This window comes from Pleurodeles waltl, chromosome 6 (assembly GCF_031143425.1).
Source record: "Pleurodeles waltl isolate 20211129_DDA chromosome 6, aPleWal1.hap1.20221129, whole genome shotgun sequence".
Classification (NCBI taxonomy): Eukaryota; Metazoa; Chordata; class Amphibia; order Caudata; family Salamandridae; genus Pleurodeles; species Pleurodeles waltl.
The window spans coordinates 130282066-130354154 of record NC_090445.1 but is presented as its reverse complement, the minus strand read 5'-3'; the positions used below and the strand labels follow the sequence as shown (position 1 = coordinate 130354154).

At 43.6% G+C, this 72089-nt stretch overlaps 1 protein-coding gene across 1 annotated transcript; it reads left to right on the top strand.

The window, feature by feature from the left end:
- Nucleotides 1–31383: 31383 nt before the first annotated feature.
- On the top strand, nt 31384–66677 carry HOXB13 (homeobox B13). The gene is made up of 2 exons (XM_069237572.1): nt 31384–32121; nt 60859–66677. Exons 1-2 carry the CDS (start codon nt 31401–31403, stop codon nt 61110–61112), a joined length of 975 nt encoding a protein of 324 aa, XP_069093673.1. The 5' UTR covers nt 31384–31400; the 3' UTR covers nt 61113–66677.
- The last annotated feature ends 5412 nt before the right edge of the window (nt 66678–72089 follow it).

Sequence of the window (72089 nt, the reverse complement as noted above, 5' to 3'; positions counted from 1 at the left end):
ACAACATGTAAAATATTTCAATATAGTCCAATGAAATATTCCCAATATTTCATTTTCTGCCTCAGCAGAAGCATTTTATTGCTGTATTGGGATTAGCTGTGAGCATATCGTGTGGCTACCTCTCATCTTAGCCACTCCTACCCCTTGTCCATCCAAAGTTCCACCACTTAGAGCCTACAAAGAGAAGAGTGAGCCCCTGGGATGACTCTTATTTGGGCTTTGTAGGGCTGTGGTGGGCTCTGGCTTGAACACACACACACTTGAACCAGGTTAATTAATTTTGGATTTTCTACCTTATCTGTTTTCATAATGCATGGTTCTAGTCAATATTGTAAAGAAACAAATGTCATATTTATTACAAGCTGTGTCATGTTCATAATAAAGGGCCTGGTTTATAGTTTAGGAGGTAGATTACTATTATACGGGTCTAAAAAAGCTGAAACCAGTGAATGCAGTTAAAGTGGGAGACGCAAAGTTTGATCCGTCCAGGTAAGGACCTAATAACACTTATCAGAGTTGTAATGGGTTTCTTGCAAATGGTTTATATTGATATGATGCTCCTTTAGCCATTGCATAATGATGTTTTTATTCTGTTTATTATTTAAACCATTCATGTTACAAGTAATTACTTTGACACAGAAGATATTGTTTAACTGAAAGACTAACCAGTGGACATCTGAAGGAAAAAAAAAAAAAAAAAAAAAGCAAATACATTACCTTATTTTGCTGCAATTTGCCAAGAAGAAACCAATTGATCTATGTCAAACTCGAATCTCTTTTGACCCTTTTCCTTTTTTACCTTGCTACTCTACCTCGTCGAACCTACTACATTTCCTCCTGAGATCCAGCTATTCTCACCATTCTGGCAGTTAGAGACCCTACCGGCTTGGACCTCTTCTTGCGCCTCTGTCCACAGTACATCGTGCCATGTTGTTGCACCTGGAAGATCCATCACCCCAGTGAAACCACCATCTTCTGTTGTTTTAACGTGTAATTATCCATATAGTAGAAGAGCTGGGGTCGTTTTTTCCGTTGAACGTAAATCCCGCCAAAAAAAAGGTTATGGTGCATTGAGCTCAATATGTATATTTGCATTTTGACATTATGTATAACTTTCAGTTTGGAATGCTGGAACAAGAACCCTTGAGCACCTGCTGCTTGGAATTGTGTAGCCAACTGCACAAAACCTTTTCGCTTCTGCACAGATTCATAAGTTATGACAGAAAATACTTACAAATAAAACCCAATCACAAAATTAGCAATTATAATGTGTGGATATTGGACTGCTTTAAGGGAATTTGAGGAGCATGGATTATAGTTAGATCTCCCTCAAAATCTGGTAGAATATTTACTTTGATAAAGTTCTCAATTAATGCAATCAAATTAAGTTTATCTTCTTTAACCCAGGGATATGCAATTAAAACGAGGATTTGAGTGTCTTGAGCGATTTTCTAAATCTTCGTGGGTAATAACACTACTCTTTATCATTGAGTTGTTTTTTTGATCTTCAAGGTCTAACATCCGTTCCTGTCATTTCTCAATTCTTTGAGTAAAATGATCCACTTTCTGTTCCAATTTCTCTATCTGTTGTGTGTGGTCATTGCACCATCTTTAACTTTTAAGTTCCTGTAAAATCATGTTAAAAATATGAGAGGTTCTTGGCCGCGTGTTATTGTTGAAAATTGTGTGGAAATTAATGTATTATTACTATTATTATTACTATAGATCTCTGAATCATGGCTACTGGAGTAGGTGATCCTGTCATTCACCAGATACAGAGATTTTTTGTCAGGCCATTGACCACTTGATCCAGAGGAAACCTTCATGCCCAATATCACTGTTGCTAGCAAGATTATGAAAATACATAATAGAACTGCATTTAACTGTCTGTCTGATGTGAGATTTTGATGTGGCATATCATAAATCATAGATTTGCAGCACTGGAAAAGTCATGAGGACTTAAGCTGTAAAGCGCTAAAGTCATCAACGGCCTGATGGGTCACTGTGTGACTATTGGCCTCCATGGCTGCCCCAGCTGCACAGGAAGCTGCGGGCTGGCTCATACCAAAGTTTATTAAAGGGCGATCTACCTGTGTCTCTAACAGTACCTTCGATACTTATACTGTTGCCTGTGTGGGTGTTGATTTGCCTGAACTTAAGAGGCTTGTATTGTTTTCATGGTTTGTGATTTGGAAGATTTCATCATGGTGCAAGTTTTTTCCCACCCAATGTGCCTCATGGGGGCTCATTTCAATAGTCTGAAGTAAGGTATTTTTTATTTTTTAGAGCAGCCATTCTTTATCTTTTCACTTCTTTGAACCCTCACTGAATCACTAATGGAAGCCAGAGACCCCTCCTTAAGCAATTTCTACGATTTGAACCCTAAAACAATACAAAAAAAAATACTGTAGCAAATGTATATCGGACAAATAAACAAATTATGAAATGTTTTATTATAGGGACAAGCAAAAAATATACAAACTTCAAACTGTAATTTTAATGGGTTGGTTGAAACTTTTCAATATATGGTTTTATTTCTAAAAGACAATTTCATTTGCTAGACTCTGGATTATCACTTTGACTTTTTTGCAATGCATGCACTTTCTGACCAGCGTAACAGTGCTTCAATTGAGGCCACCAGTTATTCATTGTTACATTATGTTTGCTGTACTTGCGGTACTCCCACAAATCTAACTAAAGATTCCAACTTCATTTTAAGCATCTAATTTTAAACTCCTAAACGTGCATTGAGGGTCATATTTATACTTTGTTTGCGACAACTTTGTGTAATTTTTTCACGCAAATTCAGCGCAAACTTAGCTCCATATTTATATTTTGAAGCTAGACACATCTAGCGTCAAAATATAGGACTTTGCACCATTTTTTGGATGTGTGAACCTACCTTGCATCAATGAGATGCAAGGTAGGCATTCCCATCCAAAAAATGGCATTATCCCCGTAGTGCCATATCTATCCCCCGGTGCAAAAATTACACACAGGTGAGATGTAGCCCCAAATAATGGTGCTATGTTTGCTTAGCACCATTATTTAACGCCTGGGTCAGACCAGGAGTTAGGGGACCTGTGGACCCATTTCCATGGTCAAACAACATGGAATGGGCCCACAGGTGCCGACCCCATGCACCAGGAACACCCCCACCCACACCAGAGTGACACCACAGGATGGGGGACCCCATCTCAGATAAGTAGGGTAAGTATAGGTAAGTATTAGGGGATTTTTTTAAGTGCCATTGGGGGCCCTAACAAGGGGCCCCCTGCATGGCACTTGGGGTAATGGACATGCCCAGGGGACACTGGTCCCCTGTGCTGGCCATTGGGGTGGTGGGAATGAATCCTGTCTTTTCTAAGGCAGGAGTCATGTTTTAGGATGGTTGTGCACCTGGAAATGATGCAAGGCTGGTTAGCGGCATTTTTTTGCCGCTAACCAGCCTAACGTCATTTTTTGGTGCACAACCTCCTCACCCCATACCGCCACCCCCACTCTGCTAGTGTAATTTTTAATGACGCTAGCCCAATCTTAGCGCCGGCTTGTGCCATTTCTTAAACATGGCACCCGGCTGATGCAGTGGAATGGCGCAAGCCAGCGCTAATATTTTTGCCGCACAACTGTGTTAGTGCAGTTTTGCTGCAAAAAGTTTCATTATGCCCCTGAGTGTTTTAGCATTTTCAGATTTCAATGTTGCTTTTTATGTATGCTTACTTTATTAGTCTGCTAATATTTAATTTTCTACACAGTTGCAGACTCCCTCCATAGGTCTTGTGGACTAACGCTGATCCGTGGACCATAGGCTAAGAATGGCTGTTTTAGGGGTTGCTCATAGGATTTCATTTGATTGGGCTGCAAGTGATATAAATAATCAGACTTCCCTCCGGATATAAATTAGAGTTCTGTAAGCAAGAGTACTATTGGTCTTGGTACTGTGGTTTTCCTGATAGTCCGACTTCCCCTGGTGCCTCTCAAACCTCTTTTGAGGGTCCCTCCTCTAAAACAACGCCTCGTAATATACCTCGTGTTCTCATTTGATTCAAATATAGACATGCGAATACTTTTTTTTATCATATCAGCTCCGCTCCCAAATCTGATTTTTCTAACTTCAAAATAATATCATCACCCTCCCCCCAAAAAAGTACTTTCTCGGTCTTTCAGGTTACCCTGAGCGGAAAATGCTCCACAGGGAAAATTGTATCGTTTACCAGCAGTCCAAGATGGATTAACTAAGTGTTTTGCATTTTTTACAGTGTGTACGTGGCCCACAGGCATTAGATCGCTTTACACGAGAACGAGGCGTTTCAAATGAGAACCAGCGTAAAACTGTTTTATTCATACGGTTAGTGACGTAAACGTCACCTCAATAATTCAGCCATCTATGAAGAGTTAATTTAAGCAATAATAATCGAATACCCCGAGTTTAGGCGCGCTGACCGACTACAACGGCAGCCATTTTGAGGACGCTAGCTCTCATTCTTCGTGAATGGCCGAAGCCCACCCTGGCGTGTTTTGCGTTTAGGGCTCATATCCAGCCACCCTTTTTAAGTGCCAGTGCTGCTGTGTTCGTTCATGGGTGTAGCAGTAGGATGTGAGGCCTATAACTCTGTGGAGCATGGGCCCGTCTGTGGCACTAAAAGGCTCATGAATAGACGGACCAGGGACCCCCTGGGGGAGGGAAGAAAACAGAGCCCTTCACACCCCAGCAGGGTATCAAAGCTGACTTTCAACTTGGCCTTGAACTTAAGGCCCTGTCTGTCCCGTATGCAAAGGAGGAGTTCTCATCTTTTTGTTCCACTAGTTATTGGTGCCTGTAATAGGGGAAATGTGTTATTTCCTGTCCCCATAAATGTATGCTGCTCGCTTTAAAGCAGTCACAGCATCATTTTCCTGGGGGAGGGCTGACGGAGGAGGCGTGTTTCGTTGTAAAGTCCGGATTTTCTGTTCATCGCTAGGAAAGTGCCTTCCAAGAGTTTCCAAACTATTTTTCTTATTCATTTAGTTGTTTTATAGTGCAACTCTTCCTGGCCATTTTTTTTAGAGCTGAACAGTGCAAAATTAATGCAAAAGAATCCCAAACACTTTGATTAAGGCTGAATGAAAAATACAGCGCTATGCACTAGGTGCACCTACGGATTTGCAGTACACCAGTAACAATCATAAACATTCTCTTCACAATCTGTCAGGTGATAATAGTTTTGTCAAAAATAGTTGACGTAGGGTAATTTTTCTGAAAATACATCAGGAAACGCCAGGAGAAACAGGGTAATGCGAACCATTGGCTGAACTCTCTTATGAAGAAAAATGAAGAGAAAATCGAAAACACACTTTTTTCCCGTGAACCATGCCAAGGGTCAAACGGTGTGAGACGAGTAATGTGAAAAAGTTAGGCGGCACCAACAATCTGGTGACCGTGGAGTGAGAATGATGTCAGGTTAGAGGAGTCTGATGGAAGTAACAACAGATGGTAATGGACCACTCTCTACCTTACATATATTTTTCAAAAATTGAACCAAGAAGGAACCAAAGAAAGAAGCACCCTTCACCCAATACCCTAAAGCCCAAGTTGTCAAGGGGTTGCTCAGTGTTGGCTGGTTTGTATTTACGGCAGGGGGTACAATAATAATAAAATAAAAAAAAGAAAAGGCACTTACCTGAATGCGACGAGTCTCCCTCTCCTCATGGAGTCCTCCTTTTGTGGCTTTAACGCAGCGCGGGGAACAGGAAACAGTGGTACCAAGTCCTGATGCGGGTTTCATGCTGGTAACCATGAGCCCTCAGGAGTCACTAGGGGGGGGGGGGTGCCTCAAGACTCCCACAATCATCTGCTGTGCCCTCTCACTCCTGTCAAGGTGAAAAGTCCAGAAGCAGGAAGAGAGGCCGTGCTCAATCCCCGGCATCTTCTGACCTAAACATTCTGGATCACCGCCTCTTTCTAGGAATGATGCAGCACCTCAGCAACCTTGTGATTTCCCAACAACAGAGGCTATAGATGTATCCAACGACCTGCCAGCTTTTACGGTCTCATCTTGCACTGATCCTCACTTTGCCTTGACCCAGAGTGCCTACTAACGCTTATATCCTTCACATTAATCCTTCATATGGAGGCGGTCTTCTGTGAAGGCCCAGTGATGTGTTTTATGATTGTTGGTGAACATTACTGGGTGACAGGTGCCTCCGGGTGGAGGTGTGGAGTGGGAAGGAGTTGGGGGGAGTCCTGTGTTAGATCTTGGTTGATTACTGTGCAATTGTTCACTGTTTTTTGCTTCCTTTTGAGTGCTTTGACACTGGCCACAGTCCATTCTCTGTGAAGGCTCTGCCTGCTCTCCTTCCGATACATGCATATTTCACATCCCCACCAGTGACATGACAAACCGTAGCCTCCTCTCTTGGAATGTCGACGATCTTCTAGACCATATCAAACAGATAATGGTCCTCAAATTTATAAATCAACCAGAAATTGTATTATTACAGGAAACTCCTCTTGTGGGCCAGAAATGCTCCCTTATTGGTAGATTTGGTTACAATTGGGTCTTTCAGGCTGGCTTTACTAGAGGGTCAAGAGGTAGGGCAATTCTCCTCCATAAGAATTTTCCTCTGGTGGTCACATAAATATGGCATGATCCCCTGGGTAGATATGTAGGAGTGACGGCCAGGCTAGAGGGAAAGCTTTACAACATTTTTAGTGTTTGTGTTCCTCCACACTTGCAATCACACACTCTCCATGCCCTGACCCAGCTCGTATCACATTTGCTCTGCAGCTCGTTGATCCTTGGGGGAGACTTTAATACAGCAGCCGATCCGTTCCTCAATGTGTCGGGCCCTAACTCTCAGGAACGTCAGTCCATAAACAGCTGGTTGACCTCGTTAGGCCTCTGTGACAGCTGGAGGGTCTAGAACCAATACGAGAAAGCCTACAACCTCTTGTCGGCCTCTGCTAAGTTGGTGTCCCAGATTCCATCACTGCTTACAAGTTCACCATGCCCTTGAGTTTTATAGTGAGGATATGCACAATCTCCCAGTTTTTAATCCGCTTGAAGCCCGATTATTGTTGGGGAAGTTGGGTGAGTATGGAATATCCCAGCTATACCGCGCCCTGGTGAGTAGTGCGCCTGGTTCATTGGAATCACTGCGTCAGAGATGGGAGGACTGGATTGGGGAATTGGATGAGGCTGATTGGCGAGAGGACTGTATGTCTCCTAGAGAGCTAGCGATATCCACACGATTATAATTAATTAAATTGCACTATCTCCACCACACCTATATGACTCCCCAGAGGCTGGCCTGTGCGCAGATCCTCACTGACACTGGTTGCACGCGGAGCCACTCCCTGGAGGGTGATTTTTCTCACATGGTATGGCTGTGTCCGAAGATTGTCCCCTACTGGTCCACAGAGTTTGAGTTACTCTGTCAGCGGATCAGGGAACCCCATACAATTATCACCTAAAGTGGCATTGCTGAGGTGTGGGATGGGCTGGGGGAGTCTCATGGGGACAGATCGTTATTTGATCTGGCGACTCTTGTAGCCAAAAGAGACATTGCTTGTGCTTGGAGGCAGCCCACCCCACCTTCATTGAAACAATGGTGAGAAGGAGTGGAATGAGATGCTAAACTGGAGGAACCAATTTACATTGCCAGGAGCTGCTCTGCAAAGTTCTCCAAAATTTGGGGTAAATGGTGGGTTTATCATGGACTATCTTCAACATTGGACTCCTAGACGAATCCTGTAATTTAACTTTCGGCGGGGATAGGCCGGAGGTGGAGGGTGAATAGTGACGGATGGTATGGCACACCAATATTGTGGCTTTTGTTTTCTATTTTTTCTCACTATTGTTACTTTTTATTCGAAATCTAATAAAACCTGTTTATAAAAAAAAAAACATATATTTCTTGTATTATGGTGGATACATGGTGGTGCATCTAAACCAGAAATTGTAAATCAGTCTTCTGTGAGATGTTCTGTTCAACAGACTGTCAGGGAACCGAAAAACTGTCTTGCAGCTCAGGCTTGGAAAAAAGTTGAGTAGGCCTATCTCTAACTAGACCTCTCACTGGAACTAGTGGCCTGATTTAGAGTTAGGTGGGCAGGGTACTCCATCACAAACATAGAGAGAATCCTATACATGAAAATGATGGCCGCCTGTCTTATTCAGAGTCGGGTGAACATTCAAGTTTCCACAGCGGTGCCCCCACTGGCTCTGCTGTCAGAAACCCTACAGCAAAGTTGCAGACCATTTCTGGGGCACATCAGTTCGTCCACCCTATTTTGAGTGGACAGTCTGATGTATTTTTTTTCTGTTCTAGACTTCCAGGGAAAAACCTGGAGGTACTGAACAGAAAAAATAGAAAAATGGCTTCCAAATCCTGAGAGAACACTTCCAAGACATTTAAAAAAAAAAAAAAAGTTTTGTGAGCAACTGCATCAAACATGGTGGCCACTCACCAATTGTCAGCGCCTTCAGAGGAGCCAGAATGACAACAGCCACTCTGAAGCACAGAGATCTCTGCAGGACCGGCATAGATCTCTTAATATGGTGGACGGTATTTCAGCCAGGGTGGTGCAGAAGCCCTCTGCCACCCTGACTGAAAGCAGGCTGCTCTCCAAAGAACAAATCAGGCCCTAAGTGCCAACTGGGTAATAGGGCTGTTTCTCTTTATCTCAGAGCCATATTCTTGATGTCCACAATATAGTGATGTGCTACCTACTAATGTTTTAAAATGCACCAGAGTGATGTTAATGATTTAATGAGTATATTACCTCCTGTACATGTTAAATTCAATAGACAAATGTAGACCCAGGTTAGAGAAAGATTGGGAGTTTTTTTGAGTATTTTTTTGACCCAAGACAAAAAAATATAAAAAGGTCACAAAACTATTTCAGCATAAACATGTGTGTAAAAGGAGATTTGACACGAGACAGCTTTCAAGTAACATGGGAAAGAAAATAAAAAACAATCAGAGGAATATAAGTGCACGTAATTGGGGAGTAAGAGGTTTTTTGTAGTTAGCATTACTAAAATATGTTAATAAAGGAGACACTTCGAGGAGAGGATCGCAGTCAAAGGCCAGGGTTAAATAGTTTTTCGAGGAACACATCTGTTGGAAAAGAAAGAGCATTTCCGAGGTGTTTGAGAGAGTGTTGCAGATTCTGGGTGCATTTCCTATGGGGTATATGTTTATGTACTACTTTTCTTAAGAATTTGATCTTTTTTGCTTCGGAGAGCACAACGGCTCCAGATAATGTATGTTTTTTCTGCGAGCTATCTGGGAATGTTGAGATTTAAAGCTTTGTAAGGGAGCAGCCTATCTTTATGGAGCAGCAAGCATCTATAGGTAATTGTTTTAGCCAGGTGATGTGGATATGATCATGACAGAAGCCTCTTAAGGGTGCAAACCTGTAATAAAGTGATAAGTCTGCATTTGGACTGGTCCTCCTATGAACAGGTGCAGATGAAGGCCGAAAATCGAGCCTTCGTTTGGCTCAGACTTTGAAAAATTGTATTTTCGGTTATATCTGCTTCTTCAACATAACGGTGCAAGGATTCACTCTATCTGGGGCAGTCCCAGTGAGGGGTGCCACCTTGCCCATTCAGGCAGCCAACTTTCACCCCGTGGTGGGTATTACACGTTGAGGAGGGAAGTACTTAATGACATTTAACAATTCTCAATACAAGCACAGATGCAAAATTAGCACTTGGGAACTTTAGTGACCACTCAACATCTCTTTTTGGTGGGTATTGCCCCTCAACTGCCCCTCTTTTGGGGGTGCCACTGTGCCACTTCAGGCTTTAGTGCTCGCTCGCTCTCTGAATCATTAATTCACCACAACCAATAGGGAGCTTTGTCTTGTCACCCTGCTCGGGCTTTAAGGTCATTTTGTAGTGAAACAAATATGTATTAACAAACAGAGAACGTAAATAATTCAGAAATATAAAAAATTACAAAGTCGAACAGAGATTATACATTTAAAGAAATTAATAAAATAATGACCACTAAGATTTGGTGTTGTCTCTGTTTGCCTTTTGACAACTTTAGCGATCCAGAAACTTCCTCGAAAAAAATATTGATCACATTTAGGGACACAAATAATACAGTTTATTGCTTTTGCAATATCCTCGTTTCTGAAGAGCGGATGTTCTAAAGGACAGCCCTCTGAGCATCTTTCATGAAATTACAGCCAATCTCACTAAACCAGCTTTCTCCATTGGGTGCTGGGCATATATAGACAGCCTAGGAGGCAGCCATAGTGCCCGGGTATACCCAGTTTGGATCACGCCCCCCTCAAACTCAACCAAAGTAATGACAACTAGTCTGGATCACCCCCCCCCCTCCAAATCATCCAAAGCAATGACACGTCGCTACTTCTGCTCACCTGCTAAGACCAGACAGGTGAAACCACCTGCATCCCTGAGGGGCGGTCCAAATTCTGTGCATCATTGACCACCTGCCATGGCTCCCACACCCTCCCCAAACTACATGCTGCAAAAGGAAGCCAGAGGGTGTGAGAACAGGGCTAAAGTGCATTGCCCCACATTGATTAACTGTGAGACTATGCCCCCAAGCCGGTGTGAATATTTCTTGCAGAATAAGGATTGATGTCCATCCCATCAGTGCTGTCCTAGGATGTACTTGAGTGGACTATCCCTCTATCCTGGAGAGGAGTCTGTGTTGCATGCCACTAATCCACCACAGGGATGACCAGAGCAATATACTGGCTGGGAGTGGAAGCAGCGTGGTGGAGTCTTGGCGCTAAGGGTCAATATAAGAATGAGACTATACACATGCTGCCTTGACGAACCCTGTTTAAAGAATGGGCTCCTCAGGGAAGGCCGCACTGACCGGGTCGTAAGACCTGATTTATCAATTATGCCAAAATTACTCTGTCTGGCCTGAGGATGAAAGGTAATTAATGTGGAGAGAGTTATTCTGTCAGACCCAGACTATAGCACGTTCACCACAATACCCCCAGGTAAGTACTCCATTGGCCGGGGAACGTGTTATGGATATCGAGCCACAAAATGCTGGCAGGAAATGTGGCCCAAAACGCTGCATCAGGCAAGGGGGTGGCTGCTGCAGACCTCAGGTAAATGAAGAAAAGTTCCAATCAACGCCAGTCCATGACGGTGGTGTGTGCCCTTTTTCAGGTCCCAACATTGCAATGGCAGATTAAAAAGGGGGAGGTTGACTCTCAACGTTGCCTACATATCTCCCAAGCCATTGTGACATCACGACCAGAAGTAACACACTAGTTGCGTCCCCTGACTTCCTGTCCCCATCAGGTGACTCACAACATGAGGGACAGGAAGCTCATCCAATGGCACCTTCCTTGCCTTGGGCCACAGAGTTAAAAGAGCAGGAGAAGGTCGTGGCTCCACAGGGACCCTAAGCACTAGCAATGTGCACACCTATGGGTGTGCGCTCTGTCCATAGTAAACACCATACTACTGTCCCACCTCAACTACGCCAACTGTGTCTACATACACCTTCTGGTCTTCCTACTTTGCAAACTTCAAGTATCCCAACATTCAGCAGGTTGATTCTTACACTCTCCTTCTGTGCATATTCCACACTGTATATCTGAAATCATAGTGACTCTTTCACAAGGCATAGCAAGAAACATAGGGGCATAATTACAAGCCCCTAGTGCCATCGGAGCGTCACTTTTTGCGACGTTCTGGTGGCGCTGTGCCATATTTACAAGGCTGCCTTAAGCCACTTTTTGTGGCTTAATGCCACCTTGTAAATATGCGCTCCCAACACAGTTTTCTGCAACAGAAGGGCGTGCAATGGGTTTTGCTATGGGCGTACCCATGCAACACCCATTGCTTTTTGACACTACCCCAGATTTACAAGGAAACGTAAATCTGAGCCAGCGCCAAAAACTAACGCCACCCCAGGGGTGATGTTAGAATGGCGCAACTAGGAAAAAATACTTTTATTTCTCCTTGTTTTTGCTCTTTCTATGTGTGCTGCATTCTGCAGCACAAATAGGAGTAACAAATCGCCATTATTGATTGTTTATGTGCAGGAAGGGACGCCTTCCTATACATAGTCAATCATTCCCTGCAATGCAGGCACCCTTGCACTATGGGTCGGGCAGGGGTTAAGGGACCTGTGGGCCCTTTTCATTGATCAGAGACTATGGAAACAGCCCACAGGTGCCCATCCCTGCCTCCAGGGACACTCCCACCCACCCTCACCCACACCTGGAGGACACCAAAGGATGGGGGAACCCATCCCAGGTAAGTCCAGGTAAGTATTTTTTTTTTGCAAAGTGCCATGGGGGTGCTAACTTGGGCCCCCTACACGGCACTGTGCCCAATGGCCATGTCCAGTGGGCTTAAGTCCCCTGGGCATGGCCATTGGGCTGGGGCGCATGACTTCTGTCTCTACTTAGACAGGAGTCATGTTCATGGGGGTTGTGCATGGAAATAATGACACTAATCATGTTAGAGTATTTATTTTTACTCTAACATGACTTGCGCCATTCTTTCATGCACAACCTTGAGTTATCCCCACGCCTCCCCCACCCGGTTAGCGTCAATAATTTTGACGCTAACTGGGCCTTACAGCCGGCTAGCATCATAGCTTAAATATGACGCCTGGCTGGCATCCAGGAATGGTGCTAACCAGCGGTATACTTTTAACACAAACCTGCACTAACGAAGGTTTGCGTCAAAAAGTATAAATCAGGGCCATTGTTCTGCCTTGAGGCAGGGTCACTGGAATTATGCAATTCTACAATCACAGAGTTTTCTGATGAATTGTAGGTTTGTTGCATTTGCCATATAAGCTATCATCTGCTGCATAGTTTCCAGGTTTTAAGAAAAAAATATTCTAGCTCAGGTGGATCAAAAGTTACTAAAATGCAGTGACAAGTTGCCGTGCAGTGGCAGGCCCTTCTCTGAGGTTGACTGGTCCACTTTCAGTCACTTATTGCTTTATTTGGGTGTTAAACTGGTACTAGTGAGGTGCAACCTTTGTCCAGACAGGACCCATATATATTAACATGTGCCAAAATGACAAAGTAATACTATCACAAAATATGCCGCAATGTGTTACATAATTTGCCCTTTCTTGCTACATAATTTAGTCAGTCAATCCTGCACGTAATTTGGTCCTCTCCTGTTGCGTAATTAGAGTGGTCCTGCTTAAAGGTAAGTTCTGCAGTTTCCCCATACCATGCATCACCTGTCCATAAAGACGGATCCTTGTGCTTTTTTGCACTGTGGACCAAGCTCCTCAAGTTTTTTGTCACATGGATCAAGCTCCTTGTGTTTTCAGCAAATCTACCCCAAGCTCCACATGCTTCCTCTCTATGTGGATCATGCTTCTTTGGCTTGTTTCTCATAAGGACCACGCTTCTCATCCTCATACACACGTGGGCCAAGCTGCTTATACTTTCTACCCATATAGACCCCTATTTTCATGCTACCAGCCATGTTCCTCCGGCTCCTTGTGGTATCCGTTATGCAGAGCCGCTCTCAAACACTGCCCCTCATCTCTCCATAGCCCCTCTCCTACATGCATTAATTTGCCTTACAGTGCTACTCATACCAGTTCAGGGTGTCAGAGCACTTTAAATCACACACATTACACAGAGACAATGAATCATACCTGTGTAAATCAGTGTATAAGAAATGTTACATATTACAAGGTATAGGAATCGCATGTCATACATACTATGGGCAGTATATTTTAGGAGTGTTTGGTTCGGAACAGCACAAACTCAGGATTTAGAGCGTAACATAGTGGTTGGGTTGGCTTTACTAATAAGAATGTATTTCCATTCAAACTAACTCTTTTTAGTAACATTAGGATAACGAAAGAGGGGAAAAAAATAATGTTCTAATCTACACCATGCAGTTTGATTGCAGCTCTTTGATGACATGTCATAATCACTGTGCTATATTAGGACTGTAACTTATGGATCTCTGTGACAAAAGTAGTAACCTACTGAGCTGTTCACATAAAATACAGTTCTGTGATCTGCATGACACATGTTCTTTGCAGCAGGCTTATTGACCCTCTGTGGTACTTTATGATGAGTCAAAACTGCCACTAGAAAAAATCCAGTTTCTCTCCAGCAAGAGCATTAATCACTCAGGTTATTTTTACATTGTCATTCTTGACTTGGAATTGCTGGATGCAAGTAACTGCAGCTGGTGTTTTTAACCCATAAGTTGTTTCTGTAAACTGTGCCCCCGGAGCTCAGCGCCAGGTACAGCTGCATTAGTCACACTGCCCCAAATCCGGTCCTGCGCTCATGTACCCTAAGCTCCTCACACTGTCTGTCCTTGCTCACCCCAGGGTTCTCATACTGTCCACATGCTGACCCTCCTTCAAATCCCAAGTTCCTGGGACTGCTGGTCCATGTTTCACCAGCTTGCACACTCTGATATATGTCCCAAGCTTCTTACATGTCCTCTCCACGTATCCCAGTTGTTACAGACTTCCTGCCACGTGCCCCAAGCGCCTCATACTTCTAGCTTCTGGTTCTTGTACAGGAAGCTCTTGACTCTGCCTATATTCCCCAAGCTCCTCATTCTTCCAGCACTGTCCACTAAGTCCTCACACTGTATGTTGATGATGCCAGTGACACCCCAAGCTCATTTTACTGCTTGTTTGCCTCTTGGTTCGTATCTTTGAACCCCAAGCTTCTCATGCTTCATGTGTAGGTGCTACAAGCCCCTTGTTCTTCCTGGGCTGGTGAGCGAAGCTCTTTGTGCTTCATGTGAAGGTGTTAAAAGGCCCTTGTGTTTCATGTGCAGGTATCCCAAGCCGCTCGTGCTTCCTGTGCAGGCATCCCAAGCTCCTTGTGCTTTATGTGCAGGTGCTACACGCCCCTTGTGCTTCCTGTGCAGGTGTCCTGTGTGCTTCATGTGCAGGTATCCCAAGCTCTTTGTGCTTTCTGTTCAGGTTCCCTGAGCCCCTCGGGCTTCCTGTGCAGGTAACCCAAAGTACTTGTGCTTAATGTGGAGGTATCCCAAGCTCCTTGTGCATCATGTGTAGGTACCCCATGCTCCGTGTGCATGATGTGCAGGTGCCCTGAGCCCCTTGTGCTTCCTGTGCAGGTATCCCATGCTCCTCATGCATCATGTGCTACAAGCCCCTTATGCTCCCTATGCAGGTCCCTCAAGCTCCTCATGCTTCATGTGCAGGCGGTACAAGCTCCTTGTGCTTCCTGTGCAGGTATTCCAAGCTCTGCATGCTTCATATGTAGGTGCTACAAGCCCTTCAGGCTTCCTATGCAGGAGCCTGAAGCTCCTTGTGCTTCATGTGGAGGTGCTAGAATCTCCTCGTGCTTACAAACCATGTGCCTCAAGCTCTCATGGTCCTTATCCATGTGTTATGATCTCCTCGTTCTTCATGTGCAGGTGACCCAGCTCCTTGTGCTTCATATGCAGGTTATAGAAGCTCCTCGTGTTTCATGTGCAAGTATAGAAGCTCCTTGTGCTTCATGTGCAGGTATTCCAAGCCCCTCATGCTTTGTGTGCAGTGCGAGAATCTCCTCGTGCTTTCTGACCACGTGCCACAAGCTGTCATGGTCCATGTGTTATGATCTCCTCATGCTTCATGTGAAGGTGTTCCAAGCTCCCCGTGCTTCATGTGAGGATTATAGAAGCTCCTTGTGCTTCCTGTGCAGGTATTCCAAGTTCTGCATACTTCCTATTTAGGTGCTTCAAGCCCCTCATGCTTCCTATGCAGGTGCCCAAAGCTCTTATGGCCCTTATCCATGTCTTATGATCTCCTTGCACTTCATGTGCAGGTGTTGCAAGCTCCCCGTGCCCCAGGCTCTTCACTCTCCTCATCCATGTGCCCAGAACTCCTCGTACTTTCTATGCAGATGCCACAAGTATCTCATGCTTCCTGTACAGGTTACACAAGTTTCTCATGCTTGTCCTGCAGTTGCCACAAGCGCCTTGTGGCCCTTACCCATGTGCTATAATCTGCCTGTGCTTCCTGTGCAGGTGCCCCAAACTCCTTGTGCTGCCTGTGCAGGAACCCCAGGCCCCTCATGCGCCATGTGAACGAGCTACAAGCTCCTTGTGTTTCCTACATAGGCGCCCAAAGCTCCTTGTGTTTCGTGTGCAGGTGCTAGAATCTCCTTGTGCTTTCTAACCATGTGCCTCAGACGCTCATGGTCCTTATCCATGTGTTATGAACTTCTGGTGCTTCATGTGCAGGTGTTGCAAGCTCCCCGTGCTTCATGTGCAGGTGTTGCAAGCTCCCTGTGCTTCATGTGCAGGTTATAGAAGCTCCTTGTGCTTCCTGTGCAGATATTCCAAGCTCTGCATGCTTCATATTTAGGTGCTACAAGCTCCTCATGCTTCTTATGCAGGTGCCCGAAGCGCTCATGGTGCTTATCCATGTGTTCTGATCTCCTCGTGCTTCATGTGCAGGTATTCCGAGCTCCTTTCTAGAATCTCCTAATCCATATGTTATGATCTTGTGCTTCATGTGCAGGTATTGCAAGCTCCCCGTGCTTCCTGCCCATGGACCCGAGGCTCTTCACTCTTCTCGTCCATGTGCCCAGGGCTCCTCGTACTTCTTGTACTGGTGCCACAAGTTTCTCTTGCTCGTTGTGCAGGTGCCACACAGGGGTGTAGCTTGGTCAGTGAGTTTGGGGGAGGGAATGAAATGCCGATTTCCGAACAAACATGCTGGCACATAATATTAAAATACATTATACGACAAGCCGGGCACATGAGAGGTGCTTAGGTGGCAGCGGAAATGGAGAGGAATGCAGATTGGTAGGGGTACTAAGTGAGAAAAAGCACATTATTTTGTAAAATAACCAACATTTTTAAGTCTTTCCAAACAGAGAGAGGGAGACAGTTTGTGTGTTTGTGTGTGTGTGTGAAAATTCCTGGCGAAATCCGACAGACACTGCACCATACTCGACTGAAAGCACCCCCTAAATACATTTATTAAGGGGGTGTAGCACCCCAAACACCCCCTAAAGCTACGCTCCTGGTGTCACAAGTAGCTTGTGGCCCTTATCCATGTGGTATAATCTCCTTGTGCTTCCTGTGCAGGTGTTCAAAGCTCCCGTGCTTCCCGCCCATGTGCTCCAAGCTCTACATTCTTCCTATCCATGTGCCTAAAGCTCCTAGTGCTTCCTGCCATCTCCAGGCTCCTCGTGCTTCCTGTCTATGTGTCCCAGGCTCATTTTGCTACATGTGCAAGTGGTACACGTTGTTTGTCTCCTTATCTCTGTTACCATCTCCTTGTGCCTCTTGGCCATGTACCCCAAGCTCCTCATGCTTCCTGTCTTGGTGTCCCCAAGCTCCTCGTGCATACTGTACATGCCCCTAAAGCTCCTCATGCTTCCTGTCTATGCGCCCCAAGATCCTTGTGCTTCCTGTCCATGTGCAGCAAGCTTCTTGTGCTTCCTGACCTTGTGTCCCAAGCTCCTTATCCTTCCTGTCCATGCACAACCAGCTCCTCGTAATTCTTGTCCTTGTGCCCCAAGCTCCTTGTGGTTCCTGTGCATGAACAACAAGCTCCTCATGCTTCCTGTCCTTGTGCCTGAAGCTCCTTGTGCTTCCTGTCCTGGTGCACTAAGCTCCTTGTGCTTCCCGTCCATGTGCCCCAAGCTCCTAATGTTTCCTGTCATGGTGCCCCCAAGCTCCTCGTGATTCCTGTCCACGCACCCCAAGCTCCTCATCCTTCCTACCTTGGTGTCCCAAGCTCCTCATGCTTCCTGTCTTTGTGTCCCCAAGCTCCTCGTGCTTCCTGTCCTGGTCTACTAAGCTCCCTGTGCTACCTATGCAGTGCTACAAGCTCTTCATCTCTTTATCTATGTATTACCACCTCATGGTGCCTCTTGTCCGTGCACCCCAAGCTCCTTGTGCTCCCTGTCTCTGTGACCTGAGCTCCTCGTGCTTCTTGTCCTGGTGTGCCAAGCTTCTCGTGCTTCCTGTCCTGGTGTACCAAGCTCCTCGTGCTTCCTGTCCTGGTCCACCAAGCTCCTCGTGCTTCCTGTCCTGGTGCACCAAGCTCCTCGTGCCTCCTGTCCTGGTGCACCAAGCTTCTCGTGCATCCTGTCCTAGTGTACTAAGCTCCTTCAGCTTCCTGTCTGTGTGCCCCAAGCTCCTCGTGTTCCTGTCCTGGTGCACCAAGCTCCTCGTGCTTCCTGTCCTGGTGCACCAAGCTTCTCGTGCTTCCTGTCCTGGTGTACCAAGCTCCTCATGCTTCCTGTCCTGGTGCACCAAGCTCCTCGTGCTTCCTGTCCTGGTGCACCAAGCTTCTCGTGCATCCTGTCCTGGTGTACTAAGCTCCTTCAGCTTCCTGTCTGTGTGCCCCAAGCTCCTCGTCCATTCGCTCAGAGCCCCTCACGTTATCTGCCTGTCTCCCGGTAGTGTTCTGCACTGTGGCTTTCCTACTCTGTGAAGGAGATCGGTAGCTGGGGGTGCTTGCTGCTGTCCGGTTTCTCTCCTGAAATTGTGTCCAGGGCTTGATTTTGGTTTAAGTGTGTGGGTCACCTGGGGGAGGGTCGGGAACATCGGAGAGGGCAGGCGGATAGGCTGCTGGTGTACCTTTCTGTTTACAGAGTTTTAACAAGCGCCCGTCCAGCTTTACCGGTTCTTGAAAGGCGGAAGAGCACTTGGATCCATTTGCTTCGACCCTCTTACTGTGTGTAGTTGTTTTCCTTCCTATATTTTCTCCCTCTGGTCACACTCTCACTTTGTCTCTCGCTGTCTCTCTCCTCGTATTTATTTGTGCCTTTTACGCCTCTCCCATCACATTCTCATTTCTCGTTTCCCTTTCTTCGCGTCCTCTCTTTCTCTGTTCGTCTGTGTGTGTCCGCCTTGTGTGCGCCTGTCTGCGTGTTCGGTGTGTACGTGTGCCTGAATGTTTCTCTGCCTCTGCTGTATGTTTGTGTACGCCTCTGTATTTGCGTAACCCTGACTGTGCCCGTGTGTTTCCCCGTTTGTCTTCTGTGTGTGTGTGTCTGCATGTAGTTGTGTGTTCTCTGCATGTGTCTTCATTTGTGTGTTTCTGTATAGCTGTCTTGTGTGTGTATTTCTCTGTTTTTCTTGGAATGCGCCGTCGCGTGTTTCTCTGTTTGGTTCTGTCTATGTGTTTGAGTGTCTCCTACGTGTTTCTTTTTATCTCCGTCCATGTGTGTGCGTGAATTACTATCTATAGCTGTGCTTCCTTCGTTTCCATCAGTCACGCGGACACATTTCTAGGAATCGGTGAAATCTTTGGAAAAAACAGTCCGTCCCCTTGTCCAATGGAATGTGTTGAACTTACACGTTGACATTTTTCCTCTGATTGGTTGCAGTGAATTCTTGGCTCAGCAACCCCAGCTGCATCGCTTGTCTGGGTGGCTGGTTGTGTCTGGAAAGCTGCAGACACCCCTATCTTCATTCAGTGAGGGGGCGAAGGGGCGGGCGAGTAACTAGTGTAGTCATAGGCCTTTGATTCCAAATGCCTGCTTTTTCAGGAATCCGCAAAGTTAATAATTTTTGCACCATAAAAGTGCGTTCGCTTTGTCAGAACCTCTGCTGTGAATGTCGTGCTGATGTCTGTCTCTCGTTATCAGCGCGCCTGGGTCTGTTGGTGGCTGTGACAGATCCCAGGTAGCATGGGGATCTGTACACCTGCTTTAGCACACCACCGAAGCACACTCCGAGCCTCTGGGCCTGCTCCGGGCCTATGGATGTGTCTCATAAGGACTCATAACCGGAAGCACACTCCGAGCCTCTGGGCCTCCCCGGGCCTATGGATGTGTATCATAAGGACTCATAACCGGAAGCACACTCCGAGCCTCTGGGCCTGCTCCGGGCCTATGGATGTGTCTCATAAGGACTCATAACCGGAAGCACACTCCGAGCCTCTGGGCCTGCTCCGGGCCTATGGATGTGTCTCATAAGGACTCATAACCGGAAGCACACTCCGAGCCTCTGGGCCTCCCCGGGCCTATGGATGTGTCTCATAAGGACTCATAACCGGAAGCACACTCCGAGCCTCTGGGCCTGCTCCGGGCCTATGGATGTGTCTCATAAGGACTCACAACCGGAAGCACACTCCGAGCGCTCTGGGCCTGCTCCGGGCCTATGGATGTGTCTCATAAGGACTCATAACCGGAAGCACACTCCGAGCCTCTGGGCCTGCTCCGGGCCTATGGATGTGTCTCATAAGGACTCATAACCGGAAGCACACTCCGAGCCTCTGGGCCTCCCCGGGCCTATGGATGTGTCTCATAAGGACTCATAACCGGAAGCACACTCCGAGCCTCTGGGCCTGCTCCGGGCCTATGGATGTGTCTCATAAGGACTCACAACCGGAAGCACACTCCGAGCGCTCTGGGCCTGCTCCGGGCCTATGGATGTGTCTCATAAGGACTCACAACCGGAAGCACACTCCGAGCCTCTGGGCCTCCCCGGGCCTATGGATGTGTCTCATAAGGACTCACAACCGGAAGCACACTCCGAGCCTCTGGGCCTGCTCCGGGCCTATGGATGTGTATAATAAGGACTCATAACCGGGAGCACACTCCGAGCGCTCTGGGCCTATGGATGTGTCTCATAAGGACTCATAACCGGAAGCACAATCCGAGCCTCTGGGCCTCCCCGGGCCTATGGATGTGTCTCATAAGGACTCATAACCGGAAGCACACTCCGAGCCTCTGGGCCTGCTCCGGGCCTATGGATGTGTCTCATAAGGACTTATAACCGGAAGCACACTCCGAGCCTCTGGGCCTCCCCGGGCCTATGGATGTGTCTCACAACCGGAAGCACACTCCGAGCGCTCTGGGCCTATGGATGTGTGTCATAAGGACTCACAACCGGAAGCACACTCCGAGCCTCTGGGCCTGCTCCGGGCCTATGGATGTGTCTCACAACCGGAAGCACACTCCGAGCGCTCTGGGCCTCTCCAGGCCTATGAATGTGTATAATAAGGACTCATAACCGGGAGCACACTCCGAGCGCTCTGGGCCTATGGATGTGTCTCACAAGGACTTATAACCGGGAGCACACTCAGTGCTCTGCCTGCGCTGGGCCTATGATTGCGTATCACCAAGACTCCCACCAGGAAGCACACTGAGCTGTAAATACATAAGATCAAGGCAGCTGACAGTAACATAAAACCCCTCAGATTTGGGCGTTCATAACATTACGAAATCCAGTATTCGAGTACATAACACCCCAGGTCTCAATGATTTGCCCGGACAGTCCTGGTTTACACTACCTGGCCAGGAATATTACAATACATTTAGTAGATGTTCCGGTTTTGAGAGGGGGGTCGCCTGATCCCAGAGGAGGGCAAACTTTCATATGTTAAAGAGAAGTCAGCAACCCCTCGCAAAAAAAAAAAAATCGATACCTCAGGGTCTGTAAAAGTCGCCTTTAATTCCGCCTAGTATGTCATTGTCCTTATTTTCTGAGTGCGCGAGCGCTGTCACCGAGTCATCCAGGGCCCCATTGGTGTCCTACTTCTCTGTTGGTGGAACGCCCAGGTCCTTTTGGTTTCAGGACTTGGCCACCCTGTTTATGCCACACCAAAGTCGTAGCTCGGTAACTAGTGTGTTTTTCACCTATAACTTTGAAAATAACCTCAATGTCTATTCGGACTCGACAACTGAAGGTGTGTGTGTGTGTGTGTGTGTGGTGAGGGGGTGAGATAGGAGGCCCGAGTGAGCCGCGCGCGGCATTTTTTATTTTTGCCAGCGCCAAACTTTCGGAAGCACTTCATGATTTCAGTGAGAAGCTCAGGCTAGTGTGGATGAAAGCTTGAAAGGGCGCTGCCATCTCTTCACAATGGGGGTGGGGGGGTGGGAGGGGATGCGTCAATATTAATTCGAGGAGGAGACGATTTAAGACTTCTGTGAGATATATATTTTTAACAAAAAAGGTATTAGCTTGTGTGGGATGTGAAGAGCGTGTGCATTTTTTTAGTTGTGTAGGAAACGGCGTATGTGCTTCCGCCTAGAAGAGGCACTAGGTGCTTTCAGGAGCTATACCTCGCACCGTGTATCGATACTATGTTGTACACGTCACCTCCTATGGGATCCCAAGTAACGTAAACTGTTAACACGGTGTATGGGAGAGCCCATCAGTGTCTGCTTTCGGTTCAAACGTGAACGTCCCCGGCTTGGACCAGCGCGCCGTCTGAATCTGGCAAATAAAACTCATGAAAAAAACAAAATATACCCTCACGAGAGAGACTAGACACTGCATGTTTTGACACGTTGGATTTCGTGGTACACCTGCAGACACCCTCCCTGCACAATAGTTTATATTTGTCGCTCATATAGCGCCTGCCCTGTCATGGTGTGGCTTCGCGGCGGATAAAACAAGTATCCCTTGCCGATAATCCTGTGTCATCGTTGCTTCTCTTTCATTTCATTCTGAGAGGGAGTCCTTGACATACGAATAAAATCCCACCAGATACTGAGTAACTCACCGGCGAGCCCTCCCACTACCCCGGTGTGACCTCTACAACGCTAAGAAAGAAGGCACTTGTCGGTTAAAACTCTGCACAAAAGTGCATCATAGCATAGCATAAGATAACAAAATGCCAAATAACATAGCATGCATTAAGTTTTAATCTGTGGAGAAACTCTAAACTGGGCAATTTATTTCAGATTCATCAGGTCATCCAGGGCACCTCAATGAGCAATAATCACGGTACTTTTTAAGTATATATATATATATATATATATATATATATATATATATATATATATATATCATCTGTAATACTACTGAGATACATATATATGGATACCCAGCAGATCCCAGGAAGCCGGCGCCTCGGGCTGTAAATAATTCCGTTAAAGGTAGTGTAAGGTAACGAAAAATCACAATTTGGTTTCGTTTTTCGGTGAATATGTTTTCCTTGTTATTTAAACGTGTTCAGTTTAAGGGCAATGAAAAGTAATATTGACGTGCGCGCGTCCCGTGCAGTCTCCATGTTGTTAGCAAATTAGTATTTTTCATTTTAAAAATAAACGCGGGTGAGACAAGTGATCCGCTTCCAGTCTGTCTTCACTCTGGACACTGGAGGTGAGACGGAGCGGCTTCAACGCAACATGGAATTATGCCTTCCATTACAAAAGGTCTGTGACTGTTTAGCATTTATATATGTGCGCTTAAAAGCAACATATTGGTTCTGCTTACAGTACACCTCAAAGGCGGAATCGAATATCGGCCGTACATAGTCGTTCAAAGTAGTTTCTAACCTAAAGTATTAGTGTAGTATCCGTTTTAAACGCACAACTGAAAAGCGTCATTTAGAAAACCATTTTTTAATATTTAATCAAGAGCCAAAAATACTTAGGGTGGCGATAATCCGATTTAATAGATGGTATTATGTTGTGGCCCGGCACATTCGCAGGTGTCTTTGTGTCGTCTGCATGCCCTGCACTTGTGCTGGCCAGGGGTAGCTTAATCTGTAAAATGGGGTTGGGGGGCTTCAGATGTTACAATAGATTGTAGGACAAGCAGGGTGCACGAGATGGGCCTCCGGGGCAGTGGGACGGGAGAGGAATATTTTGTAAAATCTTTTGTAATATTTTGTGAAATAACTAACATTTTTAGGATTATCAAAAGAGAGCGGGAGAGAGTGTTTGTGCGCTGTTTTCTGTGTTGTAAACATTTCTTGTGAAATCCGACAACCACCACACCATAACCGACTGAGAGCCCCTGCACCCAATTATCTATTAGGGAACACTTTGGGGGAGGTTTAACACCCCAAACGTCTCCCCTGAAACTATCCCCCTGGCAGCTGCCCAAAACTTCTACCCTGAAACTACCCTTGGCAGCTGCCACTAGTGTGTTCGAGCTTCTCCTTAAGTGTGGTGCAGTCACATGTCGTTGTGTCGTCTTCCCGCCCTCTAGTTTCTGTTCATTCACTTGTGTGGTTCGCCCGCCCCCTAGATTTGCGCATTCACGTGTGTCGTTGTGTCGGCTGCCCGTCCCCTAACTGTTGTCCACTCACAGGTGTCTTTGTGTCGTTTGTCTTCTTCCTAATTGTTGTGCACCCAGGGATGTCTTTGTGTCGTCTGTCTTCTTCCTAATTGCCAATGTCTTCTTCACTCACGGGTGTCTTTGTGTCGTCTGTTTTCTTAATTGTTGTGCACTCACAGGTGTCTTTGTGTCGTCTGTCTTCTTCCTAATTGTTGTGCACTCACGGGTGTCTTTGTGTCGTCTGTCTTCTTCCTAATTGTGCACTCACGGGTGTCTTTGTGTCGTCTGCCTGCCATCTAATTGTTGTGCATACACCGTTGTCTTTGTGTCGTCCGTCTTCTTCTTAATTGTTGTGCCTTTGTGTCGTCTGTCTTCTTAATTGCTGTGCACTCGCAGGTGTCTTTGTGTAGTCTGTCTTCTGCATAATTGTTGTGCACCCACAGGTGTCTTTGTGTCGTCTGTCTTCTTCTAATTGTTGTGGACACAAAGGTGTCTTCTTGTTGTCCGCCTTCCCCCAATTGCTGCACAGTCACGTATGTCTTTGTGTCGCATGCCTGTCTACTAGTTTTTGTGCAGTCAGGTGTGTCTGTCTGTCGCCTGCCCCCTAGTTGTTGAGCATTCACATGCTCTTTGTGTCGTTTGTATGTGTGCAGTCGCATATTTCTATGTATCGTCTGCCTGGTCTTTGGTTGCCATGTAGTCACAGGTGTCTTTGTCTCGTCTGCGTGTGTGCAGTCACATGCGACTTTGTGTCGTCTGCCTGTTCTCTGGTTATCATGGTGCCACAGTTGTCTTTGTGTCGACTGCCTGACCTTTCGTTGTCATGCAGTCACCTGTGTCTTTGTGTCGTCCGCCTGATATCCTGTTGTCATGCAGTCACACGTGTCTTTGTGTCGTCCGCCTGATCTCTGGTTTTCATGCGGTCACAGGTGTCTTTGTGTCGTCTGCCTGACCTTTGATTGTCATGCAGTCGGTGTCTTTGTGTCGTCTGCCTGGTCTCTGATTGTCAAGCAGTCACAAGTGTCCCTGTGTCGTCTGTATGTGTGCAGTCACAGGTACTTCTGGGTCGTCTGCCTGTCTCTCATCTCTGGTTGTCATGGTTGTCGCCTGCCTGGTCGCTGGTTCTCATTGTTGTCGTCTGCCTGATGTCCTGTTGTCATGCAGTCACACGTGTCTTTGTGTCGTCTGCCTGATTTCTGGTTGTCATGTGGTCACAGGTGTCTTTGTGTTGTCTGTCTGGTCTCTGGTTGTTATGCAGTCACATGTGCCTTTGAGTTCTCTGCTTGATCTCTGGTTGTCATGCTGCCACAGTTGTCTTTGTGTCGTCTGTATGTGTGCAGTCACAGTTGTCGTTGTGTCGTCTGTATTTGTGCAGTCACAGGTGTCTTTGTGACGTCTGTATGTGCAGTCACAGGTGTCTTTGTGTCGTCTGTATGTGTGCAGTCACAGGTGTCTTTGTGACGTCTGTATGTGCAGGCACAGGTGTCGTTGTGTCGTCTGTATGTGTGCAGTCACAGGTGTCCGCCTGTCTCTCATCTCTGGTTGTCATTGTTGTCATCTGCCTGATCTCCTGTTGTCATTTGTGTAGTCTGCTCCCCAGTCATGTCAAACACCGCTTTGCTCACTCACAAAAACAACTTTACTCTACGTCTGTTAACGACGCAGAGCAGAAAAGACTTGAACACATATTCAGCCGGACTCGAGGCGGCCTGAGAGGCAGGTCCAAGGCCAGAGAAGAAAGTGAAAGAGGGGTGGGATGTTCCTATACGAGGGGAGAGGAAAAGGTTCATTCGTGAGATGTCGCTTCAATCTTAAATACACCCAAAAGGGACCTACGTCATTTCCGTCAATCGGAAGAATGGCACAATCCTTTGCATCTTTCTCATGATTCTTTGACGTGTTTTACTCACAATGAAAGGTGCATAATGGCTGGCGTATTTTCGCCCCACCATGCGCTCAAGAGGCTCTCCAATGAGAAACTCGGGCTTTTGTGGGAAAGACCCCGATGTGTTATCAGACCATAATCTACATCTTTCAGTCTGTGCGGGTGCGGCCGGACACACTCACCACTAGGTTTATGGCTCTCTCGCTGTCAGTCACACGTGCACACATACAACCCCCCTCGCCCCCCCACACACAGACATACAGACGCACACAGATACAGACACCTAAACACACATACGGGCGCACACAGACGTACACACACACATACAGATGGACACACCAATAGACACAAGCTCACTCACACATGCGCACACACACATTTACAGACACATACAGACGCAGATACACAGATACGCGCGCGCACACAGACGCACACACACACACACATAGACACAAAGACAAGCACACACACAGGCACATACATTTATAGTATACATGTCTATGCATAGTGTCATATGTTATTCATTGTCATTGCCGAGTGTGAGGAGCGGTCACGACTAAAGAGATGCCCTCACCTTCCACAACAATGGCAATAATGAGGCAGGAACCGTGGCAGTTCTCGTGTCGCTTTTGCTGTACTACGTCGATAATCTCGAATTCGTCTTTTATACTGTAGTAATGAATGTGTGAAAATGTATACACACACGTATAAACACACACACACACATATATAATCTGTCATAATGTGTAATTATCTTTTTCTGTTTTTTTTTCTGCATAGCGCTCAGAGGCCGCAGAGGCCTCCGTCGCGCTGTATCAACAGATGTCAATTATACACACATACACACGGGTTTATTGCACATTGAACTAGAATTCGATATCATAGGTGGGCTGGGATGTTTGTAGTCATGATATTTAGTTTAAGTGTGGCATACACACTGTACTTGTACAACGATGAACTGAAACTAAACGTGATCTAACTCTTACTTTTATGGACTAGAAGAACAAGGCCTGGTCCACTGGCTGCTGAGAGAACCAGGAGGCTGCTGGGCCCGGCCTCTTGAGGTGCCCTGGGCCCCTGGTGATTGACGCGGATCCTAGGGCCACATGACATGGTCGGTCCTTCTGGAGAGCACCCTCGGATAGATCGGATCCACTGACGGGTTGCAATGTCTCTAGCTAGATCCACTGAAGTCACCCACCCCGAGCAGGTGACGAGGACAGCGCCACTGGTTGTTTCAAGAATCCATAGTAGCCGTAAACTGACCCCGCGAGTTTGGAAATTCAAGCCCTCGCTTTATGTAGATGACTGTGTATAACATGAGAGCATAACATGGTGATGTATGTCCCGAAGAGGGCCGGTGCGTGAAATAACGTGTTAACGTGCTCCCTGAGTGTTAAAGGGGGCCAGTGCGTGAAATAACGTGTTAACGTGTTCTGTGAGTGCTGAAGGGGACCTGTCGTGAAATAGCGTGTTCTAATACTGCTCAAAGGTCCCAATACGTGAAATGAGTTGTTCTGCGAGTGCTGAAGGGTACCAGTACCTTGGAATGACGTGTTCTATTGCATCTGAAGGGGACCGGTACATAGGATAATGTTCTGTTGCTTTTGAAGAGGACCAGTATGTGAAATGACGTGCTCCGTGAGTGACGAAGAGGGCCAGTGCGTGAAATAACGTGTCCAGTGAGTGACGGAGAGGGCCAGTGCGTGAAATAACGTGTCCAGTGAGTGATGGAGAGGGCCAGTGCGTGAAATAACGTGTTCAGTGAGTGATGGAGAGGGCCAGTGAGTGAAATAACGTGTTCAGTGAGTGATGGAGAGGGCCAGTGCGTGAAATACCGTGCTCTATTGCTGCGGAAGGGAACCTGCAGTGAAATACCGTGTTCTGTTAGTGCTCAAGGAGATCAGCAGTGAAATAACGTGTTCTATTACTGCACAAGGGGGTCAATACGTGAAATGAATTGTTCTGTGAGTGCTGAAGGAGACCCGTACGTGAAATAAGGTGTTCTATCCCTGCTGAAGGGGGGCAGTCCGTGAAATAACTTGTTCTAGTGCTTCTGAGGGGGACAAGTACGTGAAATAATGTTCTGTTGCTTCTGACGAGGACCAGTGCCTGAAGTAACGTGTTATGTGAGTGCTAAAGGGACCAGTACCTGAAATAACGTGATATGTGTTTTACGTACACTAAGGGGAGGAGGACGGCCTAAAGGGGACAAGTAGTGAAATAACGTATCCTGTCTGTACTGAGGAGACGACCACGGCGAAATTACGTGCATTATGTGTGCTGAAGGGGACGAGGACGGTGAAATAACGTATGTTTTCCGAAGGGAGCGAGGACGATGAAATACGGAGTCATTTCTGTGACCTTTGGGGTAAAATACTTGATGAAAACCTCGGTCCGGTTAATGCTCGCTAGTGCTCATGTAAAGCGCTCCAATACTGCTCATGTAAAGCGCTCCAATACCTTCAGGCCAAGTTCGCGCTACATAAAAAAACAGCAAAAAATGCTTTCTCCTTCGTTCATGCCCGATTTTATGTACTTTCCCCTTTTTGTTTCTTATTAATCTCATTTTGTGCATGCACCCCACTATCACTGGAAGTTTCTTCCATTGTGCTCATCGTACCTTTTCACTATATAATATTCAAAATTGTATTTGAGTTTCAACTTTATTTATGCTGGATTAGTACTATGTGAACTTTAATTTTCTGGATGACCTTTGTGACAAAATCGATAACAATAATTACAGATAAAAATATGAGTGTATTATGACAGCGTGTGCGCGCGCGTGGCTTTACGCATGCGTGTGTAATTCAGTGCTGGTTAGTCCATGGGATGTCTCAGTCCATGGGGATGGCCCCAGCACAGGAAATACCTCAGTTCAAGAAATGCCTCCGTTTAAGAGGTGTTTTCAGCTCAAGAACGGCCTCAGGGCCAGAAATGTCGCAGCCCAAATAATAAACCAAGACATTACCAGGCTGGGCGGATGTTGATCCAATGTTTCAGTTCAAGCAGTCCTGCTCCGGGCGCGCACACCCGTATTTTCGTTGTTTCCTTGTCTCTTGAGTTCTTATCTTTCGTTCATTTTTATTTACTTGTGTATCTGTGATTTCTATTGTCGGACTGTGCAGCCCCCCAAGACTCCGGGCCTTGCGCGGAGTTAGGGGTCTGTAGTGCGAAGATAACTGAAGGTGAATTTGTGTGTGAGTGCGTGCGTGTGTGTGGGGAGGTCTTATTGACTTTGCTGTGTGTATAACAGGTCATTGTTGTTGTCAAAGTGAGCTCCATATTCCGCACTATGGCTCATGAAGGCAGTGATTACAATTTTTCGGGGTAGAGGTATGGTCTCTGAGCCCCCCCCCCCCCCCAACACACACACGCGCGCTCTAAGGAACCACAGAGCAACGCACAAGTCCTAGGGCCTTTCGGTGCCCAGTTCCCCGACCAGGCTCTCCATTTGCCCCCTCCTGTCCAAAGACCCGGCGATGCAGCACATCTAATCCAGATATGTCCCTGCCTCTAGGGCCCTGTCCTGTAGCACACAGTGCTCCTCTCCCGCCTCAAAGACCCCCTCTGCAGCACACAGGGCCCCCTCCTGCTTCCAAGGCCCCGTCTTGCAGCAACAGCCCCCCTCTTCTGCCTCTAGGGCTCTGTCCTGTAGTACACAGGGCCTTGTCCTGCCTCTAAGATTCTGTCCTGCAGCACACGGTGCCACTCTACTGCCTCCAAGGCCCATCTTGCAGCACCCAGGACCCCTCTCATGCCTCTAAGGCCGTGTCCTGCAGCCAACAGGGCCCCTCTCCTGCCTCTAAGTCACTGTCCTGCAGCACACATGGCCTTGTCCTGCCTCTAAGGCCCTCTCCTGCAGCACACAGGGCCCCTCTCCTGCCTCTAATGCTCTGCTCTGCAGCACACATGTCCTGGATCCTGTCCCACGAGGCGCGGCCATGCAGCACAGAGGTCCTGGATCCTGTCCCACTGGGCTATGTGATTCAGCGCACAGGTCCCTTCTACTGACCCCGGAACTCGGTCGTGCAGCACACAGGCACCTTCTTCTGTCCCACGGGGCTCGGTCATTCAGTGCACAGGCTCCTTCCCCCGACCCTGGGACCCGCCCGAGCAGCACACAGACCCCTTCTTCTGTCCCACTGGGCTCGGTCATTCAGCGCACAGGCCCCTTCTCCTGACCCCCGACAGCTGGCCATGCAGCACACAGGTCCCGGCTCCTGGCTCGACCATGCAGCACACAGGCCCCTTCTCCTGTCCCGCAGGGCTCGGTCATTCAGTGCACAGGTCCCTTCTCCTGACCCCGGGTACCCACTTGTGCATCACACAGGCTCCTTCCCCTGAACCTGGGACCCGCCCGTGCAGCACACAGGCCGCTTCTCCTGACCCTGGGGCCCGCCCGAGCCGCACAGAGGTCCCGCCTCCTGCCCCACGGCGCTCGGTCATGCTCCACAAAGGGACATGCGTCGTGGCCCAGGCTCCTGCCCCTGAGAGGAGACAGTGGTCTTCGGATGTCGCAGATATCTGCGAAAGAAGCTCGCAGGGCCCAGCGGCTGTAAAAAGCTTTCATTCTTAAAGTGTGTTTGTTAAACAGACCCGCCCTGGAATTGCCCTGGCACGTCTGCCGCGAGGGGCACAAACCCCTTACATTTGCACACACACTTGCGGAGCCCCGCTTGGAGGTGTATCCATGCCCAGTCCACATCAATTATAATAACACGAGACTCTGCAGCTCATCCGCGCTCACCTACAACCCCCCAGGCCAGGAAGGCCATAACCCCAAGGTTTTGAACTCAGGGTGCTAGATCACCTATAATGTGTGATCTTGGGCCTTCGCCTCTCAGGACCCTCAGTGCCTCCCTTAGCTAATGTTAAGGTGTGTATGTGTGTCTGTGGCGGGGGGAGGGGGCGGATCCAGATCTGTTTGCCCCTTGTGTTCACTGGAGGCAATTCGCGAGAGAAATGCAACGACCCCTGCCACTTCACCCAACCCCGTCAACGAAATGCCACCCACAGAGAGCGCACCAGCGGACCTCATGCGTAAATAATCAAGCGGGACCTTGAAAACATCATTAGTTGCAGATCTGTGCTCCCACTGTCAAGTCCACACTCTCTCTGGGAAATAAGTCTGTTAGATCATTGAAATACTAATTTCTTCTCTCTTTGGATACATTTTTTTAAAGATTGTGTTTGGCTAACAGTGCCCCGATTTCGGGACTGTGTGCGAGGGTGTGTGCGTGTTCGTTAAGATATGAAGATGTCGACGTGTTAGCAATCTATTTATCTTTCGTTGTATGCTTACCTATATTTCACACATCCGCACAAATACACAAATGAAACATTGACAACGCAAACACACACTGGCTGTACCTGCCCCATTCAGGCTGTCACATGGTCACAGCTCCAGTCCTTCCCGTTCCCAGCCTCCTCCCCCCTTGTGAGGTGCACGGATCTCTTCCTGTCACAAACTCTGCCCTGACACTTTATTACCCCTATACTCCCCCCGCCGACGGGAGGCAGCCAATGGGCGCGGCCGCTGACAGACTCACGTTCAGTGCGTCGACAGCAGGCAGGATGAAGCCATGCAGCCCTCCCAAGCTCCCCCAGGCTGCAGCAGGAGCTCCCCGAGGCCGGCCCTGAGCGGCCCCGGCGCCGGGGGCATGGATGGCTTCCTGGGGAGTGGCCCCTTCCAGAGCAGGGCTGTTATGGGCCCGTCTGGGGGCCACCCTTCCGAAATGGGGGGCCACTCTCCAGCCATGGGTGGCAGCCATGCTTCAGCTCTGGGGGTGAGCTCCTCAGCCTTGGGGGGACACTCTTCGGTCTTGGGGGGTCCTTCCTCAGCATTGGGGAGCCACTCACCCACCACCGTGGTTCCAGGTTACTCTATTATGGACCTGCCAGCCAGCTCAGTGGACCACGGGAAGCCCTGCGCTCCCTCGTGCCACGGATCCACGGCGCCCGCTCTGGGCTGCGGTTACTTCGGAGGGGGGTACTACTCGTGCCGCGTGGCCCGGGCCCCCCTGAAGGCCTGCTCCCTCTCGGGGTACCCCGCTGAGAAGTACACGGACACATCCGGGGGCCCGGAGGAGGTTCGCCCTAAGGAGGTGGCCTTCTATTCGGGCTATGGAGGCCCTTACCAGCCCGTGGCCAGCTACTTGGACCTCTCCGTGGTGCAGACCATCGGCGGGGGAGCCGGGGAGCCCCTTCCTTCGGACACCTTCCAGCACTGGGGCTGGAATAACCAGATGTGCTGCCCCAGGGACCAGAGCCCGGCTGGGTCACCCTGGAAGAGCCACTTCACAGGTAAGAAACCCACAAGCCACTTACAAACCGCGCTTCATCACCCGACGTAAATAACACAATAACACACCGGTCAGTAGAGACTTGTGTGAATAAGATGGGTACGCCTCACAGAGGCCTTAAAGAGGTACACAAATGACACAACACAGACCGGTCCTTACAAACCTACTGGATTAATGTCGGTCACACCTCACAGAGGCCTTAACAGGGACCTAACACAATACAGACCGGTCCTTACAGACCTGTGCGAATGACGCGATTTACACCAGCCTTAAATACGTATATCAAAGGAGAACTCATCCCACAAAGGAGGCTAAATGTTTACATAGTCACACTGGAAATCTCTCTCTCTCTCTCTCATATTATTGGATTCCAAGCTCTATACATGCAGAAACTCACACACGTGACGCAGCCTACAGACGCTCGCAAGCGTGATATTGATGAATAGACACACATAGGTACATCGAGAACGGGTGCATATACAGATACATAACTATCTAGCCCGCATTTATCCATAGATAGATAACACCGACAGATCAACAAATGATGTATTTGTTTCATTTATTCTAGAGTGTGATCAGCATCCAAAAGGCATTATAACATTTTGCAGAGACAGTAGCTCTTCGTGCGTTTGTTGGTATACAGGATGCACAAGTAGGTCCAACAATCACTGTGGATGAGTGAGGCAGTAACACAGGGCACGGCGTGGGGTAGAGGAGCCTGGTGGAAGTAGCAAGCCTCAGTGAGATGATAGGGCACTAGCAATACATAGCAGAACAACAGCCATACTGCTGGATGAAACATACCTGCATGCACACATATGTTAAAGAGATGCAAACATACACAAGCGTGCACGCATACAGATACAATGCAGCGTGTTTATAAATATATATGTACGCACTTACATGAGTGTGGATACATAGCAATAGCTAAAGTGAAATGCTCAGTGCTACATATATGCATATATATTCATTCACTTTATATATATATATATATACACACACACACACACACACACAGCACCAAATCACTCACCTCGCAGGCCTCAATACAGTCTAACACCCGTCCAAACAAGAAATGCAACTACAATCTATCTATCTATCTATCTATCTATCTATCTATCTATCTATCTATCTATCTATCTATCTATCTATAAAACAGAGAGTATACATAACAGACAACTGTGGAATATGGTTCTCTAATCGTATGCGTGGTACTTGTAACCTGATAGCAAATTGCAAGGCCCAATAGTGATTGTTACTACACAGAGAAGCAAGGCATTATTGAATCCATCCATTCATTGTAGATTTATATAGTGTTAACCAAGAAGGCCCTTAAGCGCTGTGAGGAACATAGTATATGCATCTGTTATTTTTTATTTTTTTATAGTACATAAAAAACAATTTTAGCTTTTTATCGGTCAAAGTTTGTAATTCACGGCAATCATGTAACACCTGCGAAATATTTGAAATTTTGTTTAGGCGATATCAGTAGAGAACAAACGTCTAATTAGAGAGTCATGAAAAGTGACTGTCTCAATCTAATTTTTTATTGAAATAGTTCTTTTTTGTTGCTTATTGCTTTTGCTTCGCTGGACGAATGTGCAAAAACCCTCCAGCAAAGGGTATCTGCACACCTCCGTTTGATATTGAAAACTCTTGTGCAGATTAGTAAAGTGGGGTTTTAATGTGGGACCAGAAGTTTGCGCATTTGCGTTTAAACACTCTGTAGGAAAGTTGTCAAAGAAAGAAGAAAACACACTGGATGGATGATCACAAGGGTTGACGTAAAGGCACAGGCCAACCGTCCTTGTGCGCCTCGTTTGGTGTCACGTAGAGACACCTGCGGTTTTTAAATTCCTGAAATTTTGACATTGAAAAACAGTGCCAAAGTAGTGTCCGACTGTATTGGTTTCGTGAACCGCAGATAGAGGTACAGGGTCCGCAGAAGCCGAATCTCAGCTGGTGGTCTAACTGGAGTAAAGAGCTGAACACTTTCCATCCGGCAGCCATTTTGAATTCTGCCAACTGCAAACCTGGTTTGCGCAGTTAGTGAGAAAAATCATACAGGAATATATGAGTGCAGGTTCAGCACACAACTACCACAGTGCAACAAGGCCGCCCACCATGGATATCACATTTAATTAAAAAAAATAAGGGGAGGCCCCAGGGATCTGAACTGTGGTTCACAAACACCACTATGTTGCGCTAAGAGTGACTTAACAATGTTCGTCATGGTTTGTTGAACCTGGTTCAATTGTAGGACTATAAAATGCATGTCTAATACATGAAGACGAGGAGTAGTGGGTGTAAATCACAACAAAAGGTCATCCCCTCTGCACCACTTCGGGCAGGGGCCTATCTTCATGGGGAGTTCAGGGGGCACCACTAAAAATATATTCTGTACTAAATAGTTGGGTACAAGTGGTTTCAGTCGGATAATGTGAAGTTTCTGTCGGATTTCACTTGGTTTTTACATGCCCTCACTGACAAAATCACACACGCACTCTCCTCTACGCTTTGAAGGCCTTAAAAAATGTTGATTAGTTTGAAAATTATTGCCTTTTAAGTGCCACTAACAATCCACATTCCTCTCCCTTCCCACAGCCCCGTCAGCACCCTTCATGTCATGCTTCTTCTAATGTGTTTTAACAATATGTGCCAATGTGATTGCTGGGAAATCTTAAGCTACCCCCCCAAACATACTCCCCAAGCTACGCCCCTGACGTCAGGGCGTACCTCTGGGCACAGTTGGCAGTGCCTAAAGTATATCATTAAAAACCTAAGGAGTTCACTATGGAACATTATGCCTTTCTACCAAAATCACAAAGTAATCTAACTTATAAAAAATATATAAATATTCCATTTAAATATCTTCAAATGAAATAAAATTGTATTTATATTCCTAGGAATAGAAAGCGCTGACATCTACCATGTACGGTACCTATGTAACCACCCTTCCCACAATGCGTTGTTTGATATGATGCACAATAACTAGGTTAGAAGGTTAGTATGATCTTCACACAACACGCACATTTATTTATATATATATATATACATATATATATATATATATACACACACACATACCTACATAAGTAACATATGTATATACAGACACACACATACATATATATATATATATATATATATATATATATATATATATATATATATATATGAACATGCACTCCTCACGGAACTTCTGCCCTGGCAGGGGTGTCGCCTTTGACCGGCAGAGGAATCTAGTAATAAAATTCCAGATAAGCACATCCACAAAGATTAAAACACGCACTGAAGGTATCCAGTGGAATTTTATTTAATATCCCAAAAGTCCACGATGCATTTCGGGTAAGAAAACAGCCTTGATGCGTTTTCCAGGCCATACCGCCTTTGCATTATTGGGTTATTAAACAGAATTGCACCAGACACCCTGAGTGCACATATTCATCTTTGTGGGTGTGCTTATTAGGAATAAATATAAAAACATGCATAATATGGATTCTGTAGTTATAATTCAACTTATCTTTCCACTGAGAATGCCATTGAAAATTTTCTAGGTTGTTAGTAAGGTTGGCGCTATTTGATAAATCTCTCAAACATTTTTCTCCCTTTTAGTAATATGAGCTCAGGTGTGGATTGAGAAGTATCATGCAGCTTCCTTCAAGGATACAAAAATTGAAGGGGAATTTTTTAAATAAAAAATGCATCTTTTATTTTAGCTCCCAGATGCAACAGAGTCCTTGGAATGGATTTACAGCTAACCTGCCATGAAAGTAGAACTTCCCTCAAAAAGCGCGCTGTTTTTGATTTGGTGTAAATCTGTTCAGTAGTGTTTGAGATATCAGCATTTTTAAAATGTAGTGAACGGGCATCAAACGCTAACATTTAGCAATAGACTGCCCATTTAAAGGGGCTATCCAATGAATGATGTCACAATATGTCTTAAGCCCAATTGATACCATCAACCAAAGGAATATGCTTGAATGCCTATTGTTGGTAATTGTTAGTGAAGAAAGACTGAATAAAGAGAAGTGTCTTTTTTCTCTCTCCTGGATAGTCCATTTAAACGTGCGAGCTAGAAACTTGCAAGCTCTGTCAAGCATATTTTAATTTTTCAAGTGTGATTGGCTGTCATAGTTTCAATAAGTTTTTCAATGAACTGCATTGCGAAAAAAACAATACACAGAGCAAAGGGGAAGCATGATAACTAATAGTAAACACTTGGGGGTCGGTGGGGTGGATATGCTAATAGAGTTGTGGAAAAATGTTATGAAAAATAGTCCAAAATTAATTTAGGATAGACGAAATTCATGAATTTTCTAAATTGGGTGAGCAAGCAGACATTATTTGGCATTCAGAACCAGGCATTGTTTCCCCAAGTTCGTAATTTTCTTAAATTTGAGAATTTCAGACAAGTCACCAATTTAACTGAAAAAACGAGTAAGTTAACTGAGGCTATGGCTAGGTGTAGTACCTGTGCCTGCTCCACCGCCAAAGGAATCGGTGGAAGGCGAATGCAGCTTATTGACGTAGAAAAAATACAGTTGAAGGTTAAGTATGAGTCAAAGAGTACTAAATATAAAAATGAAATTCGCCACAACAAACAACATAATTCAGTACACCCTACTGCCAAATGCACATAAAAGTGCTGTCTACCAAGAGCACAACCTTACAGGGCATGGGTTATGGTGTGTTGTGAGTTGCATACCATAACTAGTGAGTTATATTGTTTATGTTTTGTGTTCACTGAATCACAACTAATCAACTGTGACTACACACACACACCTACACACAATAATCAAAACATATTTTTCTTGATATATGTTCTTTTCGTAAAATTTTAACTTCCCCAATATGTATGAAATGTTCTTATAAAAATCCCAGGTAAAGTGCAAGAACAAAACAGTGCCTTAATTGAGGAAAGAGCAGAATCTCAAAGTGGGGAGTGGTGCCCTTTAAAGGTTTGAGCACAAACATATCGTGGTAAATAGCAAATCCCTACCACTTGTTTTGATAAAGTGCAAATTCATCAAATCTCCTGAATAATCCTTAGATGTATTATAGGTTATACATAATATTACAGTACTAAATAGTTATTTCTATATCAATTCAAATAAGTAAAGTTCCATCTTAAACAGGTATGTTCCCAATCAATACAAAATCAAGTCTTCACATATTACTAAAGTGCCAATACAGCACAGTATATCAACCACCCCAAATTCGTTCAATTTAGCACAAAACACATCCCTTAAAGTGCCATACTGCCAAGATGCAATTACAGTTGTACAATTCAGGTATCATACAATATATACTAAAACACATTCTTCTCTGTCAAAAGGTGCTACATCTGTTAAAACTGTTAATTATACTATGCAGCATTAGTCCAAAACAGTAAACCTCTTCTACAGTTTTAAAGTGCTGAAGTCAAAAGTGCACAGTGCTGATATATAAAACATGGCTAGGTCCAGTTTTAATCCATAAGTGAATCAAACCAAAGTGGCGCACAAGATTCATGTTGTTTTTAGGTCTCTAAAGGTGTACATGAAGTTCAACAGCTAAATAATAACCCTCATGGTTTTCTGTTTCTAATAGCAAAATCAACCCTGATTTATTCCTCCTTAGTTTCAATTCCCGATCTCCATCTCTAGGGATGTGCCTTTTACATGCTTAATGACATAAAAACTAAAATCCTTCAACAAGCCATTATGGGCCTGATTCTAACTTTGGAGGATGGTGTTAAACCGTCCCAAAAGTGGCGGATATACCACCTACCGTATTACGAGTCCATTATATCCTATGGAACTCGTAATACGGTAGGTGGTATATCCGCCACTTTTGGGACGGTTTAACACCGTCCTCCAGAGTTAGAATCAGGCCCTATGTCTTTTCATAAAATGTTTCACAATTGGATAATTGTTGTCACAGATCTTAATGGCTCTAATATGTTGCAGAATCCTAGTCCACAGTTTCTTAATGGAGCTTAGTATTGCATGTAATTCTCTATTTTGTTTCAATCTCATAACCTTCCAAACATTTAAAGTGTTTTTTATTCTTTCCAAATTTACAGGCTTTACTGGAACTGCATCTGAAAAACCCATTACCATCTTTTGCCAACCAAGGGGCAGATATAAGAAAAGTGGCGCTGCACCCGGTGCAACGCCACTTTCATTGCACCCCTTAGCACCCTCCTACCACCACCATGTGTGCGCCGTATTTAAAATACAGCGCACCATGGCGCACGGTAGGGGGCAATAGCATCATTTTTTGACGCTATTGATGTACTCTGCAGGAGTAGTGCCAACATTTTGGCGCTACTCCTGCCGAGTGCATAGGGGCCCATTATAAATAATGGAAGCTCCCTTTTAACGCCTGCTCTGAGCAGGCATTAAAAGTGCTGAAAAAAATGACGCAAGGCAATCTGTTAGATTGCTTTGCACCATTTTTACAGCCCCCCGGCGCAGGCATAATGTGGCGCAACCATTTACAAAGTGGCACAATGCATGCATTGCCCCACTTTGTAAATATGGCGTGGGGAAAATGCCACGTTAGCCCCACCTTAGCATCAAGCATTTGACGGTATGGCAGCGCTAAGGTGGCTCTAGGGCTCTTAAATCTGCCCCCAAGTTTTTTGTCCTGCTATTCAGGTTGAAAAAACTATTTGTGAGAATATCGGCAAGATTGCGGAGCTGTCAAAAAAATATGCTAGGATTTGGACTCACAAAACCCTTAACGTGCTCATCATGTAATAATATTTATCCTCAACAACAATTAGAATCCTTGGGTCGAAATACATCATTGTCCTCCAAACAAAAACCCCTGATGGCCTGAACTCTGATGAGGAATTGGTTGTATATGTTACTGAACACCAAGGGGATTTATCAGCCACCAAAAGCGCTGCTAGATGCCTTTTTGCACACTTGTTTGATTTGATTAGACATTTGTACTAGTATAGAGGTTTTACCCCTCCCAGCGAGGCACACAGACACATACTCTCATTTAGATTCTGGATGAACCCACGCTATCACGCCATTTTTAGAAACATCATCCTACTAACCTATACACAATCTGTCTGATAGACCCAATTCAAGTAGGACTTAACATACGGAGACTGCAAAAGCTATGTTCCTAAAGCATAGTAACTTTTTACAACTTAATATTAAAGAGTACAGTATAAATAAACTAAGAATAGCATCCTAGGAACATCTATTGGCCCTCTGTAGAAACCATTACATCTTAAATCATAGCACTGCAGTCTAGCAAACGAAAAGGAGGCATGACGGCATAGCTTTTATATGTTAAAAAGAAAAGCAATGTAAATACTACTAATTATAATGTTGCCAATGAACAACCTCTGGAGGATTTCTCCATAGGAAATGTTGATCTCATCTACAGCCTGAATGCCTAAAAGGATACTTAGCATGAAAGTAGATCTTAATTTAAAAAAATTGCTTTTTTAGTTTGTTTGTTCACTCGTTTTTGAGAAATTAGTGTTTGAAAATGTGCCATGTGGGCATCAAAGCCTTAACAGTTTTGTATATCTCTGCCATTTAAATTTGTGAGTCAATCTTGTCAATCACATTTTCAAATTATAAGACAGTGTGATTGACAGGCTTACGGTTGGAATTATTTATTCAACTATATTAACACGCAAGTTTTGCACTGTGAAAAAAAAAGTACACAACCATGGGCAGCCAATTGCAAAATCAGCCCAGCATTGGGGAGTGGTTATAGGTACCCAGATGCGTGGAAAGTCTACGGCACACCTGAAAAAATGTGATGTTTTCTAAGTGGGATTCGCAAGTCAAAGGTGACATGCGAGCACACCAGCGGCCATTTTAGGGGTGAATTTGACGGCCATTTTAGGTGCTGACTTTGACAGCCATTTTGTGCCTGACTCGCGAGTCCCTTCAAACACATGAGTTTTAGGCACAGTAAAAAAAAGCATAAAAATGTCAAAAGCTCAAATAAATGCCTGACTTCGAATGGCAGGCCAGAGGTAGGGTGCAGAGCCTGCACTAATGCCAGGCCCTGTGCTCAACCTCCAGCGAGTGGTGGCAGTGGCGGGTTGGACACAAGGCCTGGATGTTTGCCAGCCCCTTCAGGCAAGCCCAGCTTTTCATTGCCAAAGGCTGTGTGCAGCATGGTTTGGAGAGCCTTGGGTGGCTGGGCTCAGGGACTGGCTGAAACCCTTGTACAGCGGGTGTTGAAAAATAAGTAAATCATAGTGAAACCAGTGTAATTCACTAAAAAAAATCGCAGGTAAAAAAATGAGGTATGTTTGAGATTCAAACACAAAAACACTGAAATTCGTCAATTATGTTGACTGCCATGAAAAAACACACATATTAGCAATGGCAGAGATAAAATAAAAATCATTCAAAAACAATATGGCTGTTGACTTTGAAATATGTTATGTATTGTGTGCATCCCTAAACATAACTGTCATATATATATATATATATATATATATAAATGCACATATAATATTAATGTAGCTTTAGCCATTCCACTTATGCTCTCCTGAGTATCCCATGCTAAAAAGTTATTGAAAACAAACTTGAAGAACACTTTATAAGCTTTCAAATTCTTTACCTATAATGATTAAAGATAGGTGGGATTTCCTGAAACATTTCCAAGTTACAGTTTATTTTTCAGATTAGTTACCGAAGTCATAGATATTTGCTGCAAGCTGACCAGTACAACAGTGACATCTCATCTATTATCAAAACTGTTATCACTAATACAATGTTTGATCAGTACTATTATTAATACCAGAACCTCAATGACTTCATAAGATGACTCCTTTACTTTCCTAGTAGATTCTGCATAGTCAATATATATATATATATATATATGTGATAAATAGTTTAAAGTAAAAGACATCACTTGTCTTTTATTCTTAAAACGTAGGAGGATAAACGTGAAGTGAGCGTATATTAGGTTTGGCTTAGATACAGATTTAGACGTCTTGTTAGTGTCACGTAGTTACAAAAAAATCATAAAGATTGTATACTTGTAAAAATACATAGAGGTTCTTTGGGTCACCCACTTTGCCTTTGGTCTGCTCAACTGTTATTCACATTTGCTTCCGCCAACCACAGCCTACCATCTGTGGCAGTGGGTCAGCCCTTTTCAGTTACTGGCTCTCTTGTATTGTGACAATTTTGTTTTCAAATCACATGTGCACATTTTCCTAAAAAAAAGGACTTCAGCCCCAGGGCTTTTGATCCAGTACATTGTTTGGCCAATCCCTTTTTCCTTCCATTTTTTTAAATTTGTAATACTTTTAGTACTCTTTCTATGTTTAGACTATGTCTTCAGGTTACAGTAATTCAAAGTCAATAGTACACTCTCTTTGTGCCAAAACATTCACATTTTTCTGTGGTGTGCATTAAATCTAAACGAATTAGCAAAATGAATAGGTCTCACCTTTTGGACCTACTGGCTTTGCCTGTGGTTTTTAGCCATGCTGTACAACATTCCTGATGCAAAATGATGAATGATGATGATGAAAAAAGTAGAGCAAAACATTTTTTTTGAAGCAAGGGCAGAGCGGAACAATACAGAGGTTAAGGGTGGAGGCAGCAACATAGAAGGCCAGGGTGGGCGGAAGCAATGTGGGGGGCGTACAGAAGCTTTGCAGAGGGCAGGAGTAAAGAGGTGAATCAACAGGTGAGAGAGAAAGAGTGCGCAGGCTGGGAAAAACAACATGGAGGGCACGGGGAGGAGGAGAAGCAACAGATGAGAGAGCAACGTGAAACGGTAGTGGAGATGCACATGGGTGAGAAACCAATGGGATGAGCAAGACATGGAAGAAAAGCACACATGCGACAGAGAGCAACATGGAGTGCAGGGGAAGAAAAGTACATGAGGGAGATCGCTGGAAAGCACATATACTCTTATTGAGTGCTTAACCCAAAAGAAACAAGCATTTGCAATGCAGTGGGTCTTGCGTTTGCTCAAGTTATAGCTATTAAGAGTTGTAAGTTCCTAACTGGACTTTTCTTGCCTCATTAATTGAAAATGAAAAGTAAATCAGTTGACATAAGCAAGCTGATTCAAAGCATCGCGGCAGCCATGAGCATAAGCTCGAAGGAGAGACACAAAGGGAGAAAGAAGTTTGCTCGCAGTCAAACGTATCGGCAAAAGTGCAGTTGTTCATGTAACAGGGTCGATGGCCAAGGTGGTAACAAAACTGCCCCAAGGAGGGACAAACGTAAAGCATTTACCAATGATAACAAAGGATTTTTGAAAGGCAAGCCCATGAAAGAATGATAGTAATGGGTGTGGTAAAAGCCCACATATAGATTATAACAGGACAGAGCTCTTGCCCACGCAACCGAAAAAGTAGTGCTTGAAAAGCAAGCAGTGGAATCATAGAGGCCAAGCAATCAAAACAGGCTCTTCGTAGGAGGGACAAACACAATATTGACCATGGGCGTCACAAATTAGGAGCAGGCAAATGAAAGTGGCAGGAAAATCAACAGATGGATTGGCAATGGGCAGGCTTCAAGTCCTTGTATGCTCTTGGTAAACCCAGAATATGACTTCCTCAACCATATAACTCCTCAGTCTGGTCGGCTTGACCTAGACAGGGTTTTTATACCTTTTCTAACTAGGCCCATCTACTAGCAAAACCTGTACTATTCTGTTAAAATTATGTGCAATGGTTAATCTTTTGAATGTAATTTTTTTTATTGCAAGCTTATGGCCTCCACATTAATTTCACAGCATATTTCCTTATTTATTTTTGTGTCACATGATAACTGCCCCTCGGTGGTCACAATGCATGAGGCAGAAACACTTTCCACACAGGATGAAAACAAAGACAACACCCTTCTAACCCTACACAGTGTAGCCTGCTACCAATATAAGCAAGTGCTTCTGGACCCAACATAGGAGTGGTAAGCGCTAAATACATATTACAGTACAATACAAAAGATGCTCGCAGCAAAAATAATCTATTTGGTTTGCCAGTTCTTGTTTTATTTAATGCGTTTTACACTGCAGTACCTGTCTACTGATAGGCACCACTACACAGTGAGAAATGTGGCCATTTGTAAGACCATCAGTAGTTCCGTTTAGATTTTAAAGGAACAGAAGAAACAAACACCAGAAATGAATTTAAGAAAAATGAACAAAAGTAGGAGTTTTGATAACAATTTATAAGTGAAAATAACTGATCTTCAAAACACTGCTGAAAGTAACTAGATGCAACTGGTGTGCACGGATTTTGAAAAAATGCAGGTTTGGGAGGTCCACCGCCTGCCACAGTGCAGAAAATGAATACCAGTCCTTCTTAGTTCCATTTCCATCTCATTAGCTTGGGTATTGCAGCATCATAGTGTACCCAGCCTTCAGTCTGATGGTTTGTTGTTTCCACTGGATACCTTGAACACATAATATAACACTAACCTTACAGACCTCATTCTTATGAGTTGAAATTCCAGGAGGTCTACTCAGCATTTCGTCGATAAACTGAGCTGGGTTAATTCAGCGCCAAGAAGCCCCAAGGGGCGAACGTTGCATTTTACAAATACACATGTTGTTTTGTTGCAGCCCTGCAGTCACAGATGCTGTTCGCCTCTATTGAACTGCCAATGCCCAGGCCCTAGGCCCCATCTGAACAATCTGCATTAAACTTTCCTAAAACGTGTTTGACCACTTTCGTTGTTTCCCAAATTACCAGCATTTTGGTCTAAGGAGGAACTGTTATGGGAGAAGGACTCAAAACGTTCATCTCTGATTCTAAATGTAAGAAATATCTTTGCCTATGCAAGCAGCAACCACTGGTAGACAGAATTACATCCAACTTGGAAATACAGAGAGCTTTTTCCAAATCAGATCTTTTTATGGTTTGGCATTAGGTTCATATTTTCAGACATACTGATAACGACGACTTTTTCCTAGTACTTCGATTTGTATTGACCGCTGTGCTCTATAAATTTGTTTTTGCCTACCTGCTCTACAAAGCACTAATAATGCCTGCTATATGTAGAAGGAACGTATTCAAATGTGTATTTAGCATGATTCCTTAAGAGCCTTGTACAATTCTTGAACGGTATAAGGTAGTTTGAAAATTGCAAAGCATCTGACTGGCCTAAGATGAAAGAAATTCTTTTGTGCTTTTGCTGCCAGTATGTGGCTCTCGAAGAACTGACAATCTTGTTGCACAAAAAGTTTTGATGAAATACTTGGGCTGACATCATCTCTAACCCAGGGATGGACACCCAACCTTCGAGGGTGGGAAAATATGACTCTACTGGAAATACAATAGGAAAACCGTGCTAGATTTGTGAATCCGGTAGGTGTGGGTTGAGGACCAAAATCTGTGACATATAGAAAGTTCTTGGATTTTTCAGCAACCTAATTCTTTGCTGAACTAAAGAAAAAAAATGTAAAAAAACAGTGTCAAACAATTTTTAATGCAGGCTTTTTAAAGATCATTCGACAAGCAAAATGTTTTATTTGCAAACCGTATAGACAGTATGTAGACCTGAATTTTGACAGTTATTTCCTGCAATTCCAAAAATTGCGATATTTACGAAAATCTGATATAGTGATCTGTGATGTTTTATCAGAAGAGCGTGCAAATAGATATATATATTGCTTTACAAAAGATTTGTGCAGTATCAGACGCCAAACAGGTATACACAAAAAAATATTCTTCTGCCCAAATTTACGAAATAGGCACGCAGCGCAGAAGCGAAAAATTCTGCATTGCGCTACGTGAGGTGAGAGGAGGAGAGCGCCATGTTTACAGAAATATGGCTCTATCCTTCCCGCTCCCTAGCGCCACGTACACACCTTTGCACCACAGTGCAAGGGTGTGTGCATGAGTCTAGCATAGGTTTTGTACTGGAAGGTAAACTTTCCAGTACAAAATACTATGTGTAGACACACTTTAAAATGTTTCCATGTTGTATGTGTGTTGCACAGTGCAGAACGCATGCAAAGTCGGAAAAGAAAGGAGAAATGAAAACCTTTCTCCTTTTAACGCCTGCTTTCACATGGCGTTAACTTTTGGCACAAAACCCTGACTACTATTGTTTGCAGATAGAGTTTTGTGTCAAAAGGCATGGCTAGTTACATGGGAACGCCTGTGTACCACCCATGTAATGCCCCCTTGGCACTAGTAACGCAAAGCAGTGCTTTGCGCTGCTTTGTGTTACTTTTAGGCCCAGAGTCTGAAAGCCGTCACCCAACGCAGCACAGCAGCCAAACATGCTTCGCTGTGTGACAAGGAGAGAGCAGGAGAGTGTCATATTCACATAGAAATGGCACTCTCCTCCCCTCTCCCTAGGACTTTGGCTGATTTCAGCTTCTGTGCATGACTCACATACCTTAGTGCCATAGTACTAGTGTGTGCATGAGTCTAGCATAGGTTATGTATAGGAAGGGTGTCCTTCCTTTACAAAATACTATGCCTAGACAGGTGGAAATGCTTTTCCTACTTTGTGTGTGTTGTACAGTGCAGCAGGCAAAGTCGGAAAAGCAATGAGAAATAAAAACATTTCTCCATTTAATGCTTTCTTTTCAGCTGCGTTAATTTTTGGCACCAAACCATTTCTACTGATGTTTCAGAATAGAGTTTACGCCAAAAAGCATGGGTACACCCACGTACCACCCATGTTACGCCCTCTTGATGCAAAGTAATGCAAAGCAGTGTTTGGTGCTGCTTTGCGTTACTTTGCCACACAAACCAATTCAAATACCAATTTGCGTTGATTTCTGAACCCTAAAGTAAGTTTTGAGTCGGTTTAGCATAACAAAAGTAACGCTAACCCGACACCAAGCCTTTGAGAATCTGGGCCTCAGGGTACTTTCTAGCGCAAAACAAGTTTTGCACTACAAAGTAAATAAGTACAAATTTATTTTATGTCACTTTTGTGACGCAAACACGGCATAAAATCTTAGTAAATATACCCTTTCATGTTGATTCATTGTTGCTGACCTTAGTGATATATAAAATGCCACCGTGGACAGTATTTTGGTGCTGCATTGCTGACCACACCGGCATGAAGTAGATAAATACCTATATATGCTGTAGACTCTGGTTTACTGCGAGGACGTCACCCTCCTTGTAGGATTTATAGGTTTAGGGTCTAGACACCACTCAGGCTTTGAAAAGTAAAATGTTAAGGTTAGGAACAGCACTAATTAAAATTGATAACATAGTAAAGTCTAAAATGTAGGCAGAGTCAAAAGTTAGTGCCAATGCAAATTTAGTTAGCCAATGCATACTTCCTTTAGTTTTTCATGTTAGGTGATACATTACTGCATTAAGAAATAGCGCACAATTTTTCAAATGTTCTGTTGTGTTTGAATGTTGTGTGTTCATACACGTGTGTATTAGGTCCTTTCAGATTTTTTGTTTGCAATGTGTTTTATATAATGGTCATGTGCTCAATGTATTTTTTCAGTTTTGAGCAGTTGTATTTTTTAAATATGGGTTACAGCAGTGGTTCCCGACCTGTGGTCCGGGGACCCCTGGGGGTCAGCGAAGCCTCCTCAGGGGGTCCGCAACTGCTTAGAAAATGAAATAATATTTAACAGTTTAGATCCCCAGCTTTCAGTAATGACTTGGTGGGGGGGGGTACCCGGATTCCAATAATGATTCAGTGGGGGTCCCCGAGTTCCAGTAATGATAAAATGGGGTCCACAGAAGTCAAAAGGTTGGGAACCACTGGGTTAGAGCTTTTCTAATAACGTTCACATTGCTCCATAGTTCGTTTTTTTTTTTTTTGCTTTTAAGTTTTATGTGGTTTGTTGTAAATTATAAAAATGTGATGTATTTCTTTGACAAAACATTAATTCTGTTTTTGGTGTTAGCCAATTAGTGATTTAAGGTTAAGGTTGCACAATAACTAGTTACTTTTTAAGGTTTGCATTAATTTAGGTAATCTTATTTATTTTAAATTGATTTTAAAATGTATTTCTTGTTTTCCCCCAAGTGAACTACAATGAATCTGCAATACATTTTTATAAATATAGGCATTTGAAGCGTGCTGTACAGGGGTACTGAACTCAGCTGTATATTCAGTGTACACCAAATTCAGATAGAGTTGTAATCGAATTCAAAATCTGTGTCAGTGTGCATTCGAATTTTGTGGATGTGTGTGATGTGTGATGAATGCAGGGAGGGTTGTGCATACAGAATTTTTTACATGTCACACAAATGTATAGAGTGGAATGTGTGGCGCGCATATGTGACTGTTAGTATATCGCATATTTCCAACAGTTTTATATTGTGTATTTGGTACATGCGAAAGAGAGAACGATATGTTAGATTCTACAGGTTTTACTCTGACTACAGTACTTGTGGGATGCCTTGCAGATCTGTATATAAATGTGTATTAGTTCAGGTATTATGTTGGATACTGAGGCCCGGATTTACCATGATTTGGAGTTTGGTTGCTCAGACACAAAATCATTTTTGGCATTTACAAAGCTACACAAAGTCACTTTAGTGGCTTAGTAAATACGAAGTAACGCAGCACAGCACATAGCGCTTCCTTGTGTGATGTTCTGTTAGGTAGATGTTATATGGGTGCAGCATGGGCGTTACCATGTATTCATCCATGTACTTTGGCAAAAGCTTGGACTTATAATGACTTGTAATCCTCTGTTTGCTCCGAAATTATGTGCCTACCTGACAGAAGCGTAACAAGGAGAAATATTGCTATTTCCCCTCGGCAGTTCCTTTCCTCTTTCCATGTGTGCTGCCTTCTGAAGAAAAACTTAGAAAAAGGAATTGCCTGTATAGATTCCTGCACAAAACGGCCCCTGCCCGTAAGCAGGCACCCTTGCACCATAGTGAAAGGGTGCCTGACTTGGCGCTAGGCAGCACACAGTGCACCAGCCCAAGGAAAGTGCTCTATATATTTGTAAATATGGAGTCTTTCTGCATTCTCCCTTACCCTTGCTCTGCTTTCTTGCATGAAAGAATAGTAATGGCGCCCAAACATGTCATACAGATGTTCGTTTGTGCTCTGTGTAAGAGAAACATATGTTTAATTCACGAGGTATACTCATGTATTAAGAATGTTTAGCTGGCCTGTTTCAAACAATGAACTGATTTTTGGTCTGTCCCAGTGGGGCATAGGTGTTTTATTTGGGAGGGGTCCATCCTTCTGAATATCCTATGAACATTTATTTGGTCTGTGTGGAATAGTGGACTGTGTGTGTATGGTTTGTACAAATGTATGTTTATTCAGTTACATATGTGAATGTTAAGTGTTAGAATGTCGTTTGGATTATATCTGGTTTCTCTGCCTCAAATATGTAACTAATATTTGGGTATAGTAGGCAAACGGACCCTACTGAATGTTGTACATATGGCTATTCTGTCTGTGTCAACCTATGGATCATGTGTTGGATAAGGTATGTATAAGTATGTGTGGTTGCATTCTGTACCATAGATTACTGACAGAACGGTATTCTACATCCTGGCAAATGTGACCTGCAGTCAACAGCTTATTCTGAAGTTGGACAGGCGCGTGTGTGTGTGTGTGTGTGCAGGCGTGCACACGAAGCATCTCAAATACTTGTTGCAAAAATCTAATTTAAATACGGTTAAGGTGTTCTGCATACACTCAGATTATAAATAACTGTTCACCAGAATGAAACTCTTTTCTCTAACAAAGTGGTTTGGTCATTTTTCATCACCATATTTGAATGAATGTTTGGTCAAAGTGGGTTCCATGTGAATGTGAAATTAGCTATGGAAGCATTGAGCACTTCTCACCATAATTCACATGTCCAGGACACTATTAAAAATTTAGAGAATTTTGGTTAGATTTTTGCAAAATTTATGGGCAAACATGAATTATGAATTAAAACGCAATGTAACATCTTACTCTAGTGGCATTGTTGTGCCAGTATGATGTTCATATGTACAGTTTTCCATTGAAGGCATATTTGAACATTTTCCTTTTAAACTCAGAATTTTTATTATTACAATCACATCCCTGATTCATATTATTTATGCTATGACAGAGTTTATTAATAAGGCATGCAAACTAATCTGGTACTTTTACGTTTGTAGATGCAACCAAAACACGTGACACATATTTCTCTTTTTGGGCCCACTGGAGCTTGCTCGAAACCTCCAAATGTTGCATTAGGTACTCCTTGAAATACAGCTCCTTCACATGTTCAAAATAACTTTATTCGGTCTAGTTGGAACTACGCCATATAAGTACAATATAATACATTACTATACAATACTATCAGAAAAAGTTAAAAAGTGGTTAAGATGAATACAATTAAAAACAATATAATGTTTTGGTGTCTCTTGGTTTCAGCGATCATCATGATTAAAAGTGATTTGATAATGTCCAAATGTGCTAATTCAAGTTCAAGGCCTTCTTACCCAAATAGACACATTACTCTAGAAGCCAGTGTAAAGAGTGGAGAACAAAAACCTTGAATAAATAGGTCTGATGTGCTCTCCTACTAATGTGAAAGGCCAAGAGGAGCACCTTAGCGTAGCACCACGAATCAGAATAGGCCCTGACATGTCACCTAAAGTCATGCTTATAAATAAGTCTTCCTGCTCTTAATCACAAGTCTGAGATAAGTATAAGATGTTGTTGTTATTTTGTCAGATGCTAAAATGTTAAAACAAATAAGGTGCCTATGTACAATATCTGAAAAAACTTTATTTATGAGGGCTTTGATAATGCCAAATCTAGGTTTAGAATAAAAACTACAAAATGTAGCAAATTACTTTCTAGTGAAACCTGGTTACAGGGACACAGTCATGGTTACCCTCCCAGTTATTACAGTAGGGAAGGCAACTATCTTATAGAATAGATTGAATCATAGGGCCAGATTTACAAAGCTCTTTTGCATTTCTTAACAGTCCGAATCAGTATTTCAGGCCGTTAAGAAATGTAAAACAGCCTTTTCTTATGTAAAAAGGCACTTAAGGAATTGCAACTTTTACCTTGCAGCAATCGCAACTTGCGATTCCCAGAATAGGAAACGCAAATAGGGATTCCCTATTTGCGATTCCTATTCTGATATACAAAGCATTTCCTAAATGCAACTTGGGTATTTAGAAGATTAGATGCAATTACCCCTGACTTGAAGTCGGTGGTAACCAGATGCAATAAAAAAAAAGTACCACAAATTGCTTTTTTAAACTGCAATAGACCACACACATGCCCCTTTGGCATATATGTGCTCTACAGGTGCACCCCTATTTTTGGGGTGCACCAAGGGGGGCCTTTTGCCCTTTGCCATCCCTGGTTTTGCATTTCCTAAATAGCGATTTCTTTACAAGAAATCGCTATTTAGGAAATTCAAAACTGGATCTTTGACTAAAATGCAATGGGATTTCTTAATACCGATTTCCTAATAGCGATTCCTACAATGTAGGAATCGCTATTAGGAAATCGGTATCTCTGTACATTGCACTTTGCATTTCTTAAATAGCAATTTCTATGAAGTCGCTATTTAAGAAATACAAAATTGCATTTTTATACATCTGGCCCTAAGTCTCAAGATGATTAAATGCTGATAGTGCTGTGCGTTAAGTAGCTGTAGCGGCTAGGGGTCATCAATGGAGCTCGGTTTGATGATTCCATGAGTCCTCGAATAGTAGTTGTTCATTAGGTTGAATACAGTGTGAACCCAGTACAGGTAATTCACTTTTATCTTAATTTCCACCCAATCGTCACAACCGAAAGATGTAAGTAAGTTTGTCGATGAGTGTGTAAGTGTTTGTATGATATTGAGACTGAGTAGCTCGGGTGATGCTGTATTGGAATGGTAAATGTACAATTGTTTTTTGTGTAGGAAGGTATGGTATTCTGTAATTGTGTCTGGCATTGCAGACATGATGGTCCAGTTTGTTGTTATGCTAATGAGGAGGTATTGTTGTATGTTATAACATATTACTTACAAGCCAGCGTTTGATGGTTCGTTGGGCACTCTATCACAGTGTCACAACTTTTTGCCTTAGAAAATGTGGGCTACATCAATGTGTAGTTAATGTAGATGTAATCCTGATTATCCATATTGAGTATTGTGTGAAAGCATGTTTACCATTGATTGATAAGAGTGTATATGGGTTGAGAGATTAGGTTTAAGTACTACTCTAACTGCCAACTTTGTTATCTGTAGAGATTTCGGCGGTCATTCTGACCCTGGCGGTAAAAACCGCCAGGGCCGTGGTCCGCGGGAGCACCGCCAACAGGCTGGCGGTGCTCCTTTGGGCATTCTGACCGCGGCGGTACAGCCGCGGCCAGAAACGGAAAGTCGGCAGTCTTCCGCCGGCTTTCCGCTGCCCAGGGGAATCCTCCATGGCGGCGCAGCTTGCTGCGCCGCCTTGGGGATTCCGACCCCCACACCGCCATCCTGTTCCTGGCGGTTTCGGCCGCCAGGAACAGGATGGCGGTATGGGGTGTCGTGGGGCCCCTGGGGGCCAATGGCATGGGCACTGCAGGGGCCCCCATAAGAGGGCCCCACTTAGAATTTCAGTGTCTGCTTAGCAGACACTGAAATTCGCGACGGGTGCTACTGCACCCGTCGCACCCCTTCCACTCCGCCGGCTCCATTCGGAGCCGGCTTCCTCGTGGAAGGGTGTTTCCCGCTGGGCTGGCGGGCGGCCTTTTGGCGGTCGCCCGCCAGCCCAGTGGGAAACCCAGAATGACCGCCGCGGTCTTTTGACCGCGGTACGGTCTTCTGGCGGTTCCCGCTTGGCGGGCGGCGGGAATCAGCCCCTTCATGTCTTACCCAGTATTAGCACCAGATCAACCGTAACTACCCCACAATTGTTTTATAGATTTTCTCCTCTTTTGGCGGTTGAGGCAAGCATTATTTTGTTTTTTAACACCTGAAAATATCTGTAAACATCATAAGCGGTTATGTGGCGTATTTACTTTTTTTCTGAATGGCACCTCTTCTAAAAGCCGATGCATACTATGGTGATGTGTTTTAATGAAAACAAAAAAAAACTGTTAAAGGCTGAATTTTGAAACATCATAATCTGTGATCTGTATGTTAGCTGTGATATTTGCTCACACAGCATGTTTTATTTTCTATTTCAACAGCTTGTGACCAGTATATGTATGTAGTAGGGTATGGATGGTAGGTGTGACATATGGGCTCCCCAGGTAGTAGACTTAGTCCACACCAACTTTGTTGTTGTTCATTAGATATGGAGTTTTTTCATCTCCCCTACAGCGTGTTGTCTCTGTGTGTGTATGTTAACAGGCATGTTGGCCCTTCACTGTGTGGATCGATGCCACACAGGTTTTCTGTTTATATGCAATGTTGTTAACGAGTGATGTTTGCAAACATTTATAGCAACTATAAAATCTTGTGTGTGCTGACTTAATGAGTGTAGAATATCATCAACTTCTGTAGAGTGCAAACCATTATCTAATGTTCATGAAGATATAATGAAATGCGTAACACTGGGACATGCATAGTGGACATCTAGTTTTTGCTTTGGAAATGAAAAAACAGCAGGATGACAATTTTTCCTACCGTGTGAAAAGGCGTTGACTGGAGTAAAGAACTTCATTCCTGCAAAAATTGATAAGATCATAAAGCAGAAAATCAGCCGTGGTGAGCCCCACATTATTTGGTAAAGTCATTGGATTTAGTACCCTCATTACAACCTTTAACTCCCAAATCGGGCCATGCTGAAAAGTCATATTTTGACAATTCTGAAGGCCTTCTCCTGTAAGTGTGGTTGAAATTGAACAAGTACCTGCCTGTACTGGGTCAAACTTAACTAGAGAAGATCTGACTCAACCTCTGTTTATATTTTTTTATATTGCATCTTCAATGTGAGGCAACCAGCAGGACAATGTGCTCTTTTTTGTTAAGACTAAGTTTATGTAAATAGTAAGTTTAGTTCTGGAGTGTACTGTTTTACGTACAAATAATAGAAAACATACGTAATTATGTTGTGTAAAATGTGGGCTATTGTTAATTTATTTATTATATTAGGAAACACCTTCATCATAGAAATGACATGTTTTGTAGTTGCACTCTGCACTATTGAGATAATAATGGCCTCAACTGTAATTATCCTGCTAAGGTTATACTTTCTGATGGCCCATTAGCCAAATGCACTGTAATGCTTAGATTAGCTAGTTACAAGGAAATCATATCACTTTCCTGAATAATGTAAGATGATTCAAAGGTATGCAATCCCCATAGTACATGGGTTTTAAAGTACTTCCAATTGTTCAGTAAAAGTACCCAACAATTCATTACAAAGGTGGTACTAGCATCTCTATAGCTGTGGGTGAGACTATTAGCCACAGAAACGATTTAACACTCCCTTATAACTTTTGGCACGTTATGTAAGAACTGCACCAAGTTTTCAAACAACGCCTCCATGTTAGGTTCTTTGTCATAAAATTGAAATAGATTAGACAAAGGTGCCAAACGTAAAAAAGAGATGCTGTGTGTATACAAAAAAGTGTGTAAATATTTACTTCCTGCTACAGTAAAAACTGCTAGACAGATGTCCACCACTAGTGACATAGAGACTGACCATGGATCACAATAGATCCATTTTGTGCTTCGGTGTAATCAGTTTAGTATTTTTTGAGATATCACAAAAAATATAATATTCGAATTAATAAGAACTATATACCTCGGTAGTTTTTTACACACAAAATGAAACTTGAATGGCTGAAATAAAAATAAAAAACCTGCAGTTTGGATTTGTGATACTAAAGAAATCTGATAGCCTCAGGTACCCAAGATTTTCTTTTACGGCCACTACTTTGAGTCCGGCTTAAAAATTATATGTTGAAAAAACATCTTCCGAACTCTGTCGGATGAAGGTGACTGCTCGGCTCAAGCGTGAATGAATGCACAATCTATAGGGGTAAAATGCTCCCATTCCTCCGCACAAATAGGCTGTAAAATGAGGCTTTCACGTTCAAGAACTGCTGAATATTAACTAGTAGTAAGTGTTATTGCTTCATGTCCACAAACTGACCTTTATCGTTTCATGAATTGCTGCCCTCGTGTATGGTGATCACAGGGCCGGCTTTAGCTGTGCGACAGTCTTTTTTGGAACCCTCCACCCCATGACCACCTCCTGGGATTCACTTACTACCACCTGGCAAATGTGCCCTCATCTCTCCATAGCCCCTCTTTCACATACATTAGTTTGGTTTAAAGGCTTGTAAAGCCCTGCTTTACTAATCCACTCTGCTATCCACATAACATATAGTTCTGTTCATTGCAGCAGGCACATTCACCCTCAGAGCTACTTTATGGCGAGTCAAAGCTGTTGCTAGACAAAACTCCCATCCCTCTCCCTAGCAGGAACATTAATCATAAGAGGTATCTTGACATATTTATTGCTTCCTGACGGCTGGACTAACAAGTAACTTTTCAGCAGGTGCTTTTAAATTGCAAGTTTCATAAGTTATTGCTAAGCACAGCCCCCACCCCCCGAGGCCAGCGCCCCCTAATCCAGGTCAGCACCCAGTGTGCCCGCACCACTCGCATCGCCCGAATGCCAGCCCTGGAAGATCACGATCAAGCAATTTCCAGTCACAGGTCCTGGCTCACAAACAGAAAAAAACAAAACAAAAATAAACTACATAAGCGAGCAAAAAAAAATATGATATATTATTCTTTAGACGTACAAAGTAACAGCCATTGGCATTGGCTATTTATTTATTTACCAGTGGAACAATAACACACACAAGGTCAAAGAATCATGTTTTAGTTCTGTGCTAGGAGGCTCTAGACTGGAGGTGGTGAGGAGAAAAATAAGTGGCTAAGTTGCAAATTTCAATTAATTTTAGTTTTTATGTCATAGCAATTGTTTTTCAGTGCAAGGGATAGTAGATCTGTGTATGTAGTTAATAGAGAGGTTGCAGCAGGAGTGTGGGTGGGGAAAGACAAGCACATGATCAAAAAAGTGCAACACGTAAAGTGGGGAATATTGCAGATAAATTCGTGGGTGAGAGAGAAGAACATGAGAGTGGTTGGGGGACAAAATGCAGGCAAGAGAGAGCAACATGGCGCATGGGGAGAGAAGCACAAGGGCTGGTAAGAGGGGAGAAGCACACATGGGAAACAGCTGGAAAACACATGCGCTCACTTAAGCCGAAATAAAACAATAGCAGTGGAAAGATAAAAGCCAGCCAATCAGAGAGCTGGTAAAGATGCTATGATCCTGAGGAGGTACAAACACTAGTCTGACAAGCTGCAACACACAAAAAACTACCAAATAAGAAGCAGCAAATGAGAGTGACCATAAAACTAACAAACGGTAAGCACTGGGTGGGCTGTAACCAGTTATGGTTTCCACAAGTTCACAATAGATCTTTAGAATGAGCTCACCTACAAAATGACATGGCAGCTGTGTCATTGCACCATTCCTTTTTAGGTCGAGCTCACAAGCGCTTTGACCTGTTGTAAGAATTGTGGACTTTTAACCATGCCCACTGCATGCCATCACTTGCACTCGTTCGAAGGCTTGCTTTAAAAAATCCTTTGTTATCCTTGGTAAATGCTTTATGTTTGTAGCTCCTTGATGAGGTTTTGTTGTCATCTTGCAAACTGCCGGTTACATGAATAATTGCTTGATTGCCGATAAGTTTGGCTGCGAGTGAACTTCTTTTTCTTTTTGTATCTTTCCTTCGCGCTCATGGCGGCTGTGGTGCTTTGAATCGGCTTGCTTATGTCAACTGTTTTACTTTTCATTTTCAATTTAAGTGGCAGGAAAAGTCCAGTTAGGAATTTACAACGCTATTAGCTCTAACTTGAGCAAATGCAAGACCCATTGCATTGCAAATGCTTGTTAAGGTTTATTTACTGCTGTACAGTATCAGCTATGATATACAGCATCACCAAAAACCATTGTCAAAACCAACAGATCAGAATCATGAAACCCACTAGCTTTGTCAATGCTTGTTATAGCTTGCTGTGAATCTGTACACTAACAAGAAAGTGAAATTCCAAGTAAAACTTGATGTCTGAAATAAATCTAAATCTTTTAATTTGAATAAACCTGATTGGTCAACTGAGCTCAAATTTACTTACAAAGCATCCATTACTGGGTCGCAAACTGATGGTCGTGTTTACTAACCACGCAGTAGGAAAGCAGCACTGAGCAGCAGAATTAAGGGATGAGAGTACACCACAGAGGGGTAGAGAATACCCTCAATATCCTCCAAACTGCTGCACATGATTTCCAACAGCGTGGGACACAATTCATACACCTGTACAAGCTTTACTTGTGAACAAATGACCATATAGACAATCAAAACAAAGGATCCAAATTGCTATTATTATAATGATCATGATCAATCAGGGTGCATGAACCTAAAAACATGGCTCTTGAGAGAAAGAGAGAGAGACATTTACACTTATAAACACTCAGAAAGGACACTGAAATTTACTCAAGCAAGTGCCTTTTCAAGTACTTTTGTAGTAATCTGTTAAATCAACATGCTATCCTTACAAAAATGTGTCAACAGGCTTGAGAGGGTTAAAAGACAGATACGTATGGATTGTTAGTTTGCTGATTCTACACTGATTCATGAATTCACAGAGGATTCACAACTCAATTAAAAAAATAAAGGAAAACCATTGGAGGGGGGTATTTTTCTCTTGTCATCCATTGTAGATGGTACTCGACCTAGTGGCCTGGCAAACTCAGACCCACATGCCGCACCCAGATCAGGAACCCCAGAATCATCATCAACAGCAAACTGGACATGACCATGGAAGTCAACATTGGCACTTCATTCTGCTTCCACACCCAAATATTTCTGAGGAAGATCTTCAAATGGCCTTCAAGCAACACCAGAAAAACAGTCACTCATGCCCTAGTCACCAGCAAGTTGAACTACGGGAACACCCTCATCAAGCAACTCCCCAGAAGACCACAAACCAGAACCCTACAGCCAGGGTCATCCTCAACCTCCCACACTGAACTCACATCACAGTGCACCTCAAGGAGCTCCACTGGCTTCCTAGTACACAATATTCATTTCAAACTCCTCATAACCGAATCCAAGGCACTACACAACTCAGCCCCCCACCTTATCAGTAGCATCTCCTTCCATGAACCCCCCAGACACCTCTGCTCTGAAGGACTCCTACTCATACACAGAACTAGATCAGGAGGACAGGCATTCTCTTTTACTGCTTCTAAACCATGGAATGACCTCTCACTCCACATCAAAGCCTCCTCCTCTCTTCCTGAATTCCACAAGGAGTTGAAGACTTGGCTTTTCAATTAGCCAACCTACCTTAAGCAGGACTAGGCACACACATCAGTGGCGGCTGCCACTGAACAGGGGTGGCGGGGCAGGACGGGATGTTGGGGGAGGGGATGAAAGAATTTTTTAAAAGCTTACCTTTGGGGGAGAAACATTGCCTTTAATTGCTGCTCAAGGACATATATATATATATATATATATATATATATATATATATATATATATATATGTTTTAGATTGCATTTTTATATATAGTGCTCACTAACCCCGATGAGGCGTCAATATATTATGTATGTGTGTGTGTGTGTATATATATATATATATATATATATATATATATATATATATATATATGTATGTGTGTACATATATATATATACATTCAATGAAAAAAACAAAAGTTACAGGGATATTATAGTTAGATTCAGATTTTACACATACAAAACCATAGGAATTCAGCAGTTATATTTATATTTATCTCAAGTAACTATAACAAGTGCCCTAAGGAAACTATTACTCACACCCCCACCATGCACAGTTTTCTCATCATTAATTTCACTGCAAATGTTGCAGTGATATTATCAATGATGTCATAGAAGATGGCATGAGTGATGTAATATGTGGGGTAATTAGCAATGCATGGTGAGTGTGCGAGTTAGTTACCTTAGGGCACAAGTTGTAGTTACTTGATATAACTATAACTGCTGAATTCCTATGGTTTTGTGTGTATAAAACTGAACCTAACTATAATGTCCTTGCAACCTCTGTTTTTTTCAGTGAATTTCTAAGGTTTTTTAAATTTTATTTCCTAACTACAATGTCACTCTAACCTTCGTTTTTGTCAGTGAAGTTCTAATTTTTTTTTAATGCTATTTCCTAGCTATGATGTTCCTGTAACCTGGATGTGTAAGTGGGTGTGTGAGTGGTTGTGTGGGTATGTGAGTGTGTGGTGGGTGTGTGAGTGCATGTATGACTGGCTGTGTGGGTCTGTGAGTGGGTGTGGGAGAGGCTCTGTGGGTGTATCAGGTGTGTCAGTGGCTGTGTGAGTGGTTTTGTGGGTCTGTAAGTGGTTGTGTGGGTGCGTGAGTGGCTGTATGGGTGTGTGAGTGGCTGTGTGAGCTGTGTGGGTGTGTAAATGAGTATGTGAGTGTGTGTGTATGTGAATAGCTGTGTGTCTGTGAGTGGGTGTGTGAGTGGTTTTGTCGGTCTGTGAGAGGCTGTGGGTGTTTGAAAGGGTGTGTGGGTGGTTGTGTGGGTGTGTAAGTGGGTGCGAGTGTGTGAGTGAGGGTATGTGGGTGGGTCGGTGAGTGGATGTGTTTTTTTAATTGGGGTCAGGATCTGCAAATCCACCCGAATGTACCTGAATCTGTGAGGATCTGGGTAAATACGTGGATCCTCATGCGCTCAAAAAAACATTTTTGGACAATTTCTTGCCCAGGTGGGGTCCCTCACAAACCATTTCCATCAGTCCCAAGTGGTCAGGGTACCTCTACCATGCCCCTTCTATCACTTATACATTTAATTTTCCTTGCTAGGAACTGAGTCCTGATGAACAAAATGGTGGCCACAACTTTCCTCTCAGGTTGTGGCAGTCAATCACAGCATAGCGTTTGGCACGTGGATCCATGAATCCACCCGAATCCGTGTAGGATCCTCTGCAGATCCGCATCTCTAGATATACATAAATCTTTTTTCTTTAATAACTCCAAAACTACTGAACAGATGTACAACAAATTACAAAAATAACTCTTTCTGGACCAAGATCTAGCTTTCTGCCAAATTGATGTAACTTCATCCAGTGGTTCAGGCTGTCTAAAATCCCTATGGGAAATTGCATAGGGAAAATGTGTTTTGGCATCCCCTCTTTTTCTCAGCCCCCACTTGACAAATCACCCCAAAACTTTCCAGAGAGCAGCTGAAGTGACTGGCACACTAGTTTTGAACATTTTATGAATATTTGTCAAACAGCGCCAAAGTTATTAGCAAAACAAAAAGCGTTTTCCTAAGGAAACTAGGCCCTAACTATAACTACCTACCGCCAGTAGGTAAAAAATCTATATGTATATGACATATTATATTTATTTGTATAGTGTGCTAATCACTCATGAGGGAAACCAGGTGCTTTGCAGGTGGGAAGCCCACTATCTCCCTGGAGAGATTATTCAAAGAGCCAGGTCATCTACTTCTTGCAGAACTTGGGAAGCGATGAGGAGGGGCTCTTGATGAGGGAGATCATTCCATGCTTTGGGGGCAATGCACAAGAAAGTGTGGCCTCCAGCTGTGTTTTTGTATGTGCAGGTTACATGTGCTAGTGAGAGTCTGGCTGAGTGGGGGTGCCTTGGAGATTGGTAGAAGTGCAAGTGGCTGTTAAGGTAGGTAGGGCCTGTCTTGTGCAGCATTTTGCATGTGTGTGTGAGGAATTCAAACTGAGTACATTTGTGTATGGGGAGCCCGTGAAGTTTCCGGTGGTGTGGGGTGATGTTGGTACGTTGAGGTAGTTTGAAGAGGAGTCTTGCTATGGTGTTTTGGAGGCTTTAGAGCCTGTTCAGGAGCTGTTTGGTGATTGTTGCATAGAGGGTACTGCCATAGTCAAATCTGCTGGTTATCAGGGCCTACGTGTCCGTTTTCCTAGTGTTCTCTGGTAGCCATTTGAAGATTCTTCTCAGTATCCTTAGGGGTAGAGGCAGGTGGAGGTCATCACGTTTACTTGGGCTGGCATGTCAAACTTGTCGTCCAGGATGATATTTAAGTTTCCGTCTGGCGTGGGTGGTGGGGGTAGTTGTAGAGCAGAGGTCGACCATCCACACAGAGGTTTTTCATATGAAACCCACCACTTCTGTTTTGTGAGAATTGAGCTTAAGTCACTTGGACCTCACCCAGGTGGCTACCGTGGTCAAAGTTGTTTTATGTCATGAGGGGACTTGTCCAAAAGGAAGAGTATCATTTGGGTATTGTCTGCGTAGGAAAGTGTGTTGATGTGTGATCTGGTGAGGTCTGCCAGTGGGGTTATGTAGATGTTGAATAATGTCTGACTGAAGGATGCTGCTTGGGGGATTCCTGAGCTGAGGTACTTGGATTCTGACACGTAAGGTAGCAGGTTGCCTTTTTGTGTTCTTCCTATGAGAAATATATATATATATATATATATATATATATATATATATATATATATATATACATATACATGTACATGAGCACACACAGTATCAAGCACCTTTATAGTGAGGTTGCATCATACATTTCAGCGTTTCAAATATAAGAAAAATATCAACAAAATGCATTATATCATGTTTTTTAACAGACAGATTGTGTAAACTCGATTTAGCAAAGAAAATATTATTCTGGCCATCGGTGAGCATGCATTTAAAGGGCAGCACGATTATACTTCAGCAGGCATGCGTATGCAGGGATTTAAATGAGTATTTGTCTAAACTGACCTCTCTAGAGGAGGTAACATAGTGGAGCTTGGCCCTGACTTCTCTCAGATACATTCATTCTTTTCTGTTTTCCTATTTCAGATAATGGGAGCCATCAGCCGGATGGGGCTCCCTACCGCCGGGACAGAAAGAAGAGGGTGCCCTACAGCAAAAGCCAGCTGCGAGAGCTGGAGAAGGAGTATGCCACCAACAAGTTCATCACCAAGGACAGGCGCAGGCACATCTCCACTGCCACCAGCCTCTCCGAGAGACAAATCACTATCTGGTTCCAGAACAGGAGAGTGAAGGAGAAGAAGGTGATCTCTAAAATGAAGCCCACCTCCACCACAACATAGTTCCACTCGTGCCCTGGAACGTAACTTCGTGGGTATCGCCCGGAAATGTGGATAGTCCTTGAAACATATTGTTGGCTGGTACATTTCAAAGTGGCCTATCAGCTACATTTCTAAAGATGGAGCCAGAGAAGCCCTGACTTATTATCCTGGATTCTCCATTCAAGCGAATCGTGTCTTCTTGGGCAAACCATTTTATCTTCATGTACCTCAGTTTCATTATTTGACAAATATTTGGGAGAGCTTAGAAAGAGGGTCACCTCATTATTAAGAGCTATATAAAAAATTGACATTTATATTAAAAAATATGTTTAGATATACATAAGCAAGCAGACGGGTTACAATAATGAATATGCCACAGTGGTGGCTTAAAATATTTAGAGAATTTTTATTACCATGCAGGCTCACCAAAAATGAAAACTGTATTTCACACAAGGGCTGTCGGGGAAGGGGGGAAATTATACAATGTTTATGTATTGAATGAAAGCCTTTATCAATACTGTAACTAAAATTACCAAACTATTATACAGACCTGGGCATTTCCAACCATTTCAGGAACATAATGCGTATTTTTGAGATTTTAGTGAAGGAAACAAAGTATTTCTTAGTGAAGAAGACTCATTTGTCCTGATAAAAAAGACACAATCAGGTAGCCTTATTGGAGAGTTGTCCCTCCCGAGACAGTCATAGTTTCTTTTAGACTGCACCACGTGTCCTTGTGTACATGTAATATTGTGCAAAAAAAATTCAAAGAAGCCTATTTGTATTGCCTAACACATATGCCTTCGTTCTCATGAGACATACTGCTAAACACGTTCTAAAAATGCAAGGTCTTAACTTTTTTTTGATGGTTAGGGAAATTGCTGACATTTGAGCATGTTTTTTAAATTCTACTCTCAGTCTAGGAACAATCGTCATGTGTACAAGTTGTGTTACTGCTTCCCTTCGCTCATGTTGTTCACCAGTTTCTCCGTATGAACATTATGGGCCTGATTATGACCTTGGTGGAGGGGATTACTCTGTCCCAAATGTGAAGGTCACTCGTCCGCGGTGTTACACGTTCCATAGGATATAATGGAACTTGTAATAGGGCGGGCTGGATAGCCGTCACAACGGAGTAATCCCCTCCGCCAAGATCGTAATCAGGCCCTGTGTGTTGACACTTTTATCACTCAGATAGGTAGAAGTGTAAATACAAGCTGTGCACGCAGAATACAAAAGCATAAACACACAATTCTTTATAAATCCTGTTTTTCGGATTTCTCTAATCCTGTTTACACCCTACGTTTCTAATTTCGCTATTTCTGTATACAGGAGGGCCACATCAGGAAAGATTTGCCATGGTGCACAAAATCAAAGCGAGATGTATTAACAATATGTTGTTGCTTGTGGAAAACTGAATTAAGCAAATGATGTTTGATCGGTGAACAACAGAGTAAGCTGTATTTACAATTGATTTTTTTTTTACTATGAATGTGAAACTTGAATGTATGGGCAAGATCATTTTATTCTCTTTTTATTATACAAATAGTAAAGGTAATGCACTCACATGAAATGGTTTAAAAGCAATGCATGTTGTGTATGTCGTTTCACAATCCAGTGTCTACAATTTCCAAGGTGCATTCTTGATGTCTACTGAAGCAAACTGTTTGCTCCATTCTGTATTACACAAGCAGCAAAATGGCACACGCTGATATGCCCTGTTTCTTTGCACCAGTGCAAAGTTTCAGTCACATAGCGTGAATGTGCTGAAAACGTGCTCACAAGTGTTCCTGTGCGTATTTATAAATATACCGCCTGTGGTTATGCTTTGTCTAGCTGTGCACAGCTTGTGTGCATATTGTTGGTCCAGTTTGCATGCTGTTCATCAGTCTCTTTGCATGTCCTAAATTCATGTTTAATTAATGTGTATACCTGTGATCCTGCTTTCGCTTAGGTTCCCATTCTGTGTGTACATCCTATGTTTATGCATTCTGTGTTCATTCTGGGTTTTTTAGGTTGAGCCTACGAGACAACCCAAAGCTGTCTGGTTACCAAATATCTGTTGTCAACTTACCAAGAAATTGCTGTGGGCTTTAATCCCACCAACTGCTTACCATTAGCTGGCTTTATTGTCACTCTAATTTACTTGAATCTTAGTCAATGGCTTGCCTTGACGATTCGGTGTTTGTCTCTCCCCTGGAGCACAGCCTTTTACTTCTCTTTTTCCACTACTCACTTTTAGGGCACTTCTTTTTTCTTTTTGCTTAAGCAATCTCTAAGAGTGCATGTGTCTGTTAACTTCATCACATGCTTCCCTTCCCCCATGCGCTGTGTTGCTCTCTTTCGCCTGTGTGCTTCTCTCCCTCCACACCCTGCAAAATTAAGCAGCTGCTAAGGCTGCATCATCCACTGTTTTCTAAATAATTATTTTGTTCATGCTGAACAACTAGAGCAAAAAGCACTAGCAGAGCCACCAGGTCAGAAAAGCAAGACCTGTAGGCGCTGCCAATGCTTCTTTATCTATGTTCTTCCTGTGTTCATGCTTTCCAGGGTAATCTTTTATATTCTGCACAACCTGTTTTCGCTCTTTTTGATCCCTGCTCACCCTGTGTTCATGGTTTGCACAGAATTATTTATAATCTATGCACATTATCTTCATTTTTTCGTATTTCTGTTCCCCCTGGATTTATGCTTTGCACCACTTATTTTCCTTTCACGCATGTACATTCTCTTTTTTTAATCTTCTGATGAGATCTATGTGCACTCTTATTTTCACAGGTTTTTAATGTACGTAAATACGCATGATTAGACATTCATTATCTCTGTGCTCACCACAATGTTCAAGCTTTAATTCTGTGAACATGCAAAATGTGTGACTTTAATATCTGTGTATCTGTGAACGTCTCCACCCACAATATGAAAACATTGCACAGGTGCAAACAAATCGTGCCAGCCCATTTACACCACGGTTTGTTGTCTGTGTCACAGAAATGGAGCAAATGGCGTTTGCATGAGGAGGAATTGATTTATTCTATTTGCTGTGACTAAAGAAGTGAAAAACACATCTTCTCCGCTTTTCAAATGAAGGATGGGACTATGTTTTAAGCAAAATCAACGTGACTCTTTTTAGGGGCGAGCGCAAAACACTCCGTCCCTCTTCTAATCTCTCTTTAGGGGGATTTTAACCACGCCCATGTTACATCAGTCACTTTTATTGGTTTGTGGGCTTGCCTTTTAAAATCCGCTTGTTTTCATTCATGAAAGGCATGTATATGTCATGCCTTTTCTGGTGTTTAGCCCTCCCCGAGAGCAGCGGTAAACTACTGGAAACATACGAGGCTCCATGTTTTCCGTATGGTTTCTGGACTACTTTTTCTCTTTATTTCGCAGCTCGATCTCGTCCGTTTTTTTTTTTTTTTCATTTAATGTGGCAACAAAAGTCCATTTGGGAGTTTACAATGCTAATAGCTCTAACTCGACGTAATGCAAGACCCGTTGCATTGCAAATGCTTGTTTAAATGTGCAAGCAAAAATGTTATATAGGCTTAGCAATGGTTCCAGATTCTACTTCTATATTTTGGCCTTGGTATAAAGAACTTTATTAGAGACTCAAGTAAAAACATTTCTGTATCTTTAGGGTGAAATGGTGCCTGATGATTTTGCCCTGTTGTTTGCGGCAGTGTCTGTGTTATGGTCCAAGTTGCATTTGTCCTTTTATTTTTGTCATGGCATACACTCCTTGTACATTGTTTACTCTGGGTGTGCATGTTTTCACACTAAGGCCCAGATTCTCAAAGGTTTAGTGTTGAGTTAGTGTTACTTTTGTAACACTAACCCGACGCTAAACCTTTTTTGGGATTCACAGACCAAGGCAAATTGATATTTGCATTGGTTTGTATGGAAAAGAAAAGCAAAGCAGCACAAAACGCTGCTTTGTATTACTTTGCTTCAAGGGTGTGTTACATGGGTGATGCTTTGCAGTACCTGTGCTACCACCAATGCTTTTTGACGCTAAACCCTACTCTCAAACATCAGTAGAAAGGGTTTAGCAGCAAAAACTAACCCCACTGAAAAGCAGGCATTAAGTGGAAAAATATTTTTATTTCTCTCTGCTTTTCTAATTTTGCATGTGCGCTGTACTGTACAGCACACATACAAAGTAGGAAAGCCTTTTTCACTGGTCCAGGCAAAGTATTTTGTGCAGGAAGAACACCTTCATGTAAAAAAACTAAAACTTATGCTATGCTCACGCACACACCCTAGCACTATGGCGCTAAGGTGTGTGCATGACGCACGGCAGCTGAAATCAGCACCGGCACTAGGGAGAGGGGAGGAGAGTGCAATATGTATCTGAAAATGGCACTCTCCTGCTCTCTCCTTTCACACAGCACAGCATTTTTGCCTTCTGCACTGCATTGCCAGTCACCTCTTAGAATCTGGGCCTATGCGTACATCTTGTGTATCTTGTCACTCTGTGTTTACCAACCTCGATGAATGCTTTTGCTTTCTATGCATACCTGTCTCATATTATTGAAACTTTGCAGTGGTGCTTTTGCACCATTTTGTAGATTGCGTAACATGGAATGGAGCAAACAGTATTTGCACGAAGACAACCATGAGACAGATTCCACATTATTTCCAGAGGTGGATGGATTGTCTCATTCCACCTGCAAAAGTGGCAGAATTTTGCGACTGCATTACTCTTGTAACGCAGAGTTTGACTAAATTCTACCAATCTCCACATGGTGTAATTTTTTTTCCCACAAGGCTCCACAAAATGTGAGCAAGAGCGAAGAAAGGACTGCTTCTTCAGTAGATTTGCTGCAGCCAGAGTAGATTTTCTACTCAAGTGGTAGCAAAATCAACTATAATGGCTGCGCGCTCTTTACCAGTGTAAATTGCAGCGCAATATGCATATTTTCACGGAATTTCGATGAGTTTTAATGTAACTCCACAGAATTAAACTCTACGAGTTCCACCCACCCCTAATTATTCCATCTATGTTTAGATAATAAGAGGTTGATGCATTTTCCCAACTTTTGAACTATCATTGGGCAACATACTTTTGTTCCATTTTTTATAAAAAAGAGTATCAACAATGGTGCAAAAAAGCGTACCCTGTATTTTTAAAGGATTGTTTCCTGACAACGGATCCACATATAATGATATAAAAGGCATCCTATACATGTTTAACAGTGGTGCCCTGATCTGTTCTCTTACTTATCTCCTGTTGCAAAATCCCCTCTATAATTTGGAATGAGTTAAATGTGTTTCCTCCATTCCATACTACTAAATAAACAAAACAGTGCATGTTGGTCTTAACTTTCTATGTGAACCAGAGGAAAGTTCCTTAAATAAAAAATTTACGAGTTCACTGTCTGTACACTCAATGTTAGAATTTCACTCCTAAGTTTTCTATTTTTGTTCACTCTTTAAATCTCTAGGCATCTCTACCTTCCTAGGAGCAACAAACTCACCAGATTATATGCTGTATGAAAACTCTGTAATAATGTTTATGGCAATACAAGATCATCTACAAATGTTAAAATGTTTTTTTTCAATTTAAAGTGCAAATTAAATTCAGAACTCGGGGTCATTCCACAATGTTTCTTGATTTGCTAAATGAAATATTGGGAAACGTTTTCATGGAGCAGATATTTTGGGTGGTGAGAAGGGAAGGGAGGTGGAGAGAGGAGAGGGTTCTCCAATAGGAACTAACTGAGCAGATACATTGTGAGGATTGTTTACAGTGCCACTGTGACATCCTGAACAAAAATAACTTTAGGAATTAAGGGTCACGTGTACAAAGCATTTTTGCAGTTGCAAACGGGTTGATTTGCAGAATCGGCCCATTTGCAACTAGAAAAATGCTTTTTGGGATGTTCAAAGCCCAAATTGCGATTCGGTAGCTTGACCCTAAATCGCAATATAGGTTTTGCCATTCATATTAGGAAGGGGCGTGTTGTGGGCGTCCCTTCCTAATACTGAATGGGAAAGGCATGTACAAATGTTTTGCGACTGGAATGCAGTTGCTAAACATTTACAGTTTCCTGACAACAGTAATGGACCCCTTCCCCTTTGAGGATGGTGAGGAAAATATTTTATATGAGAATAACCACTGCCTACTCTTAAAAACTGAAACTTAAATGTTTCATTTTTTTGTTTTTAAATGCATCCCGTTTTCCTTTGCGGAAAACGGGCTATGTTTAAAAAAAAAGATTATTTTATTTTAAAAGCAATCACAGACATGATGGTCTGCTGAGCCTAGCAGGCCATCATCCCTCTGATGGCTGCAATTCCTAATGGGTCACAAATTGCCACCTACTTCACTGATATTCATGAAGTAGGTCCTTTTGCGACCCACTCAGAATCTCAAAAGAAACTCATAAGAGTTTCATACATTTGAAATTGTGATTTCCTAATTGCGATTTGCATGAAATCACAGTTAGGAACTCGCAGTTTCAAACTTTAGTACATGTGGCCCTAAATCTAGGAAATAAATGACTGCAGATATGAAAACATGCATTCGCTAACCTGGCACAAATGTGTCACTGGCTAAAGCTGCATTTATTTTCATGCTTACAGCTTCGCCCCAGGACCACACGTTGTAGAGGAAACTAAGGGGCATATTTATGAGCCCCTAGCGCCACCTTGCGCCACATTTGTGGCATTTATTGCAACGCAAATGTGGCGTTAAAGTGGCATTTCCCATGTGCCATATTTACAAAGTGGCGCAATGCTTGCATTGTCCCACTTTGTAACCCCTTGAGCCACTTTATGCCTGCGTCAGGCATAATGTATGTAAGGGGGGGGCGTTCCGGCACTTGGAGGGGGACGTAAAAATGGCACAAAGGAATCTATGAGATTCCTTTGCGACATTTTTATTAGCATTTTTTAACGCCTGCTAAGTGCAGGTGTTAAAAAGAGGCCCCCATTGATTACAATGGGCCTCTGGGTGCTTTGCAGGATTAGCATCATAATTTGTGATGCTAGTCCTGCAAAAAAACGAACTATCATCACAAATTATGACGCCAGTCACCCTAACTACCGCCATGGTGCGCCGCGTTATAAATATGGCGCTATCATGGTGGCATTAGGGGCGCGCTAAGGGGTACAAGAAAATTGGCGCTGCACTAGGCGCTATGCCATTTTTTATAAATATGCCCCTAAAAGTTTAATAAGTCACGCTGTAAGAGTCAGTCTTGCCATGAAAAAGTGATCTTGCTCAGCTACCTCTCTTATTTGGTGTTGTTCTTTAAAAATCTATTTTGGACATTTTTATAACTATCTTTGAAGCATTAGAATTATATTTTTCATAATAGAATATTTTATATTTCTATATGTTCATGCATTTTCGTGAAGGTGCGTAGGCATAGATAATAACTGCAAAATGTGGGGGGGGCAAGGCTACGGTTGCAATGTCTTCAAGCGTGTACCCCCTACTGTATTACTTCCTTCAAATACAAAGCTGGTGAGTGGTGGGTCCAAACCCTGATTTCGTCCCAGGTGAGAAAATAGGCTTAGCTATGGGTGGGATGAAACAGAAGTCCATTGAAGGACACAAGCTTGTGTGAGATTAATGGATCAGCTCACCTCATTTCTGAGCTCCAGGTTCTGTATTTGCTCTTCTACTGTGGTTCAAGAGGGTTCAAGGATCTCATGCCACAAAGGCAATCCAACAGTGTGAAGACTGTAGGCTGATTCCAATTTTGTGTCATCGCTGACAAACTATGGAACGGGCAAACTGCTCGTCATAGAAACAAGCAGCCAAACGGCTCTTCCAAAGCTTTTCTGTTCTTCTGGTCTAATCCACAATGGCTAAAAATTGGTCTACTTCATCAGTTCAGTTCTCTGTGACCCTGGTAGTAGGAATTCAGTGCCTAGGTACCTATGGCTTCTGCTATCATAATTTAATCCTAAATGATCAGGTTTGCTCAAGGAGGAGGAAAAATGTTTGATGAGAACAGAGGGGACTTGGTGCCTCCTATGGGATTCACATGTGGGCTGCAGAGGACCTTAAATATATGAGGTCTGCCTGTCTGACTACTTTGTCTCTCTTAATAATGTTATTAATCACCCCAAACCAGGTAGTAATGATTCTAAAACTGTTGTGTAATAATACTTGCATTGTCGGTAATAATAACCCTCCCACTCTCTTACATGACTGACTACTCACCTTTCATCACATTATACACACTGCAACAGACATGGGAGAATAAGAACCAGGCCTTGAAAATTAGAGACAATAGGCTACAAGGAAACATGGGCCCAAATTTATACTCGGTTTGCGCTGAATTAACGTCATCTTTTTTTTTAATGCTAATTCAGCGCAAACCTAACTCCATATTTATAGTTTGCCGCTAGACACGTCTAGCGCCAAAGTTATGGAGTTAAAGTCATTTTCTGGACATGAAAACCTACCTTGTGTCAATGAGATGCAAGGTAGGCATTCCCATCCAGAAAATGACGATATGGCTTTAGCGCCATATTTATCCCCCCTGTGCTAAAATCTAGCATGGGGGCCTTAAATAATGGTACTAAGCTTGCTTAGCGCCATTATTTAACGCCTGGGTCAGGGCAGGCGTTAGGGGACCTGTGGGCCTTCTTCCATGGTCAGAGACCATGGAAAGAACCCACAGGTGCCCTTCCCTGGCCCCACGGACACCCCCACCCACACCAGAGGGACACCACAGAATGGGGAAACCGCTAGCCCCAATGGCCATGCCCAGGGGACATTTGGCCCCTGGGCACGGTCACTGGGGTGGTGGGCATGGCTCCTGTCTTTACTAAGACAGGAGCTATGTCCATTGGGGTTGTGTGCCAGGAAATGGCGTTACACTGCTTAGAGGCATTTTTTGCCTCCAAACAGTGTAGCACCATTATTCGGAGCATACGTTCCGGTTTCCCCTACGCCTCCCCCACCCAGTTAGCGTCCTTGACAAGGACGCTAACAGGGCATTCGCACCAGCTAGCGCCATTCCATAAATATGGCGCCCATCTGGTGTCCAGGAATGGCGCTAGCCAACGCTATACTTTTACACGCAAAACTGCGCTAACGCAGTTTTTCATGTAAAAGTATAAATATGGGCAATGGTAACCAGAGGAACGGGCAGAAAGAGTACCACACAGAACCCATTGAGGATATCAGTACCTAACTGAGCTAGACAACATACATATTACAGTATTCAAAGTAAAGACTAGGACACTCTGCTAATAGGCTAGTTCTTAATCCAGCCAAAGAAGAATTACACAAGGGCTATTGTCAACGCATACCACTGATCCATCTCCATCACTGTCACCCACCAACATACGAAGGCAGTAACCAGCCTGTACGTATGGAGTTCCTGCAAGATCCCAAGCAACGGGCTACACTTTTACAGCTAAAATGGGTTAGGCAGGGCTTCGGAAGACCGGCAGCCCCACTTCGATACACCCTATGAAGACAAACTAAAAATGTATCAAATCCACATTGGTTTGGTCAGCAGGCCACAAGCCCCACCCCCCTATGGACCACACACAAAAGATGTGCCAGTAGTCTAGTTTAAGGGGCAGTAAAGTTTAGCCAATTGTTTGATGTTGGCATGAGCGATAGTAGCTTATGTGTTTGAGGAGCAAAGCATTAAAGTGATGGTCCTAGAGGCCATAACCAAGATAACCAAGTTGGTTTATTCTTCAAGGGTTAGCTGGTGGTCCAGAATAACCTGCAATTCACTCTTCTCTGATAAAGGACGTTATGGTCAATGACCTTTTGGTTTCATATTCATTGTGGTGGGGAAATCCTAAATTAACTAACCCTGGTTAATAACAGATATTGTAATTCTCCATCTAGCACTGAATATTGTTAATTCCTAATCTTACACCCCCTACCCCAGCCAGCATTATTATCTTTAAAAAAAAGAATGCAGGCTGGAGAATGTGTTTTTCATTTTTTAAAGAACCGACAGCTGTAATTTGCTGTGGGCACTACTTTATCTATGTTCTACTGTTCCGCATTTTCTTTAATTTGCGGTTCTGAGATGGGCGTTTGCCATCTTGGAGAGGTAAATTAAAAGTTGGAAGGCAGCGGTAAATATGCACGTTTTTGATTACATAGCAGTGGCTTTTTATAAAGGTGTGGGAAATTTCAATAATTTGCATAATTATGTGAATTTCTATAAAAATTGTTAGAAAATTAGGCAAAATGGAAAATTAGCATTCACTACTACATTTTTGCACAAAGTGCATTCTTGCATCCATTTTGGATGCAAGAATGTATTTCAAACAAGAAAAAGTGCAAAGAAACTCCAAGTCTGTGAACAACAGCAGCTCATTTTCTGGTTGTGGTGTTGTTCCTGTGCCCTTGTGCTATACTTTTGCCACAACATATTTATTCCCCTTGGCTTACTGGCGTAATTTCAGGAATTTTGCATTACAAGCGTGATGCGAAACTCATAAAATTACACAGAACTATGCCAGCATTTTCAAAAATGTTGCCTGGGGCTACTTTTTTCAGTGCTGCCTTTGCAGTTCTACATCACCAAATTAGGTTTTTTATTTCTTTTTACTGATGTGGAACAGCATCAACAAAAAACACTAACACAGCCAAAAAGCTAGATAACACCATTTCGCCTGAAAAAAGTAAGCAGGTCCAACGTGAACTTATTGGCTTTCCCTATGCTTGTTATCTCTGCCTATACTTCCTACTGTCTGCTCCACTTCATACCACACACACACACACACAAACACACACTTTGCACATACACTCGCCTCACCTATAAACAATGTATTTTTTTCATTAGCAATGCCAGAAATTCGATGACTGCGTTCCACACTTCAACGGTGGTGTAGGGTAGGGCGACCAGATTTTTTAAAACAAATACCAGCGGCAGTCGAATGGGGGCCGGGACAGTGAGCATGGGGCAGGATCTAAGACCTAACTAAAAAGAACAAAATATCCTCTATGTTGTTGGTGTTTTACATTCAAGTAACTGCACATAAAATAGCACACACGTTAGATGA

Coding starts and splice junctions, on each gene's coding strand:
- HOXB13 (XM_069237572.1), top strand. CDS start 31,401: ATGCAGCCCTCCCAAGCTCCCCCAGGCTGCAGCAGGAGCTCCCCGAGG. Junction 32,122..60,858: donor CTGGAAGAGCCACTTCACAG/GTAAGAAACCCA, acceptor TTCCTATTTCAG/ATAATGGGAGCCATCAGCCG.